General features: G+C 43.7%; 1 long non-coding RNA gene and 1 pseudogene across 9 annotated transcripts in view; one reads left to right on the top strand and one right to left on the bottom strand.

Annotated features, from left to right (window-relative positions):
- Positions 1 to 6,495, top strand: part of LOC123157549 (uncharacterized) — an 8,776-nt gene extending 2,281 nt beyond the window's left edge. The window contains exons 1-8 of one of the 9 annotated variants that reach the window (XR_006479063.1): positions 1 to 1,881; positions 1,981 to 2,094; positions 3,522 to 3,603; positions 3,720 to 3,964; positions 4,040 to 4,078; positions 4,163 to 4,252; positions 5,270 to 5,373; positions 6,020 to 6,495. The exon at positions 1 to 1,881 is cut by the window's left edge and continues 2,281 nt beyond it. This is a non-coding gene — a long non-coding RNA (uncharacterized lncRNA). Of the gene's footprint in view, positions 1,882 to 1,980; positions 3,965 to 4,039; positions 4,079 to 4,162; positions 4,253 to 5,269; positions 5,374 to 6,019 lie in introns of all 9 variants that reach the window. The other 8 variants (XR_006479067.1, XR_006479066.1, XR_006479062.1 and 5 more) reach the window with 8 other exon arrangements.
- A 27,498-nt stretch (positions 6,496 to 33,993) lies between these two features.
- On the bottom strand, positions 33,994 to 58,214 carry LOC123160268 (transcription initiation factor TFIID subunit 5-like; annotated as a pseudogene).
- Positions 58,215 to 71,828: the final 13,614 nt, after the last annotated feature.

Genomic DNA, 71,828 nt, shown 5'->3' on the forward strand with positions numbered 1-71,828 from the left:
CCTGATCCCATTTTTTCTGTAGTAGTCAGTGTTAGATTCCATCGCAATGTTTTGAAACATTTAATTTCACACAAGTCATCCCTTTCGTCTGTTGACTATTTTGTTTCTTCCAAAAAGCTTCCTCTTTTGATTTCTGACAAAGATGTCTTAGCAAAACGATAGCCAGTTGTTTCGGTGTTGGACAAAGATGTGTGTTTATGCATGGTTTTGATTCGATTGCTTGCACATATCAAAGACTTTCTAGCATCATTATCCAAAGGCATTTTGAGCTCAGTGTTTGTGCCAAGTCAAATATGCTCATCTCCTCGCCTTGTCATTTCCAGCAGTGCTACCTTGGAGATCATGCAAGGATCATGAACATGCTTAATTTTTCATTTTGACGTTGTCGGTTCGTTCGTTCTTTGCCCCATGCTTGACAAATATGAAGGATTTATAGTTTTGCTAGTGCTAATAGATTTTAGTTGTTTTTCAGGTCATGTCATGGTAGTAGTTTAGTAGTACATAGATCAAATATATAGAGAGAGCTAGTATCTTATAATGCTTAGACAAACTATATTCATTCTCTCAATTGTTAAGTTGAAAATACATGAAGATATGTGTTATGACTGAACTATTGTGTGGATGGGCTGGTGTGGGATATATACTACATTGTCCTGCTCCTCTGTACTCTTGTTGTGGGCAGCTGCTGATCCTTTGTTTGTTTGATTTTTTTTTGTATGTTTGGAGTGATCATTGAGCAACTTGGCCAAGAACTCGCCCAACCTGAGGGTGGCCCACATCATAATCAAAGAAGATGGTGGTGGATGAGACCGGTGCTGCTTTTGTGATGAGCAAAACAAAAACTTGGTGGTCGCCGGCCGTGGCCTCCTGCGCGTGCGCAGCCGTAGTCTTGGCTAGTGGCCTCGGCTACAACTTGCAAAGGGAGCCCGTCCCTCTTCCTCCTCTGGTTCTCCCCCCTTGCTCTGAGCACATGGACATCGAGCCATGGCTATTTTACACCAGGTTTAATGTCCATGTCTGGTTATGGTTTGGACTGGTGGTACAGTCATGGCATAATGACTCCAGGTTATGCTTGGATGGATTTAATCTTTCTAAAATATGAGATTTTTTGTAAAGAGCTAGTCTTGTAGGGTTTCAATTGTCTAAAGATTGTGGTTTTTAGAAGATTGTTACCTTTCTGGTTTTATGGCTGATGTGGTCAGTAGAGATCCATGCGTGTTGTATTTCCTAGTGGTGATATGATGAACTATAGATTTGGAAGTTTGCTTTGTACAACTGCACTATAGAGTTGGATGTTTTTCGTGGTTGCGTGATGTCGATGATGATTACTGTGAAGCTTTCTCAATGTAATCACTAATGATTGCATAACCTACTGCTTTCCTTCTGAGGCATAATGTCCCTCTCAATTCTTCTCTCTTGAAATAGTGGTTTTGCGTGATCCCTTGTGACAGAAATTATTCAGACTTCAAGATGCAAAGGTAAAACAATTTTTGATGCTGCTGTTTAGGTTAGATAGTCACACTTTTATTTCTGTCAATTGCATGGCATGGTATCTAGACTAGGTGTCCTTGATGTTCTCAATATATTCATGCCTTTTTATACCTTGAATGATCCATCAGCATCCTGTAAAGACTAGTCTCATTGATGGTAATATTTATAAGTATACATGTTATCAGAACACACAAAATGAACCCTGTATTGCTTTGTTCATTTCAATTTCGTGTATTGTGCTATTGTTTTACTCCGAGTTGGCCTGATCCGGTTTTTTCCACAAATGCAGGTGCCATTGTTGTTGATTCCATTGTTCATGGCCATCTGAAAAGCTAAGGAACTGTTCAAACCTTGAAATAAACTTGAACACCCTGCAGTTGTGTAATTGAGGTCCGATATGCCTCTCATCCTGCCAATTCCGATTCTCCCCATCCATCTACCTAGCCTCAAAGAGTTAGATTGATTTCTGTTTTGTTCGTTTCGAAGCAGGAGCCCCATGACATCAACAAGAATGACGACGATGATGCGGAGGAGGAGGACCTCAACTACACACCACACAAAGTCCCTATTGTTTGTCGGCAATGGCTTCCTTGCCTGCAGCAGGTAGCATTCGGTTACTGCTGCAAATGCCAACGGAAGAAAATATACATATGAAATGCTACACTTGCACTCAGGAGTGTGAGAAATTTTGCCCAATTTCATTGCCATGTTCATCATGTCATTTACCCACAAATTATCAGTTATTTTATGCTATATGAAGTTGTTCCTCTCTTGATTTTTCATGGTAGACGGAATTGTATGATTTCGGATAGTACTTTATCAAATTCAAACCATACAACATCACCCACGTCCCTCTATGCAGTGCAGTTTGCAACTGAACCCATCTCTAGTACTGGATCTCCAGTACTAGCTTCTTTCATGTGCCCTTGAGTATCCAGCTCAACTGATTCAAGTTCTTGGACAATTAATTAAGCACTATAACAAATTAATGAATGCCCTCCTTGTTCTTCTAGCTAGTATACATTACTACTGGATGGTGATCAATTTTAGCCAGCCATTCTTCCATGCCCCCTCTCTCCACCCACTCACTTGATAATCTCCCTGCACCATCAATCCATCTCCTTTAGCAACTAGCTGTTGCAAATGGCACCAGATTTAATTCTGAATGTATGCTTAGTTATTCAGCATGCTTGAAGTCCCATCATTTTGTGTCTGGTCAGTTATTTTCGTAGCTCATAATATGCTCAACTTCTCAGGAAAGTAATTGACGTTTTAGCGTTATGGTCACCGAGTTTCCTCTTGTTCAGTAGGCGAAAGGGAGGTTATATTGAAACGCTATACTGGTGCCCTTGTTGAAATCGAGTGCCCATGTTGTGTGATATACAATGTTGCTGTGTTGTGTCTCTTGTGTGGCCGAGTTTAATATTATGTTTGTATTTCTGTTTGCGGTTGTGTGCTAGAGTCTAATTAGTTATGTGAATAGTTAACTTTAAGATGTTGATGTGTCATAGAAAAGATGATTTCTTGTGTTGTGTACTTTCGGAAATTAACGCAATGCTAAATGTATGTAGGCTTAAGAAATTGATCAAGGTAAGCCATTATATCTCTTTGCTTGTTTTTTAAATTGTCACTATGTCGGATAATTATTTGATTGTGAAGTAATAGTTCCTTGCTTTTGTCTAGTATTAAGAAACAGTTTGTTGAAACAACCATTAGTCTCTCCTAGCTACAGAAACTGCCTATATGCATTTGCTTAGGCTTGGAGCCTAACTCATGTCTCGGGCATGAACTCTCCCTGCATAATTATTTCTTATCCTGCCTATCAGTCGCTGCAAGGTTTTTTGGTATATGTGTGTATAACTGATGCAAAGCTATCCAATCAGATCTTGGTCTTGTGTGTAAAACAATCAATCCTTCTGTTGTGTGTAATCAATGTGAAGCAATGAAATAAACTTGCTACATGTTGCTTACGAGGCACCATGTAGTTTGTTTGTTTGATTTGATTTGTTTGTTTGTTTGATTTGGAGCAGACCTGGACCCCATGCCCAAGCTCACGAGGTCACCGTTGAGTCCGACCTCCACCTCGATCATGACGACGACGACCCGCACAAGGTCGATCCCTACTTTACCACAAATATGTTCTTTCTTTTGTGAAGTAACAGTTCCTTGCTTTGTGTAATGTTAAGAAACTGTTTGTTGAGACAACAATTATTCTCTCCCGGCTACAGGAACTGTTTATATGCATTTGCTTAGGCTTGGAGCATAACTCATAAATCAGTTACCTGTTTTGCGTATCCTATGAATTTGAGCCTTATCTGTTTGCTATTTCTCCATCTCAAATCTCCATCAGTAAGCTAAAAAAAGACTAGCTAGCTAATCCTCTGTAATTAGCTTGCTTCCCCCATCTCACGCTGAAACCCTAGCTCTTCCCTTGGTGACGGAGAGGCTCACATCATGGATCCTCTCCTCGAAGGTACAAATTTCTCCTACCATTCTCTTATTTTTCTGTTTTCTTCATATACCCATCTGATTCATGCTTTTTTTGTAGACATCAACGGCCAAGGAAGGAGAAGCTGCTGCATAGGTGGTGAGCTGCTGCAGTTCTACCCCTCTGCTACCTTTCTCTACTATCTCTTCTCTGACCCTGACTCGTCTCTTCTCTTCTCTGTAGCCATCCTGTAGCCATGGACGGCACTCATAGCATGTGCGAAGTCTGCTCCTTCCCCGCATGGCTAGTTAGCACTTCTCCCGCCCATGGAAGGTCCACTCCTCACTTTACTCTCCTTGTTTGGTTTGGTTTCTTTCTTTCTTTTTTTGCTCTTTCTGCTTCAAGCATGCTAGAGCACATTCCAATATGTGTCTATGTGGCTCACAAGTTTGGAATATCTAATCTAATAAGGGATTGCAAAGCTACCTTGTGACGTGCAAATTAATTTTCCTGCATCCATAAATCGTAAATTCACTGTTGTTTGCTTGCTTCCCCTGAATGAATTTGTTAATCAAACTAGATGCCTGGTGCAACTCATGTGCCATGTGTCATACGCTCCAAATCAGATGGCTGCTACATGGAGATATATATTTTTCTTCTGCTGCTGCGCCATGTATTATAGATTCCTCCTCTAGCTAGCGTTGGCTATGTCCGGAAGGTGTATTGCTGCTGGTAGCCAGACCACTGTAGTGAGTTACTTAGTTGATGCAGATGCAATAATGCTTTCTTGTCCTGCCTACAAACCGCTGCAAGGTTATTGGTATGTGTGTATAACTGATGCAAGCTATCAAATCAGATATTGATGTTGTGTGTAAAACAATAAAATCTTTTTGCTGTATGTAATAAATGTAAAGCAATCGAATAAACTTGCTATATGTTGCTTAGCTTATTTACGGGAACATTTTTCTTAGGAACAAGAAACCTTGACTGTTGGAATTCAAAAAAAAAAGATCATGCGGCCTATATCGATCCCAAGTCTAAGGACTAAATAAGTGTAGACGTGAGGGGGAGTGTTGATTTGCTTAATTTGTTACTTGTCAATGCTTAAGTGTGTGTGTGTGTGTGTGTTACTAATAGTCTGAAATTCGACAAGTGAAGGAATAGGAGCACATGTGATAGATGTGTCTATTGTGATCTATGTTGTTAATTACCTCACCTAGATCATTTGCTTTTTTCATGGAATGATAATTGCTTCAAGTTATTTTCAAATACTATACAGCAACTCACTAGTTACCTATAACCAACCATTTTTACTCCGCTAGACTTATTTGTTTGTTTGATTTGGAGCAGCAGCAGGCACCCTCCGCCGATGACCTGGACCCCATGCCCAAGCTGACGAGGAGGACATCGTCGAGTCTGACGTCCACCTCGACCATGATGACGCCCCGCACAAGGTTGATCCCTACTTCACCACAAATATGTTCTTTCTTTTGTTGTGGTTCAAAATTCTCCTCCCAAGAACATTAGCTATAGGAATAATTAACTTTTAAGATGTCACTGTTGTGTCATAGAAAAGATGATTAATATTTACTGTAGTGTCCAGACTAGGAATACGTGTGTTGTGCCTTGTGCGCTTTCGGAAAGTAATGCAATGCTAAATGTATGTATGCAAGCTTAGGAAACTGAGCAAGGGAAAAGAGTGAGTGTTAACCATTATTATATCTCCTTGCTGGTTTTGTAAACTATAACTGTGTTGGATCATCATTGGATTGTGAAGTAACAACGGTTCCTTGGTTTGTGTTATGATGCTAAGTAACTTTTTGTTTGTTGAAACGACCATCAGTTATACAAAAACTTTTTGTATGCATCATTTGTTTAGCCTTGGAGCATAAGTCATGTATGTGGTATAAACTATAAGAAATAATGTCGTTAGTAGCCAGTTAACTGTTTGCATTTCCTGTAGATTAGAGCAAGCTAGTTGTTTGCTATTTTTCATGCTTACAAGCACCACTTCTCTTACATGCATTGTTGTTGAAATGAGATTATTCAAAACTGAAGGTTATCGTGCCTCTCAAATTTTTACATTTGTTCTATTTACAGTTCAACTACTTGGTCGGTTGCCACTACTCTCTGCCTGATGACCGGTTATGGGCGATCGGCAGAACAAGTGAGTTGACACTAGGTTACTTCCCTGTAAAAAACGATCCCGCCGGAGGGCGGAGGCTGTCCTGGAAGGAGGCCACACATGAGTTATGAGGACCATATGCCTAGGTGGAAGCAGTCTTGAGAACCTTGGCCAAAACAAGGAAGTTTGAGAAGGCTAGTGGTATGAGGAACAACCATGGCTTCAAGGTTTAACTCATGTATGTGTACCATCCATGATATGCACTTACATCCGGATCTCTGTTGGTCTATGCTTGTAGTTCCGACTTGAGCGGTATGCCGTTTCCCATCACACACATGGAGCGGTCTTGTTCTTTTTGTTATATGTTGTGTATGCTCGCCTCATTCCTGAAATTCCAACTACATATATGTGGTCTGTGTACCATCCATGATATGCACTTACATCCGGATCTCATGCTGATCTTGTGTTTGTTTCCAATGATGCCCTCCTACTCTTGGGAGACCCTTTGTCGCCTACATTGATCGTGGTTGTTGTTTATCATATTAAGAAAATTGGTTTGTCATGTGCCCTCAAAACAACTTGATGATATGTATGCATCTTTTTATGTCCAAACAGACTTTCCATCAGAGAGACATCTTTTTATGTCCGAACTGACTCGACGGTCCTTTTGGATTGCCAAAGGAGATGAATGATTGGGAAAGAGGGAGCATGCCACATGCTGAGAGTTGATACATAGCACGTGTGGTCGGCGGTTGTCAAGCCGATCTTCCAGCAGTCCCACACTAGACTTTGTACTGATGAAGTGGGCAGTCCAATCCAGGAGTACATATTAGGTCTGCAAGTTACAAGGCTTGTAATACTTGCAACATGTGTTTGGTGATGATGAGACATGAGAGCTCCAACCAGGCTAGCTAGTGTGGTTTAGTTTGTCTAGCTACCCAATCCCAGTGTTGACGTGGCTGTGAAAAATACATAGAAATCAATCAAAGTGAGATATATGATGATTACAATAATAAAATGCTATCACTAACTGAGTAATATCTTGATCTCCCTCGCAAAACAAAACAAAAAATGTTCACTAGTCTTGCACAAGAAAAGTAAATCTGTTCTTTTGCCTAGTGAAATGTTGACAAAGAATTGCCATGCATTGAAGAATCTAGTCAGACTTGTCAATCTTATACCATATATATTTGGAATCCAGCCACATGTGCCAGTCTCATCACAAAACCTGCTAGCTTTTAAGTAGCTGCCACGATCAAAGAAGATGAATCCAGCCAGCCAGCCAGCCTGAGGATACATATCCGTCATCTCTCAGAACTGATAAAACATCTCACGGAACTGATAAAACAGAGAAATTTTAACTCGGTACAACATAGGCCATTAATTGTAAACGCCGTATCTCTCAGAACTTACTTGGGACTTGGAAAGTTTGCTCAAAAACAAAGGAATTTTAACTCTGGTACAACATAGGCCATTGTAAACGTTGTATCTCACGGAACTGACTTGGGACTTGAAACTTTAACTCGGTACAACATAGGGCAATGTAAAAGCCGTGTGAAACCTGTATCACTTGATAATTCCCTTTCTCGGGAACTTAGCATCATCATCATGTCATTAAATGCCCTAGGGATACCCACCGGCCACCGAGCAAGGGCCTAAGTTGCGCCACATCACTGATCCGTAGCACCACGACCTCCTTCTCGTTCTCTTCGTCATGGCTTCTAAGAGCATCATTATCTCTATATATGTCGGCAATGGTCGTCCATCCGCGTGCGGGGTGCGCGTGCGACTTAGGACTTGGGAGAGGGAGAGGGAAGGAGATGTGCATGCTGCTCATCGACGAGGGGGGAAGATGTACGACAACCACGACGGCAGCCGTTGGTGGAGGGCTCGAGGGGCGGGCGAAGGAAGGACGCCGTGCGTAGGCGGGGATGGATCGAGAAGAAGGAAGGCGTGAGGTGTGCACGCCACGAGCGAGGTGAGTTGGAAGGAGAGGAGGAATCGAGTCATATCTCGCCGCATGGGGAGGCCGTTCAGGGGCTCAAGAACACTTGTGCAGCCTCCGTCACATCCACACGCTTGGGCCGCATCTCCAGTGCAGCGGAGACCTTGACTCGTCTCCCGGCACTTGCGTCGCTGTTTGAGCTGGGCAAGACGGTCTCCAGCCCCCGCCACGGCGAGTGTCGACATTGAGTCCTTCCGTCGCTCTCAAATTCACTGTTTGAGATGGAAGTCTGAATAAGCATGTGTTGCAGATGTGATGCATATTTCAGCATATAGGATATAGAATGATGAACCAGCTCCATAGAACAGCAGCAACAGTACTTCTGGCAACACAAGCGTGCTGGGTACCAGTGATCGCCGTGTGCCCATCAAGTAGGTCTGTCACCTGCAAAGGGTAAGGCATAATGCAGTTTCAGCACAGCAAGTTCCATCCAACTAAGAATCTACATCAGCATCGATCAGTTCTACACAGCAAGGCACAAGCCGAAGTAGATGATTGCTCAGCACTAGTACTAGTAGTAACCAGGAGGAGAGATGAGATTCTTGATACGCACCTCTGCAAGCTTGCTCGGCCGGAGCCTGGAGCAGCGCACGGCACGACGGCCTTCTCTGCTTTGGTTTTCGGAAGGTGTGGTGGTGGTGTGTGATCGAGTTGGATGTTGAGCTCTAGATCAAGCCTCAGGGGATTATTTCAGCTTCGACAAACCTCCAGTGCAGCGGAGACCTTGACACGCCCCTGCCCCCGCCGTCCACGGCAAGTGAGTGTCAGACATTGAGTCCGTCGCTCTCACATTCATCTGATGGAACTCTGAATAAGCATGTGTTGCAGATGTGATGCATCTCTTTCAGCATTAAGGATACAGAATGATGAATCAAAGCATCCCCGATGTACAAGGAAAACAATTTGCAACTAAGACACGCCTAGGCCTTGTTAAGTTAATCCCCTCCCAATGGGATTGGAGAGAATTTAGGGGACTTTCTGTCAATCCTGTTTAATCCCAACCAAACCGAAGAACACTTCTATCAAAATCCTCTTCTGTCAGTCTCCTCCGGGTCGACCTTGAATCTCGGGCCGCCATGCCATCGATCAGGAGTAGCTTCTTGAGATGGCCCTGAAGAAACAACAAAGTTGACAATATGAAAGAAGTAATGGAACCACGTACGATACCGGCCGGCCGGAGAAGAATAAATTAGGTCACACCCAGCTCTGGCGCGGCAGTGGTCCGTTCCAAATCTGTAGCTACTGCACGCCTTTTTTCTGTCGTTTTCTTTACGGTTTTGGGCTGTTTTGCAATGGTTTTGTTCAGCATTTCTCCAGTTCTCTTCGGGTTTTCCTCTTTCCTTTTTATGTTTCTTCGTCTTTTTATGCTTCGGTGTTCTTTGTTTCTTTCTCTGGTTTTCTCTTTCTACGCATTGCGCATTCTTTTATACATCAGAAATATTTTTTGTATGCATTAAACATTTTTTTGAAAATGTATGCTTTGACATCTAATTAGGGTATCTAATATACTTTTTATAGAATCTAAGCATTTTTAAATACATAATCAACATTTTTTCAAATACAAACAATATGTGATAAAGATTTGTCAAATACAGATTGAAAACTTTTTTGAATGACACCAAACATTTTTTAAACAATGTGCAAATTTTTTATATTGTATAAATATTTTACGAAAATTGCAAAATCATATTTTTGGACTGTGCAAAAAAATTATGTAACTTACATTTTGCAGGATAGTATGAAACATTTTTTTGAATTGCAAGAAGATTTTTTTAACACTGTATAATATTTTATGAAAATGTTTCATACATTTTTTTAATCTGTGAGTAGTTTTTAAAATGTCCGGTATTTTTATTTTGAATGATGCAAGACAAGAAATATATTGTAAAAAATTGTTAAACATGTATTTAGAAAATGTTAAACATGTATAAAAAAAGACATGCCATGTACCTTTTAGGTTGATTCCGTTTTGGGCCACTTTGGGCTGCCCATGACGAATTACGCAGACACCCCGGAAGGCTTTAGGTGCAAGACAAGAAGACGAAGCAGTGGAGGACTCGACCGCTACGTATGTAGCCAACTAGGTTTTGCAACCCTAGGACCACTGGTATTTTATATAAACGGTAGGTTGTGCTCGTAGATAAACAAGATACAATCTCTTGGTACTTTTACCTATATTTTGCGCGCGCACACACACCCCAACGGAATATACACAAGAAGGAATCTCGGTAAAACCTTCCCCCTATTACCATCGTGCCAAGTTGCCTAGCTAGGATACTCTAACAAGGGATCTGCCGGAATTAGCTCGGACAATTATTGCCCATGCAGATCCTACTAGGTGAATGTCACAGCTCGATGGGAATCTGGACTGGCACTCATATCGGTTCCGGCAAGGTATTCTTGTTGCGGCAGATGTTCGTTTTCGGCGTTACCAACTTCCTTGCAGACTCTAATGGCTACCTCGTCCAAGTCGAGACTTTCGCTCTAAGTCAGATCATCAGATTCAACAATCTGGAGTACTCCACGGACCCCAACGGAGAGTTGAAACTCTAGGGTCTCGCGTTGAGCCCCTTTTTTGGGATCAATGTTTGACAAAAAAAAAATGAAATGTCCATGAAAAAATTATGTAAAATCAAAACTACCATGATGATCGTTCTGGTAAAGTTCCAACCCTTTTACCAAAAAGAATAAACAGTTACGTGCAAAATACAACTTCAGCACCTTTTTTGGTCAAAATTTGCTGAAAAATGGAAGTGTCAAGAAAGCATTGAAACTTGACCCATTTTCACAGCAGAGTTGTAAACTTAGACAGTTTCAAAATTCAGGGTCACATTTGTTACAGTTTAGGGTTGAAATGTGGACTTCCCACTAGAAAAAATATTAAAATTCACAATACCAAATGAATTCTTTTAAAATATACATTTTGACTTAAAACAAGACTCATGTGGGCTATATTCTGCAACAGGGGAGTATATAGTTCTAAGCTCTAAAGTATTTTGAATTTATTTTTGAAACAACATATATGATACCAAGCCTATTAAAATTTATTTTTGAATTTATTTTTGAAACAACAATATATAGATGATTGTTAAAAACCCACAACTAGTAATCAGGAAGAGAGATGAGATATTACACACCTCTGCTAGCTCGGCAGGACACCATTCTCTTCCTTGGTTTTCACTGGGTGGTAGACTGGTGGAGTCTGAGTTTGATGGTCGGCTATAGTCCAGTCCCATGGGGTTTAAGAGCAATCACCGCTTTCTTAATTGTAGTTGTGTGTGTCCCTCTGGTCAAAATTTATTATATGATTATATCGAGTAAATAGCATAAAACTACTACTTTACAGGCTAGGGTTCTAAAAAACTACTTGTTTTTTATTTTTCTCAGATAACTACCAAGTGGGTGGTCGGCTGTTTCAAAAATCCCAAAATCTTCGTTATTAAAAAATTAAACAGGTTTATGACACAGGTCGGGTCCGCACCTAAACGATCCGCCTATTTGACCGTTTGTTTGACCGTTAACTGACATGTGGGTCCCACATGTCAGTGTCTGCAAACTTTTTAAAAACGCAATCAGGTCCCTGTAAACTTTTGAAAAAAGCAATCGGGTCCCTCCCGTAGCCGTGCGCCAGCAGCCGTAGTGAGGGTTGCCGGCCAGCAGCCATGGCGCCGCTGTGGAGCTCCCTTCCGTCACGGGCAGCGCGTGGTGCTCCCTTCCGTCGCCACCAGCAGCCATGGCGCCGCCGTGGAGCTCCCTTCCGCACGGGTGCCAGGGGGCAGGACCGCTCACCGGCGATGGCCGTTGCGGCTGGGCTCAGAAGGCGGGCTTGCGGGCATGGAAAGTGTAGGCCAGGAAGCTCATGAGGCAGGAGCTCGAGCTCGAGATTGAGCCTAGTCATGGCGGCCGACCTCGGGAGCTCGGACCCGAGCGTTGACCACAACTACGGAGGGGATTCGAGCTGGGAAAGGATGGCGCGTGGCTGGATCACCAGAGCAACCCCACGAGCGCGTCTCTCCCCTGCCCGGCATCAGCGCCGCCACCGACGCCATGGACGCGGAGCACGGTGGCCTCGCAGGCAGCTCGTGCAGGAGCACTCCGACCTTGCTTCTGCCTCCCGACGCGGACGGTGAGGAGAAGAGGTTCCAGGGAGAGGGGGCAGTAGTGGAGGCAGAGGAGCGGCCGTCCGACGCCGACGAGGTGCAAGGAGGGGCGACCGGCACTGGTGGAAGGAGCGGCGGCCGGCACTCCATCGATCTCCTGGGGAAGAAGAGAGGCAGGAGGAGTGAAGAGAATGAGGAAGAGAGCTGACATGTGGACCCCATATGTCAGTTAACGGTCAAACAGATGGTCAAACAATCAGTTTTCTTACGTGCGGGTCCCAATTTTCATTATCAGGATAAATTGTAAAGCACTAGACGTTTTGGATTTTTTGAAATAGCCAACCACCCACTTGGTAGTTATCTGAGAAAAATTAAAAACCGGTAGTTTTTTGAAAGCCTGTAAAGTAGTAGTTTTATGCTATTTACTCGATTATATCCTTATGATAGGAACCCTCTGAACACGAGAGTTTAAGTGCTTCATCTGAGTCGTTGAAGCCTGGATTGGATGATACAAGACATGTGCCATCAATGTAGATCTCTAGTTGTGCCCTTGCTTGCACTTCATGTATTGGTCCATGTATGTTTTCCTGCTGCCGTCCATGACGAGTGTCGACATGGAGTCCATCGCTCTCAAATTTAACTGATGGAAGTCAGAAGAAGTTATACATCTTATTCACCAAGCGCATTAAGATGTTGCAGATGTGATACGTCTTAATAGATAGGATACAAAATGATGAATCGAAAGACCCAAGGGACAAGAAAATCAATTTGGAACTAAGTCACACCTAGGCCTTCTTGAGTTAATCCCCTCCCAAGGGGATTGGAGCGGATTTAGGGGATTTTTTTTACTTGCAGTTGATTAAATCCCCATCAATCCTCTCCCATCCCTACCAGTCTGAACGGGACGGGGCTTGCCTGCGGCTGCATGGTGCGACCATCCGTGCGACGCAGCCATCGCACGGCTATGCGTGCACCCCCTCCTACTCCAGATTTTCTCATCCAAAAAGAAAAACAAATACAGACCATAATACCGATTCCCTTCCATAATACTCTCGTCATTAAAACTACGGAAACACTAATGCCCACACGTGTGGGCGTTCCCCAACTCGCCCACACGCGTCGATCGTCATCCGGTGCCTTTTGCACGAATCTTGACATGAAAAAGTGGATTTGGTGTGCCACGTAGGACGGGGCTGGTGTGTGGGCGTTGGAGAGTTTTTCCACACGCTCGCGTCATGCTGTTTGCCAACTGCGCTATGTGGGTGAACTAGTTTTTGCCCACACAGCCAGCCACATACTTCATGCGCGTGTGGGCGAACTGTTTTTCGCCCACACAACACTCCTACATTGTGGATGGCAACTACAGTTAGGCAAACGTGGCAACTAGGTAAACACACATGGCAACTGTGATTTTTTGCTAGATGGCAACTGCAGTTGCGCGTACGTGGCAACCAGATAAACAAACATGGCAACTGTGATCAACGTTTTGGCTACCGAATCCCATGAAAATTCCGAGGGTGGGCGAGAAACGCGGATACCGCGGTTACCGTAAAATTCCGAGCAAAAACCGCTTGAATTTTTTAAACGTAATTTGAATTCAAAATTTTCTGAGCTAGGAATATATTAATGCTGAGCTCAAGTATTACACAAACAAGCTTTTGGTGTAATGGCATGTTCTCGTTTGTCTTTCCTCCTCGTACATGAGGTGCTGGGTTCTTTGTAATTTTTAATTTAAGAATTGGTTAAACAAAAAAGAAAAGCACTAAACCTTCGGTCTACGCGGGCAACGGACAACCATATTTGCCACCAGACCACACCTAGTTCCATATTTTAGAAGAGTTTTCGTCCTACTTAACTATATTGTAGCCGTTCAAATTCAAAAATTTCGAAATAATTCGATTTTTTTTGCTCGGTACACAGCTTTCCTGTGGGGTAGCGAGAAACGCGGATACCGGGCGGTATCTGAATTTTCCACCCGGTACCCAAAACCATGACTGTGATTAACAATATATGACAACTATGGTTGGACCACACGTGACAAATAGGTAAACACACATGACAACTACTGTTTGACCATATGTGACAAGTAGTTAATCACACACGGCAACTACGGTTTGATTACACGCGACAACTACCATAAATTAGACATAGCAACTATAGTTAACCAAAACAGATAGAGTTGCCATGTTTTTATAACTACACTTGCCATCCCGCATAACTACATCTGCCAACCGGGATGGCAACTAAATCGTCATCCCGCGGTGTACTTAAGGTAGCTGCGCTAGGACGTGTGGGCATTTTTGCTTCGTGCCACACGCGCGGGTGAAGATGAGTAGTACTTGTTGGCGTGTGGCACGAAGTAGCCGCGCCCACACGTGTGGGCAATTCTAATGTCCGCCCACACACAGCTCGTGTGGGCTGCCTCCTGCTCACACCACACATGCTGTGTGGGCACATGTCAAATATACCACACGTGTGGCAGTTATGGGCGTCCTAAAACTGAACACAGAACAAAAAGAAATAATCACAATCACCCGCGAAACAGATGCACATAATACACAAAAGCGCGCCAAAATGCAAAATATGCTCATAGCAGGCGGCCGGTCGAGTTGACCTACAGTCTTAACACACACAACAATCCTGGGCGAAGCACAGGGGTTCTTCTTTTCTTCTCTTGAATTGTGCAGCAAAGGAATCCGCGCCTCTGATGGCTTCTCCGAGGAGTGGTACGGCGAACCAGGAGGGTGCCGATCAATCTGACGCATCAAAAGTAATAAATCTCACTCAGTTCTTCAAGGTCAAATTCTCTAATTTCTTTGTTTTGAACCATTGCAGGAACACATCCCTCAATGCAAACAAATATGATTGTCAAACAGATTGACTTACCATGCAACCTTGTGGAACTTGTACAACAAACCGTGGCCAGAATCTGCAGATCCAAACAGCGACGAAAAATTAGTTTATTCTGCATTTAGAAAAACAAAGCAGTACCATGCACAGTACCCCTAATTCACATTTAATTGAATGTGCGGACATTCTTGTAGCATCTCTGATTTCAGTTCCTGGAAAGCATCCACTACAGTTTTTATATTCAGTGCATATACTTCCTGGGAAGTACTCTGGAAATACTTGTCATTGAAATGGATGTATCTAGATGTATTCTAGTTCTAGATACATCCATTTTGATGACAAGTAATTCCGAACGGAGGGAGTATTAACTAAATTGAATCTTAATTGATATATGATCTGCAGGAAACCACAGTAGATCACACCGATGAAAGGGTACCAAAGCTTGGCATGCAATTTTTATCTGAAGAGGAAGCCTATTTATTTTATAACAACTATGCTAAAGCTATCGGTTTTAGCATCAGAAGAAGCAGTGGTCATAAAGTACCAAACTCTTGTACACTGCAGCAATGGACATTTACATGCTCTCGTCAAGGTATGGGTTACTTTTAATTTGTTTTGATTGTAATCACTACTTTATGCTCTAAGACAATTATACTACAACTTATAGGCCATCGCCGGGAAGATAAAAGAGAGGAGACATTCAGTTACAGTAGGCCTGAAACACGATGTGGATGTGATGCCCATATGAAGATTAGCCTTAGAAATGGAGTTTATTATGTGTATGAATTCGAGGGGGCACATAATCACAATCTTGCTCATGGAATCATGGCCCAATACCTGAGATCCCAGAGAAAAGTGACAGAAGCACAAATAGCAAATGCAGAGATCGCAAAGTCAGTAGGTATTTCAAATAAAGCAACAATCGATTTGATGGCCAAAGAAGCATGTGGAAGTGAAAACCTTGGCTTTATACCTCAAGATATGAAAAACCGTTTGTACTCAAAGAGAATAATAAAAGCGAAGGTAGGTGACACCGGGGGAGTATTAGAATACATGGAGAAAAATGTCTCGGAAGATGTCAACTTTTTCTATTCAATTCAAGTGGATGAGGATGAATTGATAACTAATATTATTTGGGCTGACTCCAAAATGGTTTCAGACTATGCGCTATTCGGCGATGTTATATGCTTTGACACCACATACAGGAAACTAGATGATGGATGTCCATTTGGTTTCATTGTTGAGGTGAATAATCATCAGAAAATTGTTTTCTTTGGTGCTGCACTTCTCTATGATGAAACCGCTGCAAGTTTTGCTTGGCTTTTCAGAACTTTCCTAAAAGTTATGTCAGGAAAACATCCACGTACAGTTCTCACCGATGAAGATGCGGCAATGGCAAAGGCAATTCGTGAAGTCTTCCCTCACTCTCACCATAAACTTTGCGTGTGGCATATGAATCAAAATGCTTGCAAGACCTCGCCGGAGTTGTTGACGAATATAAGAAGTTCAATGCTGATTTTCAGCACTGTATATATGATATAGAAGAGGAGGATGAATTTGTAGGTGCATGGGATAAAATGATTGACAAGTATGGACTACGTGACAATCAATGGCTGCAAAGGCTATTTGAGAAAAAGGAACAGTGGGCACTAGTGTATGGTAAAAATACATTCGCTGCCCACATGAGCACTACCCAAAGAAGTGAAAGCATGAACAATGAACTAAAGAGATACATTAGTATTAAATATGACATGCTTACTTTCTTTGAGCATTTTGAACAGCTAGTTTTGGATAAAAGATGTGAAGAGGTGAAGTATGACTTTAAAGCAACACAGACTACTCCCAAGTTGAAGGCCGAATCTAGCTATATGTTAACACAAGCTGCAGCTACATATACTCCAGCAATATTCAAGATGGTTCAAGATCAAGTGCTTCGGAGTCTGAACTATGACACATTGCTTTGTGATGAAAGTGACACCGAGATGAAGATTTTTGTAGTAAAATTTCATGGCACACAATGTGAACATGTTGTTAGATTCACACCCAAAGAAGAAAAGGTTAACTGCAGCTGCAAAAAGTTTGAGTTTGCTGGAATCCTTTGCTCTCATTGCCTAAAGGTACTTGATATCAATAATATCAAGCATATTCCAGGAGAATATATCTTAAAACGGTGGACAATTGATGCCAAAGTTCTAGATATAACAAGCAAATACAACCCGCATGAGAACCTAACAGCAAGAATGTCTAATCGCTATAAGGAACTGTGTAGAATGTTTGTGAAAATAGCTGCTCGTGCAGCTGAGTCAGAAGAATCATACAATAAGGATGTTAAGTGTGCAGAGCAATTAGCACAAGATGTGAAAAAATGGTTGATGATTAGAGTTGATCCAGATTTGGTTAGCGTTGATCCAGATTTAGATAACTCATGTACTAAAGAAGGTACAAACTATACTAACAATAATTGCCTAGACTATTGTAAAACAAAGTCTGATATTTATCATTATAGTGGCAGGTGTGAATATCCCATCTAGTAGGATTTCAAAACATGGTGAGGGGCTTGCAAAACCAAAAGGTAGGAAGGTCAAGGAGAAGACTGTCAAAGGATCAAAAAGACCCGTTGGCGGATTTGAGAAAGCAACTTCAAAAAAGAAAAAGAACACAGATGATAGTGTACAACAAAAGACTCATGGCCCGTCAATGGTATCATACTTCATCTCATTGTGGCTTATAAAACATTCAATTGTACTGACATTTCTCTATCAAATTTTACAGGGCCCTTTGGAGAAATAGACTTCGAAAAAGAAAAAGAACAAAAATGATATTGTACAACTACAGCCTCATGGCCCCTCAACGGTATAACATTATCACTTGTTTCTTTTAAAATCTTCAACTGTAATGACCTTTCTCTATCAATTTCAACAGGGTCCTTTAGAATTTTTCGGGAACCAAATGGGTGCATATCAATTACCCTACAACACTATCGTAACTGCTTCAATGCAACCATCAGTTGGTAACATCCCGATGCCACCACAGAGCCAACAACTGTTGACGGGATTCCAACCATACAACACAACAGTGGTAGAAGCAATCCACACTTTCAAAGTTACGTTTTTTTTCCAAACTTCGTTGAAACTGAACTTTGCTACTTTGTGCATAGTGTCATCCCACAAACCACATGTACGCCTATTTACAGCAGCAGAACTCTACTCTGAATCCCTCCCTGCACAAGACCATTCGGGAAAATCAAAGCTTCTTTCTTCAACCAAAGTCAACATCTATCCTAAATGGTACAATGCAGCCATCAATTGGTAAAACCATGTCAATGCCACCACAAAGACAAGAACAACAAAATACTCTACTGGTATAACATTCCACCCTTTCTACTTTTCCAATTTTGTAAACTTCATTGAAACTGAACTTTGCTACTTTGTGCACAGGATTATCGGACAAACCACACGTACACCTATCTACAACAGCAAAACTTGGCTCCGAATCCCTCTTTGACAGAGAATATTGAAGCCTCTAACTATAGTTCGATGACAGGACAAAATCAAGGCTTACTTCTTGAACCGAAGGCTACATCTATTATAAATGCTACAACACAACCATCAGTTGGTCACACCACCCTGATGCCACAGACCCAAGACCCACACAATACTCAAGTGGTATAACATTCCATACTTTCAAGTTTTCCAATTTCTGAACTTCAATGAAACTGAAATTGCTAATTTTCTGCCCAGGGTCATGAGATAAATCACATGTATTTACAGCAGCAACACTTGGCGCAGGATCCCTCAGTGCAAAGGATCATTGGAACCTCTACCTCTAGTATGATGACAGGACAAAATCAAGCTTCCCTCAATCAACCAAAGCCAGCATGATCTATTTTGTTGTCGCGTGTTTTATCTCATGTGTCTTTTGACCTCCAAGTTGCAAATAATTTTTATTAGAACTTATACGTACCATCAACTCAATGCTACTACATCTTCCCAATCAAATATACTAGTTCACAGATATATTTTTAATGCAATGGTACTAATTCATAGAATTAGCTATGAAGAATTTTCCACAAGCATCGTGCTCATATGAGCCTCTAAGCTATCCTTCTCTCAGTTTAAGTTACGATGACAGGGATCCCAATGATCCATTTTAATTCTGCGAAATATATGTACACAGAACCATCTATCTGAATGTCATGCTAAGAGGCATAGAGCGAACAGAGAACAGATTGACAATCGGTCTGAATTTAGCATGCAAAGAATCTTAATTTAACTGAATGAAAGCAGAGTAATGGAATTGCTATTAGCTTTCCTTCTCTGAATTTAACACGCATCAGATGGGAATGCCACAAGAAGAAGTGGAAATTACCTATGTTCAGCGGAGGTAATGTTGTATGTATGAGCTGCAATCCCTTTCTTCTTCCTCTCTGAGTACCAAATAGATGGCGCTCATGCTGCTGTCCTCGACTTCCTTCTTCTCGCCTCTTGACCCCTACTCCACAAGCCCGAGGACCAGCCTGCCAAGGACACGCCGCCCTCTTGCGTGGCCGTCCCACATGCTACCGCTAGGATCCGCGACTCATATTAGCGAGGACGGCGCCGTGGAGGATCCCATTCCGACCGAGCTGCTGCACGACCAGTCCCAGCAGGCGCACCAGTGCGGAGGCCAGCCGAGACGGAGATGCTGGTCTAGGAGGCGCACGAGGCCGGCGGCCAGCCTAGCTGGGAGGGAGGTCTAGCAGGCGCAGGAGGTCGGGGGCCAGCCTAGCCGGGAGGGAGGTCTAGCAGGCGCACGCGGGCGGCAGCCATCCGAGCAGGGATGGGGTGAGATGCGCGACTGCGCTCGCCCCGAGTGGAAGCTGCACGACAGCGCAACGAGATCCGCTCGGCGTCGGTGGGCACCGAGCCTGGAGGCTGGAGGAGCAGGAGCAGCAGAGGGACATGGAAAGCTTCGGCGTGAGCTTGAGTTCAGACCAAGGAAGAAGAGGAATGTGGATAGGAGTGTATCGATACAGATGCAATCGGTATTATGATCTGTATTTGTTTTTCTTTTTGGATGAGAAAATCTGAAGTGCACTGGTGGAAAAAGGGCCTTTGGTCGCGGTTCGCAACTGCCATTAGTCGCGGTTGCGCAACCGCGACCGAACGGGCGCGACTAAAGGCCCCACCCTTTAGTCGGGGTTGCTTAAGAACCGCGACTAAAGGCCCGTCCACGTGGGCGCCAGGTGGCCGTCGGGGCGGAGGACCTTTAGTCGCGGTTCTTCTGGCCAACCGCGACTAAAGGCCGCCGCAGGTTTAGGGTTTTAGCCCCCCCCCTTAAACCTGTTTTCTGTTTAATATGTATTGTTTTATTTCTTTTGTGCTTTATTTTAATTTTGAAGGAGTTTCACATATTCTACGGTACTACATACATGCATGCATATGAATGTACAATTTCAAACAAATTTGAAATTAGAACCAAAAAGAATTCAAGAGGAATATACAATATATATTCAATATCATCGGATGACCATATACAATTTTGAACAAGTTTCCATACATAATTTAATGCATATAAAGTTCTACGTCCTCGTAATGGTGTTCTCCTTTAGGATGGAGGACTTCCCTCCTGAACCATCCAGCTAGTTCCTCTTGAAGTGGTCGGAAGCGAGCTTCTGGACTAAGCATCATCCGGAGGTTATTCCTCTGAGCATTGGTATCACTCGGAACCCGCTCAGAGGTGTATCTCCGGATCATCTCACAGACATAGTATGCACATAGATTGGTCCCCGCTGGCTGAATATCCTCACCATTCTTAGCCTTTGCCCTTTTGAATTCTAGCTCTTTTTTGAATTCACCGACCTTTGTATCTACGAACCGTCTCCAAACCCTACGAGGCAAAGAAAATTAAATGAACAAGAGAGTTATTAGTTACTTGATATTAGGAAATGAACGAAATAGGCCGATCGATATAGAGCGCAAATGAATGAAAATAATTACTTCTGCAGCATTCTTCTCATGTCGACCCAAAGCTTTGGATCCTTATTCAGAGAGTCGTGGACGAGACATTCTGAGGTGTCAACTTTCATTACTAGCAGAATCCAGTGGAACCCGCGGACACGATACATGCACAGTACGTCATGCATAACTCATCGATTAGCCGGCCACATACCATGCATGGAGTAAACAAAAGAGAATGTGCTCAAGACAGAAACACTCACCCAAAATGGTAAGGAAATAGAATATCACTTTTGAGTTCCTGCTTTGTAAGAAACTGCCACAGGTCTGCCTCCATGTCGGCGGGGTGATGCTCCAACACATATCCATTAACGATGTGTGGGTCAATGAACCCAATATTATGGATGTTCCTTACTCTGCATTCCTTAATCTTCATTCTGCATGTATAATAGCGGACACAACAATATAGTTAGGACATATATATAGTGCAGGCAATATGAACGAGATGGGGTAGAAATAAATCACTTACAAAACGTAGCAACTGATGATGGATTTGTCGAGCTCGCGCAGATTGAAAAGCTGGAACAATTCACTCAGATGAATTTGTACATAGTAATGTTTGAAGTGATGCTCATATCTAACTTCCGCATAAATATATTATTTGGCGTTTTTATTTTTTATGTAACCCTTGTACCATTTCAGCAGACCTTTCATTTGTGGAGGTAGATCCTGTTCCTGCGCAGGCTCGACGAGAGGCCCATTCTTCACATATGTAATTACTACCTCCTTCACTGGCGCCTCATCAAGGCCTAACAGTTCACGAAGAGTAATACCTAAGTTGGCCGCTTGTTCTATGGCACTCGTTACAGTCAATCCATGTGCTGCCGCAGCTGCTATGATATCGGGGTCATCCGGACCGGCGGCTTTCACTATAAGCGGGGCAATCGATTGTTTACTTTGTTCCCCGAGCTGGGCAACTCGTTTCCCGCTTTTTTTACTTTCTAATTCCGTTTTTTCGGCCTCCTCCAAGGCTTTGTTCTCCTGGTTCTCCGCCCGCTCTTTCTTCTCCTTCAACATGAGTGCCTGCCTACGAAGTTCACGTGCATAGTCGTCAGGCAGATTCTTCGCGGCTTGGGACGGTGTGCTCAAAAATGACTTAGCCCACTTCTTTTGCTCATCAGAAAATACTGGCTTGGGCTCGGGCTCTCTTTTCTTCTTGCAGTCCGCCTTCCATTTCTCATGATCAGCAGCCGCGGCCGCGGCAGTTTCCTCGGCACTACGTTCCCAAGGCCTTGTGGGGAGAGGCTTCAATGATGGCTCCGGTACCTTTGTGGTCTTAGGTACATAAGGGTCCGGGTTAATAATCCAGGACTGCTTCTGCTTCTTTGCCGGAGGTGGATTGGGGGGCGGCGTCTGATCACCCGCCGGACGAGGACTGGGGGGCGGCGTCTGGTCACCCGCCGGACGTTGTGGACTGGGGGGCGTCGGCTGACGTGACGGAGGTGTAGGTGAACCGCCACCACCGTAGGGGGGTGGACTTGTTGTCCTTGGCGCCTCGCCTGGAAACTTGATAAACTTCTTTTGCCATAGAATGAAATGGCGCTTGACATCTCCAAGTCTTTTCTCCCCTTCAGGTGTAGCAATGTCAATCTCCAGGTCCTCAAACCCTTGGACTATGTCCTCCACCGTGACACGAGTATAGCCATCTTGAATGGGGGTGTTGTGGTGGAGTGCTCCAGGTAAACATGGTAAAGCACTGCCGATGGCTACCTTCACGGACATGTTCCCGATAGGATAATACAGATGGCATTCTTTCATCTCCTTTATATCGTACACGGGGTAGTGAGGAGGCTCCGGTGCAGTAATTTCGACCACCAGAGTCTCCGGTGCAGTAATTTCGACCACCAGAGGCTCAGGTGCAGTAATTTCGATCGTTGGTGCATCTGCACCAGCCGGTGGGGCCTCCGTGGAAGCCACACTGCTTCTCCGCTGCTGGCTTCTGAGATCCGCTGGATGATCTTCATGCTGCGCCCGAGCTGCATCTCGTTCGGCTACTAGTACACTCACGGTTTTCTTCATCACATCCATTTCCGATGCCAACCGCGCCACAACATCTGCTTCTCGATCCATCTTTCTCTTCCGGCTTCTGTAACCGTACGGGTCATCGTTCTGGGGGAACCCTATTTTCCACGGAATGTGCCCCATGCCTCGTACACGTCCTCCGTGTTCAGGATTCCCGAGGGCTTTTGTCAGCGCGTCGTTCTCTCTGTTGAACTTGATCTTCCCCTCTTGAGCATCCCTCATTGCGTCAATAAGGGCTTGGGTGGGTTTAATTATTTTGCCCCGGTAAACACACTCCCCTGTCTCCGGGTTCAGCGTTCCCCCATGCCCGTACCACCAGCTTTTGGCCCTTGGGTCCCATCCCTCCGTACCTGGACGGATTCCTCGCGCCCTCAGCTCGTTCTCCATCTTCTCCCACCTAGGCTCCCAAAGGCGATACCCTCCTGGCCCCATAATATGATTGTACTCCTTCTTAGCCGCATTTTCCTTATTTTTTTTGATATTTGAATGAACTGCTCCGATTTCTTTTGCTTCACAAATTCTAGCCAATCATGTTTCAGTTTCTCATATTGTCCTTTGAAATCCGGAGTCTTGTTCTGCTTGACAAAGTCATGGGCTAGATTTTGCTTGAATTTCCGGAATGCGTCGGCCATCTTATGAAGAGCGAACTGTTTGACTAGCCTCCTCCTCTCCTTGTTTTCCTCAATCTTGTTACCCTCCTCATCGAATTTGTTGTATTCCAGAGGTAGAACGAAATGTTCCATAAGCTTCTTGAAGCAATCTTTTTTTGTTCTCTTATCGACAAAAGTGAAACCATCAATTCGTGCCTTCTTTGGCTCATTCCACTCCTGGACGGTGATCGAGACGTTGTCTCTAACAATGGCTCCGCATTGGCTGACAAACTTGGTGGCGTTCTTGCGGGGCTCCAGCGGCCTGCCGGTTGCACTGTCGACAACCTCGATGGTGCATGTTTCTCCTTGTTTCATCGTCTTGGTTGCGCCACGCTTTGACGACGTACTCGATTGTTTCGACGATCCGGCCGAGGGCTAAAATAAGAAAGAGTCGCGCGCGTTAGTACACACATATTTATTCAAATCAGTTAGTTTGTATCACCAGAGGCTCAATGTATATATATACCTCGGCGCCGGAGGTGGTTGCTACTTCCATTTGAAGATCGTCGTTTATCGACGTTTGTTCGGCATCATCTTGCTGACGGCGCCCTTCATCTTCATCATCAAGGTTCAGATAAGAAGAGATATCATCTTCTTCTTCTCCGGTCGGCACATATAGAATATCGCCGTTTATGATGCCGAACATATGTGCTTCACCGTCCGGATCATAGTTGTCCATAATCGGGTCAGCTCTATCGTCCGCCATTATGTCAGTCCTGAAAACATGTAGTAAAAACAAATTAATTAAGTGAAGAAGGGGGGCGGTGGCGGTGGCGGTGGCGAAAGGGCGGTGGCGAAAGGAGGGGGCGAGGAAGGGGTGGGAGAGGGTGTCGCGGTAGAGCGCGAGACGGGGCGGCAGACGACGGCGTCACGGAGAGGGGAGGCGAGGACAACACATTTATAACCCTCGCCGTCCCCTCTCGATCCCTAAAAAAACACCGCGCGCATCGCCGCCCCCCTCGCCGCCCCTCTCCGTATAAACAAATTGTCCGAACAGAGCTTGGAGTAGAGTGGCTAGGGTTTGGCCAGGGATGCGGATGGAGACGAACATATGTGGGGTCGGGATGGCCCATGTGCAGGGCGGGGGGTTTGTTTTTCTTCTGTTTTTTTCTTATGTTTTTCTTCTGTTTGTTTTTTTCTTCTGTTTTTCCTTTTTTCTTCTGTTTTTTTCTTCTGTTTTTTTCTTCCTTTTTCCTTCTTTCTTCTTCTTCCTTTTTCCTTTTAAAATCAGAAAAATAAAACTAATTCATTTTAAAATCTTAAAAATACAATTATATATCAAAAAAATCAGAAAAATAAAACTAATTCATTTTAAAACCCCTTGAAGGTTTGACAAAAGGTTTGATACATCATTCAGTTCATCGACCAAATACAAAGTTTGGTACAATAAATTATTACACATCAATTCTTCCCTTGTGTCCCTGCTTGCTTACGATTGTGCCGTATCCATGGAGCATCCTCATCATTTAACTTAATGCTTGGGTCAATGTTCACTTTGAAGGGCGGAATTTCACCAAACATATTATAATCTTCTGACATGTCTGTCTTGTCCTCCACTCCCACGATGTTTCTTTTCCCTGAAAGAACAATGTGGCGCTTTGGATCATCGCATGATGTACTGATCGTTTTCTTATCTTTCCGTTTCCTCGGTTTGCTACTCATGTCCTTCAAATAAAAAACCTGAGCGACATCTTTGGCAAGGACGAATGGTTTGTCAAGGTAACCAAGATTGTTGAAATCCACCATTGTCATTCCGTATTGCTCGTCCACCTTTACCCCACCTCCTATTAGCTTGAACCATTTGCACCGGAACAAAGGGACCTTAAAGGAGGGTCCATAGTCAAGTTCCCATATCTCCTCTATGTAACCATAATATGTGACCTTTTGCCCATTCTCGGTTGCTGCATCAAAGCGGACACCACTGTTTTGGTTGGTGCTCTTTTTATCTTGGACGATCGTGTAAAATGTATTCCCATTTATCTCGTACCCTTGGAAAGTCGTTATAGTCGAAGATGGTGTCTTGGCCAACATGTACAGCTGATCTACAACATCATTGTCATTCATTAAATGTTTTCTCAACCAACTGCCGAAAGTCTCCATGTGGGCCTTCCTAATCCAGGATTCAGGCTTCCCCGGGTTGTCCGAGCGTAAAATATTCTTGTGTTTCTCAAAGTACGGAGCCACCAAGCTAGAATTGGTCAGTACAGTGTGGTGTGCTTCAGTCAGAGAATGGCCGTCCATACATGTCGTTGATTTCCTTCCGATCGTGCCTTTTCCACTTAGTCTCCCCTCGTGCCGCGATCGAGGAAGACCAATCGGCTTAAGGTCAGGAACAAAGTCAACACAAAACTCAATTACCTCCTCATTTCCATAGCCCTTGGCGATGCTTCCTTCTGGCCTAGCACGGTTACGAACATATTTCTTTAATACTCCCATGAACCTCTCGAAGGGGAACATATTGTGTAGAAATACAGGACCGAGAATGAAAATCTCTTCGACTAGGTGAACCAAGAGGTGCGTCATAATATTGAAGAAGGATGGCGGGAACACCAACTCGAAACTGACAAGACATTGGATCACATCGTTCTGTAACCGTGGTAGATCTTCTGGATTGATTACCTTCTGAGAGATTGCATTGAGGAATGCACATAGCTTCACAATGGCTACTCAAACATTTTCCGACAGGAGCCCCCTCAAAGCAATCGGAAGCAATTGCGTCATAATCACGTGGCAGTCGTGAGACTTCAGGTTTTGGAACTTTTTCTCCGCCATGTTTATTATTCCCTTTATATTAGACGAGAATCCAGACGGGACCTTCATACTGCTCAGGCATTCAAAAAAGATGACCTTCTCTTCTTTGGTCAGAGCGTAGCTGGCACGACCTTGAAACCATTCCGGATGCCGGTCATCAGGGTCTTTCAAACGTTGCTGGTCCTGCCGTGCTTCCTTTGTATCATTTGTCTTCCCATACACGCCCAAGAAGCTTAGGAGGTTCATGCAAATATTCTTCGTAACGTGCATCACGTCGATTGCAGAGCGGACTTCTAGGACTTTCCAATATTCTAGCTCCCAGAATATAGATTTCTTCTTCCACATGGCTGCGTGCCCGTCAGCTCCCTTCGGAACTGATTGTCCGCCAGGACCCTTTCCAAAGATGACTTTCAAATCCTTGACCATATCAAATACCTCAGCACCAGTGCGTTCCGCAGGCTTCGGCCGGTGATCTGCCTTGCCGTTGTAATGCTTGCCTTTCTTTCTTACTGGATGAATTTTCGGAAGAAATCGACGATGCCCAAGGTACACGTTCTTCTTACAATTTGGCAAATGTACACTTTCAGTCTCATGTAAGCAGTGCGTGCATGCATTGTATCCCTTATTTGACAGCCCCGAAAGGTTACTAAGAGCAGGCCAATCGTCGATGGTTACGAAAAGCAACGCTCGTAGGTTAAATTCCTCTTTTTTGTGCTCATCCCACACACGGACACCAGGTCTGCCCCACAGCTGTAAAAGTTCATCAACTAATGGCCTTAGGTACACATCGATGTCGTTGCCGGGTTGCTTCGGACCTTGGATGAGCACTGGCATCATAATGAACTTCCGCTTCATGCACAACCAAGGAGGAAGGTTGTAGATGCATAGAGTCACGGGCCAGGTGCTATGGCTGGAGCTCTGCTCGCCAAAAGGATTCATGCCATCTGTACTTAGACCAAATCTTATGTTCCTTGCGTCAGCTGCAAAATCTTTGAACTCTCTGTCGATCTTTCTCCATTGCGTTCCATCTGCGGTGTGTCTCAACTCCCCGTCCGACTTACGGTCCTCTTTGTGCCATCGCAACAACTTGGCATGCTCTTTGTTCCTGAACAGACGTTTCAACCGTGGTATTATAGGAGCATACCACATCACCTTGGCGGGAACCCTCTTCCTGGGTTTCCCGCCCTCAACATCGTCACCAGGGTCATCGCCTCTGATCTTATAACGCAATGCAGTGCATACCGGGCATTCATTCAAATTCTCGTATTCCCCGCGGTAGAGGATGCAGTCGTTGATGCATGCATGTATCTTCAGAACCTCTAAACCTAGAGGGCAGACAACCTTCTTTGCTTCGTACGTACTGGCGGGCAACTCGTTATTCTTTGGAAACATATTCTTCAACATTTTCAGCAAGTTTTCAAATGCCGAGTCAGCTACACCTGCCTGTGCCTTCCATTTCAGCAAATCCAGTGTGCAGCCCAGCTTTTTCAGACCATCATCGCATCCAGGGTACAACGACTTTCTGTGATCCTCTAACATGCGATCCAAATTCTCCCTCTCCTTTTCAGTTTCGCAGCGTCTCCGTGCATTAGCAATGGTCCGACCAAGATCATCAACGGTCTCATCACGTGCCTCTTCTTCACCTTCACCTTCACCTTCCCCTTCACCTTCCCCTTCACCTGCCCCTTCACCTTCCCCTTCACCTTCAGCATCTCCATGAAAGTATCACCGAAATGAGCAAGATAGCTTTCATCGATGAAATCATCCCCTTCTTCTTCTTCTTCCATTATAACCCCTCTTTCTCCATGCTTGGTCCAACAATTATAGCTTGGCATGAAACCGTGCCGAAGCAGGTGCAGGTGAACTTCTCTTGAGGAAGAGTAACCCTTCTGATTCTTACAGTCAACACATGGACAGATAACAAAACCCTTCTGCTTGTTCGCATTAGCCACTACGAGGAAATCTTTCAAACCCGTAGTGAACTCGCGGGAGAGTCGGTTACCGTACATCCATTGCCGATTCATCTGCATTATTATAATATAAAATATATAATTAATCATCATGCATTTGTTAAAGTAACTAGCTATAAACAATAGAAATTAAACAATGAACAACACACATGCATGCATATTTTATCAATGACACACATGCATGAAAGGTTCAAGTTGCTAACCGCGATCGAGGAGGAACCTCAAGTGTGGCTCCAACACTTCATATCATGTTTGTTTCACGCTGTTGGGCATTTCATCAAACACCTTGTGTGCATAAGAGGAACCAAAAGCAAACCTACACTCCCTTGTGAAGAGAAGTGGCACCAAATGGCTAAGTGAGTGCGCTGAACTGGTATATATAGGGGAGGAGCTTTAGTCGCGGTTGGCCAGGACAACCGCGACTAAAGGCCTGTGGGCACCTTTAGTCGCGGTTGGCCTGGCCAACCGCGGCTAAAGCCCCTCACGTGCACCAGCTGGCCACCGAGCGCCCTGGCCCAAGCCTTTGGTCGCGGTTCGTCTGCCGAACCGCGACTAAAGACTTCATTAGTCGCGGTTCCTACAGTTTCGCGACTAATTTTGCTGGACGGAAGCCTCTTTTTCTACTAGTGGTGGGAGGGGGTGCAGTCACAGCCGTGCGAAGGCTGCATCGCACGGATGGTCGCACCAAGCGGCCGCAGGCAATCCCCGTCCGTCTGAACGGGCACTCACTTTGTTTGAAAGAAAATTAGTCGCGTACGAGAAGAGCTTCTTGATTCACTGTGTTTTCTTGTGTCACGGCTCAAAAAATTAAAATACAGGAGGTGTCGCTACGCCAGGACACATTATGAACATGACAACAACCTAGAAGTTATAGGCCGGGAGCAACTCCACAGCGGGCCAACACCAAGACCTTATTTGACTGCCCCTAAGATTATCCTCCGCAGGACTTCTCTGTCTTGCTGTTGGATTTTTTTTTCCGGGTTCACCAATGGATTGTTGGAATTTCACGCAGGATCGATCACATCAAATCACGATGAACACACACACACAAAATTTTTTTGTCAAAGACACGTGTCGTGCCTTTCTTTTCTCTCTTTTATCTTCTCTTCTTTTGCCCACCTCGGTATTACAAAACCCTAACATTCACGGTATTACAAAACCCTCACGCAGGTCGTGTATATATATACACGATCCGGCTAGACTTGACCGACCCTGCTATGGACTCATACTAGACTCGGACACGAGTACTTCCTAAATTAATCACCCGCCGACCTTGATTGCTAGGCAAACCTAAGCCGGACACATATAGCCAACTCCAATGCTACTACAACACGTAGAGCTAGCTCAAACAATATCAAACACCACGTAGACTCCTGCTATTACTAATCAAGATTACTCTAACATGGATGAGACTTTGCCCCGTTGTTAGCACCATGAACTTATCATTTATTCCCTTCGAGGCTCAGGGCCACCAATCATCTCCCTCAATACAACCATTTCCGGGAGCAGCCACGTTGTTTTTTCCCCCAAACAGAAACCTTTTATTCAATTCCTCTAGGTGACAGAAATACAAATGAGGTGTGTGCGTCCACAAACCCTACATACATGGGGATGGATCCGCTGAAAATATAGGAAACCGCTAAGGAAAACAAGCAACCACGCCCGCTGACAGAAAGTGTGACACAGCCATGCAAGAACGGGAAGGTGCAGAGCTCTCGTCGGGTCGTTGCACTCGCACAGCAAACTGCATCCCTGGCTCATTCGGCCACCATGAATAAGTCATTAGCAGTGTCGTTCTGCTACCAACTATCAAAATGATTGGAAAGATCAAGCTTCCATAACTTTGGCAGATTCCCGACGGAATATGGTATTGGTCCAACGAAGTTGTTTCCTCCAAGATCTAAAACTGTAAGGTTCTTTAGGGCCCCAATGCTCGGTGGCACTGTCCCAGACAAGTTGTTTGCACCCAAAACTAGCCATTGAAGCGCGACAGATAGATTACCAATATCATATGGTAATGTGCCCCTTAGCTTATTTGTACTTAGGTCCAGTATTATAAGCTTGGATAGATTAAACAATGTTGCTGGAACTCTACCTGATAGCCTATTCTGACCGAGAAACACCGCAAGGTCCTTTGTCATGTCCGGCAATTTCCCAAGCTCTTCGGGAATGCTTCCTTTGAGTTGATTGTGGGTAAGTCGTAGCTCTTCTAAGTAAGTGTTGTTGCCGAAGGTTGGTGGAATGTTTCCTGTGAGGCTATTATTGGAAAGGTCAATTCCCATTAGATTGTAGAGGGAACCTATATTTCCAGGAATCGAACCCACTAGCATGTTAGAAGAGAGGTCTAGTCCAAGGAGTTTGGAACAATTTGTAAGTGCATTCGGAATGTTCCCCTGCAACAAGTTGTTCTGTAGGTAAAGGATCTCTAATCTTATAAGACAATTGAGAGGGGGCAACTGGCCAGAGAAGAGATTGTTGGATAGTGTAAGTTCCTGAAGGAAGGTTAGATTTCCTAGAGAGGGTGTGATTTGGCCTGTCAAGCTCATGTTCGCAAGGTTTACTACTGTAACACGCTCTGGGTGCATTGTGCTGCACTTGATGCCCGACCACATACAGTAGTGGATGTTCTCATTCCAAGAGCGCAAGGCTCCTCTTGGGTCCGCTCTGATGGCCCCTTTGAAATCAAGCAGTCAACGGTGGTCTGTGGTGTTACCATGAACTGTTGAGCAATTAATGTCACTTGCTCCATAAAACAACCCTAAGAGCACCGGTAGAACAAGCATGGCGAGACCCATGAGGTTTATGTTTCCTGCAAAAGGCCAGACATGCATTTTCAACATAAGCTCCAAAAGATTACAAACCTACATTAGTGCATACTACGTCACTTTTACTCAGTAACTTCCAATGCAGATAGATCATTTTTTCACCAATGGGGTTGCAAGGGTAAAAATGGAAAGTGATCATAAATTAGCATTTTATTTTTGTAAACATGTTTGTATTATATGCTCACCAAAGAAGATAAGCACACTAAGGGGTGTTCGGTTGGGCTTAACTTTGGCTTTTGCACTTGGCTTAAAAGCCCGGGAAAACACCTATTTATGGACTTTCGGATTATACAATCATAGGTATATTTTTTTTGCTTAATACCATCGTAGGTGTCCTTTTTGCCTATAAGCCAAAATGCAAAAGCCAAAGTTAAACGTAGCCAAATACCCACTAACTCATAGTACTTCGTTGCAAAGTGCAAGTCCAAACATGGGTACATAACTACATATGAACCTAATATTTAAAACTTCATGAAAAAAAAGCATAGCTCTATTTTTGAAAATGTGTGAAGAAAAAACTAAAAGGCAGTACATACGGTAACAAGCCTAACCAGAAGACACAAACCAAAAGAGATTACTTTTTTGCGGATTTGCTAAGCATATGTTGTCTAGCCACGTCATCACCAGCAGAAGATATGAAGACGATTGACGGCTGCAAGGGTGCTTGCCAGCACAGCAGAAGTGTGGGGCTTAGGGGGGTGACCGGAATGGCGGCGGTAGGCAGGTATGCATGGGCTAGAGAGCAGGTACACACGAAGGAATAACATGACTTATCCATAAATACTTTCTCAGGCAACTGACTGATGAGTGCTCCCTCTTTTCTAGGATAACAAGTCAAAAATTGATGATTATTTGAGAAAAACTACTAGTAAAATAAGGACGAAAGACCAAGTCTAAGCACCAATTTCAGGCTTTTGGTTATCAGAAGCACTTCATATAAGACGTGTTGTGGTGCCATAGTGGTACGATGGCTAATCCAACGGCCAGTTACAGCTTAGCCTTGCGCATGAACGGTGCGATGTGGGATATCGTATGAATATTGGATGGGAAGTGTCCTACGCGTACGTGGCAATGTTGTTTGGGTTTTGCACATGATGGTATAAGCCAAAAGCATATAAAATAGGTGAATTCTTTTTTGGCTTACAAGCCAAAATGCAAAAGCTGAAGTTAAGCCCAACCAAATACCCCCTAACTCGTAGTACTTCGAAGCAAAGTGCTAGTCTGAGCATGGTACATAACTACATACGAAACTAATACTTTATACTTCACAAAAAAAAGATTATACCTCTATTTTTTTAAAATATGTGAAAAAACAGCAAAACAATATATAAGGTAACAAGCCTAACAAGAAGACTCAACCCAAAAGAGATATTTTTTGCGGATTTGCTAAGAATCGGTTGCTTAGCCGCATCGTTGCCGGTGCCATGCGGAGCATAGGAAGAGGGTTGACTGGTGCTCGCAGGCGCATGAGAAGGGTGGGGCTTAGAGGGATGGTCGGAACTGTTGTGACACGACAGGAGAGGCGGCTCGGAGAGGATAGCGTGGCGCACAGCGGCGGAAGCCGGTAGGCAGTCAAGCAAGGGCTAGAGAGCGGATCGACTGGGAGGGGAAAAAGATGAATAGTACTAGGCTGTGAAAAACGACTGATACATGGAAACTTGGCAACTAGGTGCTTCCTTTTATCGAGGATACATCCCAAGAAAAGATGGTTACTCGATACAACTATTAGTGTATCAGGACGAGAGAACAACTCACAAAATAAATAAATAAAAATCAGGATGAGAGATGGTAGTTGCGAACCTTTGATGGAGCGCACGGTAGGACGACAGACCTCTTCTAGCTTGGGCTTCCCCTGGTGGTGGTGCGTGAGTAAGGTGAAAATTGGATGCTCAGCTAGGTAGCTAGTTCAGGCCGGCGAGGGGTTTAAGAACACTTGCGCAGCGCCCCTCACATTCACACGCTCGGGTCGCATCAGCCACCGTCACTGCATTATTTCAGATTTGACATCCAACGCAGTGCAAGTCAAATTTTATTTCATCTCCCCACCTACCTGCGTCGCTGTTTCAGCTGGACAGAATATATTGCGGCGCAGCCAGGCAGAGAGAGACCTTCTGTGCGGCATGTCGACAAAATGCAGGGTGCACAACGGTTGGGTATTCGACATCACGAAGAAATCAACATTTACTTATGATAGGAACGTCCTGGTCCAGATGTCTGACAGATACTAGTAGAATACAAAATGGCACAAGCTTGGACCAATGAGGGCAGGCACAATTAATTCAACATCAGCAACAGCTAATATGTAGGACAGACAGGTCGTGCTTTTTTCTATCGCAAGTCGCATAACTATATCAAATGGCAGCTCCTTCAGACCCCACACCAAGATATTGTGAAAACAACCCTCAAGTGGATCCTAGAAGCTCTTGGACCATTGACTTCTTGCATCAACCAAGTGTTCATGTTTCCTATTTGTGACTACTACCTTTTACACAATTTAAAATTAGCTAATGTTACAACAGCAATACACACGTTTCAATGAGTCGCAATGCATCGTTTGATGCAGAGGCCGGGGAGTCCCCCCTTTTCGAAAAAAAAATGAGTCGCAATGCTCATAGGCTACAGTTTAACAACCCTACCTAGTCGATCATAGAGTTGACTGAGATTAGTAAGGACAATGTAATAAGCTCCGCAACAAGAGTCAGCCAATTAAACATCTACTTTGCTACTTACAGTCAAAACTAAGGGGTGTATTCTAGAGAGCATACGGCAAGCTCAGGAGCCTATAGCGAGAGAGCGCCAGATACAAACAAAAGATTCCTCCGAGAAAACTGCAATTGAAAAAAAAGCAGTTAGTTGGTTTTCACTGCACTTGGTAACTACCATATGTTAACTGATGAGAACGGTGGATGGAAGGAGAACGGGTTTCTCACCCGCAAGTTATAAACAGGAGTCGATTTTGTTGGGAGAGCTTTCAGCAGCCTCAGTCGGTTCGTAGAACCAGCCTTGCTGTTTCACAAAAAGAAAGGATATTTGAAAACTAGAGTAAGGCAGACCAAAGGGACACGGCGATTCGGTGCCCGAGCCCAGGTGCTCCCTAAATTGGTGGCGTCCTTTCGTGGCTCGGGATTTGTAAAAATCGCTCTGACATAACTGACGCGATTTAAGTGGAAAAAGGGTTTTTTTTTTTGAGAAACTCTCGCCAGTCTTTTTATTCAAGCAAAAAGTTCATGGGTACAATGTTCAGGTCATGAGGCATGCCTAACCAGACATGTCGACCTACTGAAAGACCGCTAGCAAACTTGGCGAGATCATGGGCCTCAAAATTAAAATTCCTACGTTCAAAAACAAAATTACAAGAAAGAAAGAGGCTCTTCCGAGCTGTTATTTCATGCAGGATCGCTGCATGTGGCCCTCTGCTTCCTCTGTTGATATCCTGCACCACAGCTTGATTGTCATTTGCAATGTGCACCCGCTGGATGTTCAAGTCTTCTGCCAAAGCCATAGCCTCCCGGCATGCAAACGCTTCAAGTATTGTGGGGTCAGAGATGCCTCGAAAAATGACAGCCGAAGAACCCAGGTATTCTCCAGTGTGGTCGCGACATATTGCAGCGCCCACCCCCTTGCTTCCATCGCTCGAAATACCCCCGTCAGCATTTATCTTCGCTATTCCCTCTTCCGAAGGAAGCCAGCGTTGCACACTTGGTGGAAAAAGGGTGGACAGGGATATACGGTAGCGAACTGTGTTGCGTACGCGGGCCCAGGTCGTACGGGCGGAACGCCCGACGTGCAAGCACCTGCTGGGCCGTCGACCAGAACGTCGGCTCCGTAACTGAGCCGCCTATCGTGCATAGGTGTGCCTCTCCTTCCTCTAGCTCACCCCAAACCATCCTTCCCCAATCTCGAATACTGTAGTAGGTCCTGCGGCGGCGCTCGTTTGCACCGGTGGAATTTGGAATTGAAGATGCTGGGCTTGAGTTCCTGCTTGATGCTGTCGATAGGTTTGTTCATCTTGTATGTCTGGAAATCTTGTAGTTCCCGGGGTTTGTTCTGTCCGCCGGCAGACCTGGAGAAGTAATCTGACGCCGGTTCTGGCCGTCGCCCATTGCCATCAGCTTTCAGGTTCCCACAGCGGGAGGAGTTTTGCTGGGTCTGGGTGCGGCCAGCAGATCGGCTGCGCTGGTCCAGAGAGGACGCGGGTGGGGGTTCGCCGGCGACCAGATGCATCTTCGACTCTGACCCGGTTGGCACAATCAACCGACAGGGTCAACCCGGAGGCCCCTGGTTGGACAAAAAGGTCTGTACCCAAAATCTTCCCTCCCTTGAATTGTATTTATTCCAAGTGGCTGTACATTCGTACACGGAACAATGTTTTGAACCACATAGTTGTATTCTGAAAAATTGTAGGAAACAGCACTGCATCAACATGTTAACAGGACCACTGTCTCCATTACTAGCTAAATACTCAGTTTACCTGACTGGCCGACAAAAAATGCATTAGTAGTCATCTTTTCAGGCGAAACTAGTGAACTGAATATGTACGTTTGGAAAATTCAGGTTACGCCTCTGCAATGCATCACCGGACCGGACACCATGTCCTTCTAGGATGATTGCACTGGAGCAATGGATTCGAAAGTACGCAGAGGAACCTACAAAAAGCGAAATACGGCCCTCACTCGGACTGCAAACATGGGAAAAATTATGCATTGAAAAACTGAAGCTTAATTAGGAATGAACTAGAACTGATAAGTGTGTTCAATGGCTGACCAGAACAGATCTATGGAGGTGGCAATCAGCAAAGTTTATCCGGACAGTGTGCACCGGTGGTGCAAAATGGCAAGTGCTGAAGAAGGTAAAGGAGAGCTTGGTCCCCTGTACACGAAGAAGCGAGTTCCAAGCTGAATTCTGTAAGGTGGTAAACCACATGTTAAATGAAGATGAGTTCGAGACGGCATGGGGTATGCTGCTTGGTAAGTACTCCCTCCATCCGGAAATACTTGTCCGACGACAAGTATTTCCGGACGGAGGGAGTACAACTTGAGGAAGCACCGATACATGACCCAGATCTACGAAATAAGCAGAAAATGGGCAAAAGCATACTTCAAGGATTTTTTTTTTTGCGCCAAGATGACAAGCAAACAATGCAGCAAGAGGGTGAACCGCATGTTGAATAAGTACATGCCTCCTGCTAGCCCAATGCACGCCTTTGTGAGGCAGTACATGAGGTTGCAGTTTGACCGTGAGCGTGAGGAAAGCTACGAGGATAAGAGGACGATGATCTTAAGTCCAATACGTTTCTTTGCCTAGTTTTAGTGCCAACCACCATGATCACCTACCCGACGCACCGCCACGTCTTGTTACTCTTGTATTTCTCTGGTTTGCATCTTTTAAAAATGAGTTCTGTTTTGACAGGGTGGAGTTGTTAGGAGAACGAATTTGGCAATTGAGCGACACGCAAGCAAGATTTATACGAGGGCTGTGTTTAGGAGTTCAGTCACCTGCTAACTAAAAGCACGGCATAAAATGTCGCGGCGGTGGAGAAGATGATGAAGTATGTCACAGTGCACAACAAAGAGGCGAAGAGGGGGAAAATGGAACAGAGTTGTGTACGAGGTAACAGTAAACGAGGACCAGTTGGGAGTTTAAGTGCGTGTGTGGACAATTTGAGCACACCAGAATGTTATGATGCCACGTCTTGAGGTTAACTTCCATTGACGATATCATTTCGTGCCTGAAACTTCTGTTTGGATAAGAAATTTGTGTGTTCAGCGAAGACTTGCATCTTGAGACGATATATTACTGATAACTGAACTGCCCCTGGTGCAGGTCATTGCTGTACTTCATTTGAAGGAGATTCTTTTGAAGCTTATTGTGAAGCTGTGGACCATGGACGCGAGAGACATTCTGCCCCAGCACCTGACTCAATACCAGAAGGACCACTCAGTTAACATGTTTTCATTTGCAAGCATTCAACACCATACATGAAAGCTATGGAAGTCGTCAGGATAGGAGATGCAAGTGCAGAATCATTCGAGCACATGTTTGCTGCTATATATGCTTTGCTATTGATGGCCACAAGCGAACAACCTGTCTTGAACAAGGGGATGCACCCAAGAAACCATGAAAGCCGGGGAAATGCAAGAGAACCATGGCATAGAATGTCACCGCCGGAACACCGGTATTGCTGAAAATTTTGTTGTGATTGGTAAGTTTGGATTATGTATTCTTGTTTGCCGAGGATTTTCTAGTGTGTTTCAGTGAGCATTGCTCCATGCTTGTTCCTCCATTTTTCTAGATGTTGGACACCCTGTATGAGTGAGTACAAGTATGTTATTGTTCCTCACCACAAATCCGTGGTTCACTGTTTCTGAAAAAACTGTTCCTTGTACTTAGGGGACCTGACATCTGCCCAAGTCGTGTTGTTGGCACGTCTTCTTTACTACTACTTGCGTGGTGGGGATATATAAATATTATAAGGCACTGGGTCGGGGAGGGAGTTAATGAGTCCGTGTGAGGAGACGGATCAGCTTGGCACAGGAAAAATGTTGAGCCGTGCGCAGAGAAGTTGTTCATCGTAATCAATGCACCTGGCTGGCCTTATACTATATTGATACATGTGTTATACGGACAAAAAATATAAGGAAGGGCACAGATCCACATGCTAGAGGACGGGTGTGATTTAGGGAGCATCTGAGCCCGAGCTCAGAAATGTTTCCGAGACCAAAGCAGCTTTTTACAAGGGAGCCAACCAACTTACGTGCCATCCATCTTCAGGGCCTTTGTGCTGGACGCGACATCCCAGAGTTTAACAGTGCAATCAGCCGATCCAGATGCAAGCAATGCTCCCTCGCAGCTATAAACAAAGGAAGAATTGTTTAACTAAGATGATTCTTTGGTATAGCAGATTACCACGCAATTAAGTAATTGTACTTCTCCAAAAACTAAAATCATATGTAGCTAGACAGAACAGCACAGGGTGACTCATCACTGAAAGAAAAAGATGTACATTTCGAAACAGAAGAACTATCAGTGATATTCAATATAATACGTTGCAGCTTACATCTACTGAAAACAGTGGATACATGGAAGACATTTTTTACAGAATTTTTTTAAACAATAGACCCATAAGATAATCTCCAGAGACTATAATTTCTTTGAAGTGCATAAGTAGATACAATATGTTTAAAATTTCTTTAAACATGGACCGTCAATGTATATTCAAGAAAAAATAACCACATACGAGCGTTCAAGTTCCATGGTGTGGTCATTTGAAGACAGAATCACGCAACCATCCATACTCTAAAAAAGGATGCCAAAATGATTAGTGAACCCATTGCTTATTTATAGGTAAATTTAACCCAGTGAACTGAAGCAGCTGCTCAGCAAACTGATTACAGGCAACAGAGAGGAAAGGCCAGTTTGTCAAGCTCTACCATAAACTAATACTCTTTATAGATATTTATTTGGTACAACAGCTATTGTTTGACGAGTCAATAGCTCCTGTACGACATCTTTGAGGTGCAATGAAAGGAGTGTGATCGTAGTTGAAAAAAATAGCTCTGGTGCTACGTTTCAGAAACCCAAATAGCCAAGGCCCACTCTGGCGATTAAACTGGTCGTCAACGAAAGTGAGGTTATGTTTAAGACATGTGGGTTCCACTTGGTAGTGCATCTAGTTACGGGTCCCACTTGGAAGTGCATCAGGTGAAACGTGTCCCCGTGCATGTCTGAACGTGTACCCCTGTATGAATCTCACCCCCCTCTTCATTCTCGGCGGTGAGCCGGCAATGTCAGTGGAGATTTTGTTCTCAGTGATAGCGTTTGTGGTGAGTGAATCCGGAACCCTATCCCGTTCCCCCCTCGTCCCCCTCTGTGTCTAGCTAGATCTCACCGCATCGCCTCTGTTTCCCTCTGTTTTTGGTGTTTTTGGACAATTTGATCCAGATTTGGATGGGTGGGAGGGGGGCTGACCACGATGGAGCCGCCAGAGACAACATCATCGACTAGGTAATCCCTTCATGTGCATCGCCGGTGCCTTCGCCGGTGGTCACGACCACCATGTGCCCCTTCTGCTTCAGCCGCTCCACCAGCACCTGCTTGTCGCCGGACCGCGACCTCACCATGACGCGGATCTTGTCAACCATCTCGAGCTGGCGCGCTGGCGGCATGCCCACGAACTCGGGGCCCTCGATGACGACTCCATCGGGGTCGTTGCTGGACATGATGCCGCACCCGTTGGCGGCCGCGCAGGCCGTCAGAATGTTGTCGACGGTGACCATCTTGACAGCCACGCCCGCCTTGGTGCATGCTTCAGCGGCGGCCTTGACCTCTGGCCGGCACGGGTCGTGCAAGCCGACCAAGCCTAGCAATGTGAAAGCACAAGTGCTTCCTAGGTGGTTTTGGTAATTAATGACAACATATCTCTTGTTGGACTAACACTTTTATCTAGTATGTTTCAAATAAGTTCAACAATGGAGTGGCATGGATTAAAGGATGTGGGAACTCCTTCAAGATGCTAAGGACAAAGGATTGGCTAAAGCTTCAAGCTCAAGACTCTTCATTTTACATTTTAGTGATCCAAGATCACATTGAGTTTATAGGAAAAGCCAATACTATCAAGAAGGGATGAGGTGTTGCTTGATGAGTTTCTTGCTCCATAGTGCTTAGTGATATGCTTCAAAACCCTCAACTACTTTCCCACTTCCATACATATGACCTAAACCTAAAGCCAAAATCGGTCACACCGATTCTTTCTATCCGGCGCCACCGAGTTCAAATGTCATAGCCACTGCCACAAACCCTAGGCAAATCGGTCTCACCAATAGGGATCTCGGTCTCACCAAGATGGGATTGTAATCTCTCTGTGTATGTCCATTATCAAAATCGGCCTCACCGAGTTTGTTTAATCGGTACTACCGAGATTACAATGCAAACTCTCTAGTTAACTTATTACCAAGATCGGTCTCACTGAGTTTGAGTAATCGGTCCCACCGAGTTTGCCTGACCAACTCTCTGGTTAGCAAATTACCAAAATCGGTCTCACCGAGTTTGTGTAATCGTTCTCATCGAGATTACATTATGCCCTAACCCTAATCATATCGGTCCTACCGAGTTGCATTTCGGTCCCACCAAAAATCCTAACGGTCACTAGGTTTACTAAATCGGTCTGACCGAGTTTGTTGATTTGGTCCCAGCGAGATTGGTAAATTGTGTGTAACGGTTAGATTTTGTGTGGAGGCTATATATACCCCTCCACCTCCTCTTCATTCGTGGAGAGAGCCATCAGAACAAACCTACACTTCGAACTTACCAGTTCTGAGAGAGAACCACCTACTCATGTGTTGAGGCCAAGATATTCCATTCCTACCATATGAATCTTGATCTCTAGCCTTTCCCAAGTTGCTTTCCACTCAAATCTTCTTTCCACCAGATCCAAATCCTATGAGAGAGAGTTGAGTGTTGGGGAGACTATCATTTGAAGCGCAAGAGCAAGGAGTTCATAATCAACGCACCATTTGTTACTTCTTGGAGAGTGGTGTCTTCTAGATTGGCCAGGTGTCACTTGGGAGCCTCCGACAAGATTGTGGAGTTAAACCAAGGAGTTTGTAAGGACAAGGAGATCGCCTACTTCGTGAAGATCTACCGCTAGTGAGGCAAGTCCTTCGTGGGCGACGGCCATGGTGGGATAGACAAGGTTGCTTCTTCGTGGACCCTTCTTGGGTGGAGCCCTCCGTGGACTCGTGCAACCGTTACCCTTCGTGGGTTGAAGTCTCCATCAACGTGGATGTACGATAGCACCACCTATCGGAACCACGCCAAAAACATCCGTGTCTCCAATTGTGTTTGAATCCTCCAAAACCCTTCCCTTTACATTCTTGCAAGTTACATGCTTTACTTTCCGTTGCTCATATACTCTTTGCATGCTTGCTTGCTATATGTTGTGAATGTTAAATTTGTGCCTAAACTCCACTTAAACTTAAGGAAGTTAAAAACTGCAACTTTGGTACTTAGTGTCTAATCACCCCCCCCTCTAGACACCTCTTCTCAAGGTCCCACACAATGCCAGACCCGCCTCGTCGTCGATCTCTGATGGCTCGGTGCAGTCGACCTGCTTGCAAGCGAAGGCGATGCACCAGAGGCCGCGGGCCCCCATGTCGTTGCTCACCTTCTCAAGCGTGTTCTGCTGCTCGACGCCGAGTTCACGCCCATCTCCCCTTGTGTCCATGTACATGGAGCACCCCGCGAGGACGACATCAGCGACGCCTTTCCAGTGCGCGAGCACCACGCCTTCATGTACATATTTTAAAATTAGCTAATGTTACAACAGCAATACACACGTTTCAATGACTCGCAATGCTCACAGGCTACAGTTTAACAACCCTACCTAGTCGATCATAGAGTTTGACTGAGATTAATAAGGACAATGTAATAAGCTCCACAACAAGAGTCAGCCAATTAAACATCTACTTTGCTACTTACAGTCAAAACTAAGGGGTGTATTCTAGAGAGCATACGGCAAGCTTTGGAGCCTATAGCGAGAGAGCGCCAGATACAAACAAAAGATTCCTTCGAGAAAACTGCAATTGGAAAAAAAAAGCAGTTAGTTGGTTTTCACTGCACTTGGTAACTACCATATGTTAACTGATGAGAACGGTGGATGGAAGGAGAGGGTGGCGGCGGCCACTGCTGGAGAGGGCGCACCCTCCTCTTCGACGGGAGGTGGCGTTGGCTCTGCGGGGTGCCGTCCTTGGCTGCGCCGGGCGGCGAGGCGGCAACGAGCATGGTTCCGATCTGAAGGTGGTGGCCTCACTGGTGCTTTGTCCTCCACGTCCGGCCGGGACTTGGGTGCCATTTGGGTCTCCTGCTCTGCTAGTCAGAGGGGTGGTGGGTGCAGGCTCTGGTTCGGGGGAAACCCTTGACCAGCGAGGCCGGTCACGTTGTTGGCGACGCCCATGGCGCCATTCTCCTTCTTGTGGGCAACATCGAGACCTACACCTGGCCCTCCGCCTCTTGGTCCCGGGTGAAAGCCTAAAATCTTCGGATTGGGCGGTGGCGTCGCTTTCTTCTTAAAGGCGCCGCCTTGGGAGCTCTTCGTGGTCAGCGGCTCGGTGTGGTGGTGGTTTGCCGGTCTTCAGTACTGTCCATGCTCGACAGTTGCGGTGTGTGTTTGGGTCTTGGACGGAGATGGTGGCGATGTATGGGTGTCCTTTAGAGGTGGGGTCGCCACGGCTGTTGTCCTATCCTCGGCAGCTGGTTGGCCTGCCCATGCGTGCTCAGGGGTGAGCTGCTCTGCCTGCCGACGGGACGGCATCCTTCGATCCAGGACGAGAGGGCAGGGGTGCCCTCTTCGGAGGCAGTGACGGGACAACAAGTTTAGCCTTGGGAGGGACAGAGTGTGGCTTTCCTCCGGCTGTGAATTGCTCCCTTGTCGCAGACGTTGATGACTTGATCTGAAGCCGGCGTGGGCTTCGATGTCCTACTGGTCCTTCGGAGCTCGTTAGCTGTTCTGTAGAGTTGTGTATCCTGTCGTTTTATTATCCATTTCTTGTTGTATGGCCGGTTGTAATCTGTTATTTGCCTTATATATAAATTATATATAAAGCGGGACGAAAGCCTTTTTCGTTAAGGAGAATGGGTTTCTCACCCGCAAGTTATAAACAGGAGTCAATTTTGTAGGGAGAGCTTTCAGCAGCCTTCAGTCGGTTCGTAGAACCAGCCTTGCTGTTTCACAAAAATAAACGATATTTAACAACTAGAGAACGGCAAACCAAAGCAGCCTTTTACAAGGAAGCCAACCAACTTACGTGTCATCCATCTTCAGGGCCTTTGTGCTGGACGCGACATCCCAAAGTTTAACAGTGCAATCAGCCGATCCAGATGCAAGCAATGCTCCCTCACAGCTATAAAACAGAGGAATAATTGTTGAACTAAGATAATTCTTTGGTATAGCATATTTGCATGAAATCATGCTTCTCCAAAAACTAAAAAAACATACTCCCTCCATTGCAAAAACATTTTATATTGTGGACGGAGGGAGTAGTAGCTACACAGAACAACACAGCATGACTAGTCACTGGAAGAGAAAAAATGTACACTCCAAAACAGAAGAACTATCAGCGATACTCAATCTAATCCGTTGATGGAAGACATTTTTTTACAAAATTTATACTGAAAACAGTGGTTAAAACATGAAAAAAATTACAGGATTTTTTAAACAATAGATCCAGAAGTAAATCTACTGTGATCAACCAACAACTGCATTGCGACCAAGTACATAAGCTGGACCATCGATGTATGTTCAAGAAAAAACAACCACACACAGGGGCGGACCCAGATTGAAGATTACCCGGTGTCCACATAGAAGAACACATCAAAAAATCAATGACCTACACATTAAATCAATGGATTATCTTAAGCAAGTGTAGATTGGACCCGGTGCCAGTGACACCGGGTAGTTGTACGTAGCTACGCCCCTGACCACACACAGGCATTCAAGTTCCATGGTGTGGTCATTTGAAGACAGAATCATGCAATATTCCAGTTAAATACTCTAAAAAGGTGGCCAAAATGGTTAGTAAACCCATTGCTCATGTATAGATAAATCTAACCCAGTGTGAACTGAAGCCGCTGCTCAGCAAACTGATTAAAGGCAGCAGACAGGAAAGGCCAGTTTCTCAAGCCCTGCCATAAACTAATACTCCCTCCCTAAAGAAATATAAGACCGTTTAGATCACTACTCTAGTAATCTAAAATGCTCTTATATTTCTTTACAGAGGGAGTACTCTTTACACATATTTGGTATATCAGCTACTGTTTGACACATGGGATACTAAGCAAGCAAAACAATATATAATGATGAGTACCTGAAAGCAAGTGACCACACACAAGAGTTGTGTGTCCCGCTAGTGGTGAAACACAGCGACCAGTAGAGAGATCCCACATCATGATCGTCCCATCTTCGTCTCCGGAGGCCATGTATCGCCCATCAGGAGACATTGCCAGTGATAAGACCATACTCCTATGACCAATGAACATTCGTATACATTCACCAGTTTGAACATCCCATAGCCTTACAGTTTTGTCACTAGAGCCGGTGGCAATGTAGTTACAGTTTACATGCCACTGCACACACTGTCAGATAAGTAGTTTGCAGAAGAAAACACCAGTCAGAACATGCAGACATCAGTGCATGGCATTGAAAGCATTCCCATAGGCAGATTAAAAATTCTCAAATCAATACAAGTTCAGAGATAGAAGCACACTTACATCAACATCAGCAAGATGCCCAGCCATTATCCGCAAAGGTTGGATTTTATCCATTGACCAGATTCGAGCAGTCCTGTCATGCGAGGCACTGGAAAAATAATGGCCGACTGGACTAAACTGCCACAAAAACATAAAAATATGTCAGCAATACAAGTACACAACGCACAATGATGTCTATTCAGTACAACAGAATTAGAAAGCTATGCAACACAAATATATTTACAGATCATAAGCTGTTGAAAAAAACATCAAGCCCAACAGACCTATTCCAAATCCCATCATCAGAATGTTCAAAAACTGTGGTGCAGCCTACTCAATCTGCTTTCATGCCGGATAGGAACATTCTTGAAGGGGTGGTGGTTCTGCATGAAACGCTCCATGAAATTCACACGAAAAAACTGGATGGAGTGGTTTTTAAGGTGGACTTCGAGAAAGCGTACGATAAAGTCAAATGGCCCTTTTTCCAACAAGCCTTACGTATGAAGGTGTTTGACGAAGCTTGGAGGCGCCAAGTTGAATCCTTCACGCAAAAAGGGAGTGTTGGAATTAAAGTGAATGACGATATCGGGCATTATTTCCAGACACACAAGGGCCTGAGGCAAGGTGATCCAATGTCTCCTATCCTTTTCAACATCGTTGTTGATATGTTGGCAATCTTGATAGGAAGGGCAAAGGAGGCAGGACAAGTAGGTGGCTTGGTGCCTCATCTTGTCGATGGTGGTGTGTCCATTCTGCAGTACGCCGATGATACTATCATTTTTATGGAGCACGACTTGGTAAAAGCGAGAAATATGAAGCTGGTTTTGTGCCTTTTTGAGCAATTGTCCGGTTTGAAGATAAATTTCAATAAAAGTGAGTTGTTCTGTTTTGGTCGAGCCAAAGATGAACAAGATGCTTACAAGCAACTGTTTGGTTGCGATCTGGGGACTCTTCCGTTTACTTACCTTGGTATTCCCATTCACCATCGTAAGTTAACTAACAGCGATTGGAAGTGCATCGAAGATCGGTTTGAGAAGAAACTGAGCTGCTGGAAGGGCAAACTTATGTCGTATGGAGGCCGGTTGATACTTATTAATTCGGTGCTCACGAGTTTGCCTATGTTTCTCTTATCCTTTTTTGAGGTTCCAGTTGGAGTTAGGAAAAGGCTGGACTTCTATCGGTCTCGTTTCTTCTGGTAGAGCGATGAAACTAAGAGAAAGTACCGTCTAGCCAAATGGGATGTCATCTGCCGACCAAAAGACCAAGGGGGTCTTGGGGTTGAGAATCTTGAAGTTAAGAACAGATGCCTTCTAAGTAAGTGGCTATATAAGTTATCGGCCGAGACTGAGGAAACTTGGGCGCAGATTCTTCGTAACAAGTATCTGCACTCTAAAACATTGTCGCAGGTGACGGTTCGACCCACTGATTCGCCCTTCTGAAAGGGGTTAATGAGGGTCAAAGCTACTTTCTTTAACAGAACAAAGTTTGTTGTCGGTGATGGCAATAACACTCGTTTCTGGGAAGATACCTGGCTAGGTGATGCACCACTTGCACTCCGCACTCCAGTACCCGGCGCTTTATCGCATTGTGCAGCGACGTGATGCTCTGGTTGCAACGAGTCTGCAATCGGCTCCTCTTAACATCCGATTTAGGAGGGTGCTTGTGGGTGACCGGTGGGAGGATTGGATTCATCTGGTGAGTAGACTTATGGAGGTTCAGCTTACTCATCAGCCTGGTCAGTTGTGTTGGAAGCTTACTAAATTTGGTGAGTTCACAGTCAAGTCGATGTACATTGATGTTATCAACTCTAGTGTAATTTCTAGCTCCAAACACGTTTGGAAAGTTAAGGTTCCTCTGAAAATCAAAGTGTTTATGTGGTTTTTGCATAAACAAGTCATTTTAACGAAGGATAACTTGATTAAGCGCAACTGGACAGGATCTACTTGTTGGGGAACGTAGTAATTTCAAAAAATTTCCTACGCACACGCAAGATCATGGTGATGGCATAGCAATGAGGGTGACGATGATGGTGTTCTACCGGCGCAGGGCTTCGCCTAAACTCCGCGACGATATGACCGAGGTGGAATATGGTGGAGGGGGGCACCGCACATGGCTAAGGAACGATCCGTAGATCAACTTGTGTGTCATGGGGTGCCCCCCTGCCCCCGTATATAAAGGAGGGAGGGGGAGGTGCGGCCGGCCCCTTTGGGGTGCGCCTGGAGGAGTCCTACTCCCACCGGGAGTAGGACTCCCCCCTCTTGCCTTGGTGGAGAAGGAAAGGGGGGAGGGGAAAGAGGAAAGGGGGGCGCCGCCCCCCCCTTCCTTGTCCTATTCGGACTAGGGGGTAGGGGGCGCGCGGCCTGCCCTGGCCGGCCCTCCTCTTCTCCCTCATGGCCCACTAAGGCCCATTAACCCCCGGGAGGGTTCCGGTAACGCCCCGGTGTTCCGGTAAAATCCCGATTTCACCCGGAACCTTTCCGATGTCCAAACATAGGCTTCCAATATATCAATCTTTATGTCTCGACCATTTTGAGACTCCTCGTCATGTCCATGATCACATCCGGGACTCCGAACAAACTTCAGTACATCAAAACTTATAAACTCATAATAAAATTGTCATCGTAACGTTAAGCGTGCGGACCCTATGGGTTCGAGAACTATGTAGACATGACCTAGAACCATTCTCGGTCAATAACCAATAGCGGGACCTGGATGCCCATATTGGTTCCTTCATATTCTATGAAGATCTTTATCGGTCAAACCACATAACAATATACGTTGTTCCCTTTGTCATCGGTATGTTACTTGCCCGAGATTTGATCGTCTGTATCCAATACCTAGTTCAATCTCGTTACCGGCAAGTCTCTTTACTCGTTCCGTAATGCATCATCCCGTAACCAACTCATTTGGTCACATTTCTTGCAAGGCTTATAATGATGTGCATTACCGAGATGGCCCAGAGATACCTCTCCGACAATCGGAGTGACAAAACCTAATCTCGAAATACACCAACTCAACATGTACCTTCGGAGACACCTGTAGTACTCCTTTATAATCACCCAGTTACGTTGTGACGTTTGGTAGTACCCAAAGTGTTCCTCCGGTAAACGGGAGTTGCATATTTCTCATAGTTACAGGAACATGTATAAGTCATGAAGAAATCAATAGCAGTATACTAAACGATCAAGTGCTAGGCTAACAGAATGGGTCATGTCAATCACATCATTCTTCTAATGATGTGATCCCATTAATCAAATGACAACACATGTCTATGGTTAGGAAACATAACCATCTTTGATTAATGAGCTAGTCAAGTAGAGGCATACTAGTGACTATATGTTTGTCTATGTATTCACACATGTATCATGTTTCCGGTTAATACAATTCTAGCATGAATAATAAACATTTATCATGAAATAAGGAAATAAATAATAACTTTATTATTGCCTCTAGGGCATATTTCCTTCAGTCTCCCACTTGCACTAGAGTCAATAATCTAATTCACATCGCTATGTGATTTAGCACCAATATTCACATCTGCATGTGATTAATACCCATAGTTCACATCATCATGTGATCAACACCCAAAGGGTTTACTAGAGTCAATAATCTAGTTCACATCGCTATGTGATTAACACCCAAAAGAGTACTAAGGTATGATCATGTTTTGCTCGTGAGAGAAGCTTAGTCAACGGGTCTGTCATATTCAGAGCCGTATGTATTTCGCAAATATTCTATGTCCACAATGCTCTGCACGGAGCTACTCTAGCTAATTGCTCCCACTTTCAATATGTATCCAGATTGAGACTTAGAGTCATCTGGATTGGTGTAAAAGCTTGCATCGTTGTAACTTTAACGACGGGCTCTTTTATCACCTCCATAATCGAGAAACATCTCCTTAGTCCTCACTAAGGATATTCTTGACCCATGTCCAGTGATCTACTTATTAGATCAAAATTGTATTCCTTTGCCAAACACAGAGCAAGGTATACAATAGGTCTGGTTCACAGCATAGCATACTTTATAGAACCTATGACTGAGGCATAGGGAATGACTTTTCATTCTCTTTCTATTTTCTGCAATGGTCGGGTCTTGAGTCTTACTCAACTTCACACCTTGTAACACAGGCAAGAACTCCTTCTTTGATTGTTCTATTTTGAACTATTTCAAAAATTTATCAAGGTATGTACTCATTGAAAAATCTTATCAAGCGTCTTGATCTATCTATATAGATCTTGATGCTCAATGTGTAAGCAGCTTCACCGAGGTCTTGCTTTGAAAAACTCTTATTCAAGTATCCTTTCATGCTATACAGAATTTCCATATTATTTCCAATTAACAATATGTCATCCACATATAATATTAGAAATGCTACAGAGCTCCCACTCACTTTCTTGTAAATACAGGCTTCTTCAAAAGTCTATATAAAACCATATGCTTTGATCAACTCATCAAAGCATATATTCCAACTCCGAGATGCTTGCACCAGTCCATAGATGGATCGTTGGAGCTTGCACAATTTGTTAGCACCTTTAGGATTGACAAAACCTTCTGGTTGCATCATATACAACTCTTCTTTAAGAAAACCATTAAGGAATGCAGTTTTGTTTATCCATTTGCCAGATTTCATAAAATGCGGCAATTGCTAACATGATTCAGACAGACTTAAGCATAGATACGAGTGAAAAACTCTCATCGTAGTCAACACCTTGAACTTGTCGAAAACCTTTTGCGACAATTCTAGCTTTGTAGATAGTAACACTATCAGCGTCCGTCTTCCTCTTGAAGATCCATTTAATCTCAATGTCTCGCCGATCATTGGGCAAGTCAATCAAAGTCCATACTTTGTTTTCATACATGGATCTTATCTCAGATCTCATGGCCTCAAGCCATTTTGCGGAATCTGGGCTCACCATCGCTTCTTCATAGTTCGTAGGTTCGTCATGGTCTAGTAACATAACTTCCAGAACAGGATTACCGTACCACTCTGGTGCGGATCTTACTCTGTAAGACCTACGAGGTTCTGTAGTAACTTAATCTGAAGTTTCATGATCATCATCATTAACTTCCTCACTAATCAGTGTAGTAGTCACAGGAACAAATTTCTGTGATGAACTACTTTCAAATGAGGGAGCAGGTACAGTTACCTCATCAAGTTCTACTTTCCTCCCACTCACTTCTTTTGAGAGAAACTCCTTCTCTAGAAAGGATCCATTCTTAGCAGCGAATGTTTTGCCTTTGAATTTGTGATAGAATAAGTACCCAACAGTTTCCTTTGGGTATTCTATGAAGACGCACTTCTCCGATTTGGGTTCGAGCTTATCAGGTTGAAAACCTTTTTCATATAAGCATCGCAACTCCAAACTTTAAAAAACGACAGCTTAGGTTTACTTCTAAACCATAGTTTATACGATGTCATCTCAACGGATTTAGATGGTGCCCTTTTAACGTGAATGCAGCTGTCTCTAATGCATAACCCCAAAACGATAATAGTAAATCAGTAAGAGACATCATAGATCGCACCATATCCAATAAAGTGCGGTTACGACATTCGGACAGACCATAACATTGTGGTGTTCCAGGTGGCATGAGCTGTGAAACTATTCCACATTGTTTTAATTGAAGACCAAACTCGTAACTCAAATATTCGTCTCCGCGATCAGATCGCAGAAACTTTATTTTCTTATTATGATGATTTTTTTTACTTCACTCTAAAATTCTTTGAACCTTTCAACTATTTCAGACTTATGTTTCATCAAGTAGATATACCCATATCTGCTCAAATCATTTTGTGAAGGTCAGAAAATAACGATACTTACCACGAGCATCAACACTCATTGGATCGCATACATCGATATGTATTATTTCCAATAAGTCAGTAGCTTGTTCCATTGTTCTGGAGAACGGAATTTTAGTCATCTTGCCCAAAAGGCATGGTTCGCAAGCATCAAATGATTCATAACCAAGTGATTCCAAAAATCCATCTTTATGGAGTTTCTTCATGCGCTTTACACCGATATGACCCAAACGGCAGTGCCACAAATAAGTTGCACTATCATTATTAACTTCGCATCTTTTGGCATCAATATTATGAATATGTGTATCACTACGATCGAGATCCAACAAATTATTTTCATTGGGTGTATGACCATTGAAGGTTGTATTCATGTAAACAGAACAACAATTATTCTCTGACTTTAAATGAATAACCGTATTGCAATAAACATGATCAAATCATATTCATGCTCAACGCAAACGCTAAATAACATTTATTTAGGTTTAACACTAATCCCGAAAGTATAGGGAGTGTACGATGATGATCATATCAATCTTGGAACCACTTTCAACACACATCGTCACTTCGCCCTCAACTAGTTTCTGTTTATTCTGTAACTCCTGTTTCGAGTTACTAATCTTAGCAACCGAACAAGTATCAAATACTCAGGGGTTACTATAAACACTAGTAAGGTACACATCAATAACCTGTATATCAAATATACCCTTGTTCACTTTGCCATCCTTCTTATCCACCAAATATTCAGGGCATTTCCTGCTTCTAGTGACCATTTCCTTTGCAGTATAATCACTTAGTTTCAGGCTTTGGTCCAGCTTTGGGCTTCTTCCCGGGAGTGACAACTTGCTTGTCTTTCCACTTTAAGTTCCCTTTTCTTTCCCTTTGCCCTTTTCTTGAAACTAGTGGTCTTGTCAATCATCAACACTTGATGCTCTTTCTTGATTTCTACCTTCGTTGATTTCAACATCACGAAGAGCTCGGAATCGTTTTCGTCATCCCTTGCATACTATAGTTCATCACAAAGTTCTACTAACTTGGTGATGGTGACTAGAGAATTCTGCCAATCACTATCTTATCTGGAAGATTAACTCCCACTTGATTCAAGCGATTGAAGTACTTAGACAATCTGAGCACATACTCACCAGTTGAGCGATTCTCCTCCATCTTTTAGCAATATAACTTGTTGGAGACTTCATATCTCTCAACTCGGGTATTTGCTTGAAATATTAACTTCAATTCCTGGAACATCTCATATGGTCCATGATGTTCAAAACATCTTTGAAGTCCCGATTCTAAGCCATAAAGCATAGTGCACAAAACTATCAAGTAGTCATCATATTGAGCTAACCAAACATTCATAACATCTGCATCTGCTCCTGCAATAGGTCTGTCACCTAGCGGTGCATTAAGGACATAATTCTTCTGTGCAGCAATGAGGATAAACCTCAGATCACGGATCCAATCCGCATCATTGCTACTAACATATTTCAACACAATTTTCTCTAGGAACATATCAAAATAAACATATGAAAGCAACAACGCAAGCTATTGATCTACAACATAATTTGCAAAATACTACCAGGACTAAGTTCATGATAAATTTAAGTTCAATTAATCATATTACTTAAGAACTCCCACTTAGATAGACATCTCTCTTATCCTCTAAGTGATCACGTGAACCATATCAACTACACCATGTCCGATCATCACGTGAGATGGAGTAGTTTCAACGGTGAACATCATTATGTTGATCATATCTACTATATGATTCACGCTCGACCTTTCGGTCTCCGTGTTCCGAGGCCATATCTGTATATGATAGGCTCGTCAAGTTTAACCTGAGTATTCCGCGTGTGCAACTGTTTTCCACCCGTTGTATTTGAACGTAGAGCCTATCACACCCGATCATCACGTGGTGTCTCAGCACGAAGAACTTTCGCAACGGTGCATACTTAGGGAGAACACTTCTTGATTATTAAGTGAGAGATCGTCTTAAAATGCTACCGTCAATCAAAGCAAGATAAGATGCATAAAGGATAAACATCACATGCAATCAATATAAGTGATATGATATGGCCATCATCATCTTGTGCTTGTGATCTCCATCTTTGAAGCACCGTCGTGATCACCATCGTCACCGGCGCGACACCTTGATCTCCATCGCACCATCGTTGTCGTTACGCCATCTATTGCTTCTACGACTATCGCTACCGCTTAGTGATAAAGTAAAGCAATTACAGGGTGTTTGCATTTCATACAATAAAGCGACAACCATATGGCTCCTGCCAGTTGCCGATAACTTCAGTTACAAAACATGATCATCTCATACAATAAAATATAGCATCACGTCTTGACCATATCACATCACAACATGCCCTGCAGAAACAAGTTAGACGTCCTCTACTTTGTTGTTGCAATTTTTACGTGGCTGCTACGGGCTTAGCAAGAACCGTTCTTACCTACGCATCAAAACCACAACGATAGTTTGTCAAGTTGGTGCTGTTTTAACCTTCGCAAGGACCGGGCGTAGCCACACTCGGTTCAACTAAAGTGAGAGAGACAGACACCCGCCGGTCACCTTTAAGCAACGAGTGCTCGTAGCAGTGAAACCAGTCTCGCGTAAGCGTACGCGTAATGTCGGTCCGGGCCGCTTCATCTCACAATACCGCCGAACCAAAGTATGACATGCTGGTAAGCAGTATGACTTGTATCGCCCACAACTCACTTGTGTTCTACTCGTGCATATGACATCTACGCATAAAACCAGGCTCGGATGCCACTGTTGGGGAACGTAGTAATTTCAAAAAAATTCCTACGCACACGCAAGATCATGGTGATGGCATAGCAACGAGAGGGGAGAGTGTTGTCCACGTACCCTCGTAGACCGTAAGCGGAAGCCTTATGACAACGCGGTTGATGTAGTCGTACGTCTTCACGATCCGACCGATCCAAGTACCGAACGTACGGCACCTCCGAGTTCAGCACACGTTCAGCTCGATGACGATCCCCGGGCTTCGATCCAGCAAAGCTTCGGGGATGAGTTCTGTCAGCACGACGGCGTGGTGACGATGATGGTGTTCTACCGGCGCAGGGCTTCGCCTAAACTCCGCGACGATATGACCGAGGTGGAATATGGTGGAGGGGGGCACCGCACATGGCTAAGGAACGATCCGTAGATCAACTTGTGTGTCATGGGGTGCCCCCCTGCCCCCGTATATAAAGGAGGGAGGGGGAGGTGCGGCCGGCCCCTTTGGGGTGCGCCTGGAGGAGTCCTACTCCCACCGGGAGTAGGACTCCCCCCTCTTGCCTTGGTGGAGAAGGAAAGGGGGGAGGGGAAAGAGGAAAGGGGGGCGCCGCCCCCCCTTCCTGTCCTATTCGGACTAGGGGGGAGGGGGGCGCGGCCTGCCCTGGCCAGCCCTCCTCTTCTCCCTCATGGCCCACTAAGGCCCATTAACCCCCGGGAGGGTTCCGGTAACCCCCCGGTGTTCCGGTAAAATCCCGATTTCACCCGGAACCTTTCCGATGTCCAAACATAGGCTTCCAATATATCAATATTTATGTCTCGACCATTTCGAGACTCCTTGTCATGTCCGTGATCACATCCGGGACTCCGAACAAACTTCGGTACATCAAAACTTATAAACTCATAATAAAACTGTCATCGTAGCGTTAAGCGTGCGGACCCTACGGGTTCGAGAACTATGTAGACATGACCTAGAACCATTCTCGGTCAATAACCAATAGCGGGACCTGGATGTCCATATTGGTTCCTTCATATTCTACGAAGATCTTTATCGGTCAAACCGCATAACAATATACGTTGTTCCCTTTGTCATCGGTATGTTACTTGCCCGAGATTTGATCGTCGGTATCCAATACCTAGTTCAATCTCGTTACCGGCAAGTCTCTTTACTCGTTCCGTAATGCATCATCCCGTAACCAACTCATTTGGTCACATTGCTTGCAAGGCTTATAATGATGTGCATTACCGAGATGGCCCAGAGATACCTCTCCGACAATCGGAGTGACAAAAGCTAATCTCGAAATACACCAACTCAACATGTACCTTCAGAGACACCTGCAGTACTTCTTTATAATCACCCAGTTACGTTGTGACGTTTGGTAGTACCCAAAGTGTTCCTCCGGTAAACGAGAGTTGCATATTTCTCATAGTTACAGGAACATGTATAAGTCATGAAGAAATCAATAGCAGTATACTAAACAATCAAGTGCTAGGCTAACGGAATGGGTCATGTCAATCACATCATTCTTCTAATGATGTGATCCCATTAATCAAATGACAACACATGTCTATGGTTAGGAAACATAACCATCTTTGATTAATGAGCTAGTCAAGTAGAGGCATACTAGTGACTATATGTTTGTCTATGTATTCACACATGTATCATGTTTCCGGTTAATACAATTCTAGCATGAATAATAAACATTTATCATGAAATAAGGAAATAAATAATAACTTTATTATTGCCTTCAGGGCATATTTCCTTCACTACTAGGTGTAGTTTCTGTGATCAGGATGAAACCATTAAGCATCTTTTCTTTGAGTGCCCGATGGCAAGGGATTTATGGCGCTCGGTACAGATTGCCTTTAACATTACTCCTCCGAATTCGGTCAGGTCGTTGTTTGGAACGTGGCTGGATGGTATAGAGACCGAAACAACCAGACAAATTCGCGTAGGAGCATGTGCGTTGTTATGGGCAATTTGGAACTGCAGAAATGACTTGGCTTTTAACAGAACAACAACTATTCATTTTTTGTAGGTTCTATTCCGGGCTACTGCGTTAATCCGTACTTGGTCATTACTCACTCCGACGGAGGCCAGGGCGCGTTTGGCTATTGGATCTGTCCGGTGGGAGACGGTAGCGCGGGATATCTTCAACCGGTTTGGATTGCGGTCATGTAATAGGATAGGCGCCTAGTTTACCGATCTCTCTATATTTTGCCAGCCGGTTGTGGCTTTTGGGCCTTATTTTATTTTGCTTGCTCTGTGTGAGCCAGTTTCCTTTTGTTGCAGCACTGTATACGACATTGTTGAACTACTTATTTATTTATAAATGTGGCCGTATGCATCTTTTTGATGCAGAGGCCGGGGAATCCCCCTTTTCGAAAAAAAAGATGTGTTCAAAATGAAGAACGAACTAGGAATATTTATCACAAGTATTTGCAGTTTCGCACTCCTCACACCAAAAACAAGACTAAAACAATAGTAGGGCATGGACATTTTTTGTACCAATGAGGCCACTATTAGAACTCCAGAAGAGTTTTCTGCAAAAAAGAACTCCAGACGAGTTTATTAAAAACTACTGAAATGAGGCCACTATAATTACAACTTCGGAAGAGTTTATTAGAAACTACTGAAACCAGGCCACTATCAGAACTTCACAAGAGTTTATTAGAAACTACTGAAATCAGGCCACTATTAGAACTTCAGAAGAGTTTATGAAAAACTACTGTACTGATTGATTGTCGGGCATCGACATTGATTGTAACAACAGATCTAAGCATCATTCAAATAAAAACTACTGAAAAATAAACTAACTAATCAAATGTTTTGGCCTGAACTAGACAGTCAAGACACACCATGAAGAAAGAACTCAAATGTTGTTTTCACAACGACGACAGAGAAAGGATTTGTTCACATACTTGGACATCCCAAACTGGGTAATTGTGTCCTTTATAACAAACAAGATTGGCATTCAGCTTGGTACTCCACAGCCGAACTGTAACAAATATATAAAAAATAAACAAACTGTTAGTTTGATTAAATAAATTAACAAGGAAGTGAATGGTACGTACAAAATAAGCATAATGTAAGTGGTGCTTTACTTGTTGAATCTGAAGATGATGACAGGAGAAAATCTCCAAATGGACTAAAGGCAGAGGAATAAACTGGTCCAGAATGACCTTGGAATAATGTATAAGGTCTTTTTCCCTCAGATGTTGATGACAAGCGCTCGTCCTGTGAAAATCCATTCTCTCCTTGTGAACTAGCTGAGAGTCCAAATTTGCCCAATCAGCAAATACCATCAAGATAGAAATAATAAATGTTCTATGATTATTCTGACATTCTGGACAGGTTCCAGTCAAATGCTGCAACGCTGTTAAAATATTATAGCATGTCCGGCAAGTAGGCCGAGAAGACATTTTTTGCATTGTCCAAGACATGCATCAGTTCTGCAACACTACCTTAAACTTCTAGGTCATAACTTAAACTGAATGAAATAAACTAGAATCCTTAGAACAAAAGGCAAACATGACTGAAATCAGGTGCGCAGTTACAGAAGCATTTCACAATATCACAGTGGAACAAAAACATCAGCAATATGTAGTGTAGAACGACAAACATGTTTTGGCTGGTTGACCAATCTTTGCCATATCCCAAACCTAGTGAACAAGGAAGCTTTACCAGTTAATGTAGTGATCACATGAAAAACAAACTATCACCTAAAGGGATTAACCTTTACTGATGAGTCTGAGAACCCACCAACACCCAGTGATCCATCGTTTGAGATCGATGAGCAGTTTAATCTGCATTCCACAGGATAATGTTTTCAAACCAAAGTATGCACAGTTGCGCACTGAAACAGTTGATACTAAATTACAGCTAAGCTTACCCGTTATGTGTATTAAGGAATGTGTAGAAGCTAACAGATGGCAATGCCAAGTTATTCCATTGTGCACGGTTTCGCAGGTCCTGAAGAATTGATTGTTCAACTTCAACAGGCCTGAAACAAAGGAGTAATTTTTCAGGCTTGCAAACGCAAGGCTGACACTTGACAGATAAAAAAGTAGAGAAGTGAGTATGTTCTGCAAAAAGGAAAAAAGAACAATATTTGGTTCTCCTGAACCTTGTAAGATAACTTTTCCAAGGGACCCCCCATAAAACCACTCAGCCTTTATTTTAGGTTCCTAGTCAGGCTCAAGCGCATGACACACATGTCTAGAGTATGGACCCACATTCAGTTATAGGAATGGAATTTATTTTCAAAGGCTACAGTTGAGAAATTATTTAGAACTTTAGATAAGAGAATAATTTTTGACGTCACTGGAAGGGTTAGCTCCGGTTTCACACGAGGTGCCGCAGAAATCATGCTTGTTTCGGATTTGGTATTTTTCCCTGTCGCGCCTACAAGCTTATCCTTTTTGAGCTTTTTGTTAAGAGGACCACCCTGCTTTCCACCTTCTGAGGATTTTTTCTGTAGCAAAAAACAATAAGACATAATGAAAGATCAAATGTGAGTAACAAACAAGGGCATATGGTAGTGGAACCAAGCAATGAACAGCAGCATTCCTGTTCACAAGATAACAACAGAAAAAGAGAAGAACAAAAACATGCTGTTGCGTGCTGACAAAAAAGGAATGTCCAGGTTTCAGTGGCAGAGAACTACGAGAGAGTATCTTGCCTTGTTATTATCTTCTGCATCTGCATCCTTGCTTTCTGCTTCAGCTCTATCAGAATCTGAGAGTGCTTTCTCCATACGCTCCTCAACTGAATCTTCAAGCAACTGCATACCATAAATAGAAAACTGAAAAAATTGCTCTCATGGAAGAGGTTTATTTGGGAAGTGGCAAAAACAGTGCTACTTGAGGGGGTTTTTCCCTGTTTGATCAGCATTATTAACCGTTTTGATAGAATAGATAATAGGAAACAAACACATTGATCACTGATGTGCTAAGTAACATACCCCCCCAATGCAGTTCCTTCTGATTTATCTGTTTTGCCAAGTCCTTACTGGTTCCAACTAGAGCAACAACATCCGCATCATCAGAAATCAATGAAGTTTGCCCAGCGGATACTGCCAATATAGCACAGAGACAAGTGGTGGAAAAGATTTGAGATGTGAGGGTAAGTAAAATGGGTGATATAATCTCAACAGAGTGGGAACTGTGCCTTCAAAAATTATCCTTTCATTGATTATTCCAAGCATCACAAGAGCTTGTGTTTTCTGGAGATACTGGAGAAGTAATTCATATGAATACTGCAATGGAACACAAGGTAGAAACTTTACACATAGCAGTTGACTTTTTTTTTTTTGGAGAACATTGCAGCAAAGGAAAAATGTGAGATCATGATATAATATATCATGCAACAAGTTGCCAATTGAACTAAAAATCACCATTTGTAATGTGCATCGCCAGCACCATCTGAGAAAAACTGATCTACATGCGCTTTGTGTCCCATATTTGACACTAGCATTGAGTATATGTATTATACTATCATGATGATGTATTGTCTACTCTTATTAGCAACAAGTTGCCCATTATTCAGGAAGAAAAAGTAAGAACAGAACTAGATTGTGTTTGTTTCCCTTGGTCTTATCAACACTTACAAAATAAGCAAGGGAAAAACGTACGTGAGAATACATCATCTCAACTTCTAAAGCTATTGTCACAACAACGGATATGCATTCAGTGGAACGTTCTCAATTTTCATCAACATTGTTGCCGGTTGCCAAAATGGTGCCTGAAGGTTGCATGGAATTTGACAATGAAGATAAAGCATATGAATTCTATAACAGGTATGCTGGACACATGGGCTTTAGTGTTGGTAAGAGTTCATCGGACAAATCAGCTGACAACATCACAAGATCAAGAACTTTTGTATGCTCGAGGGAGGGTTTCCGTAAGGACAAGAAAGGAGCTAATGAAGTTAAAAGACCACGGCCAGAAACAAGAATAGGGTGCCCCGCACGGATGATTATTAGGATTACATGCTATAATAAATATCGCATTGCTGAATTTGTAGCAGACCATAACCATCAGCCAGCACCTCTCATCAACCATGCATTGCTTGGAGCGGCCGCCGGAAGGGACGGCGGGAGTAGGGATTCAGGGAGATTCGCGGCGGGAGCACCTGGAGAGCGAGACGTCGGAGAGGGAGGTGGTGGAGAGGCGGTTGCGCTCCTTCTGCAGCGCGAGCTCGGTGAGGCGGAAGCCCTTGCGGTGCAGGTACTGCTGCACCTTCCTCTCCATCTCCTCGTCCTCCATCGCTGGCTCGCTCGCTCGCCGGCCGGCTGCCGCGCCGGGGAGGGAGGGAGGGCGCCCTAGGGTTTAGGGGCGGGCCGGATCCGTGGGTACGGTGTGGGCGAGCGGGTCGGAGGCGAAGACGAAGGCGGAGGCGGAGGGGGATTAGAGGCCGGATGGGCTAGGCCCAGCAGGTTAGCAGGCTCGGCCTGGTTTGGATAGCCCGGTTAGGCCCGTGTCAACACGGGCCGAGAGAGTATAGGAGAACTCCTCGCTGGCGCCTTAGGGAGAGTGCTCCTCTACGGCGCCCTCAGCGCCCCTTACTTTTTTCTTCTTCTTTTTTTGAGGCAACCTCGCGAGACTTTTTATTAAACCGTCACACGGTTTGCATGGACAAAAGGAATCCCATCCGGCTGGCCTAACCAAACATGACGCCCAGCCGATAAAGAAAGTGTGTGTCTCACTAAGTTGCGAGCATCTACATTAGATCTCCTAGATTCATAGACTAAATTACATGAAGTAAAAGTTGTAGCTTGTTGCTTGATTTCTTGGATAATTGCACCATACGATGATCCGCTTCCCGAGTTAACTTCTTGCACAACTCCTTTGCAGTCAGATGCCCCCTGGTTTCGATTCAGATTCAAATCCATGCATAGAGCTAGCCCTTCTATAATTGCTAAAGCCTCCAAAGTAGCTGGGTCCCCTACTCTGAACAAGATAGCAGAAGCGCCCAAGAAGACACCTGAATGATCTCTGCATACTGCTCCAATAGCGCCGTACCGGCCTCCGCTCCCTACTGCTGCATCGACATTAAGTTTTGCATAATTTGCCGACGGTGCTATCCACCTCGCAGTCTGAGGTGTAGTAGAAACCCTTCCTGTAGGATCCCCGCCGATGGTGGGTTTTGCCGTCACTTCAATCTCCATGGCGCATGGTAGTTGGCCGGCCCAGCTATGCTCAAGTCCAGATTCTCGAAAAACAAACGGCAAGAAAAACAGGCAATAGGTGGGATTCGAACCCACATGGCATTATCGATACACTTTGCTATAGAACCATTGTACCACGACGACTTTGTTGTGTTCTGTTCGAAAACAACTCTATTTGACCCATGTTATAGTTGCAGTATAAATTATTTGGAAAAAAGAAGCAAAAATTGACAAAATTTTAAAAGGTTCATGGATTTTGAAAAAAAGAGTTCACAGATTTTAAACCAAAGTTCACGAAGTTGAAAAACGTTCACCAGATTTAAAAAAAAATCACGGATTTGAATAAAGTTCATTGATTTTGATATAAAGTTCATGGATTTAAAAAAGTTCATGAATTCAAAAAAGTTCACCGGATCCTGATGAAAAAATTTCACTTATTTTGAAAAATAGAAAAGAAAAAAGGAAAAGAGAAAAGAAAAGAAAAAAGGAGAAAGAAGAAAAGAAGAAAAAGAATGTCGGAAATCACGTCAGGTCGGTTGGCTAGGTGGCTACCGGTGCTAGCTCGGAACTGTGGGTCGCGGGATCGAATCACTCACTCCCACCTTTTTTAGGCAGCTTGAAAGCAGAAGAAAAGAGGGTAACTGGGTCGGCCCAACGCTGAGGGGTGGGTGTGCGCCCGTTTGCGCCGATGCCTGTAACCGGCGCAACGGGCGCCGAATAGGATTTGGCGCGAATATATGGCGACCTACGCGCTGCGGAAGAAGCGAGCACCAGCCCCTCCAGCTGCCCCTTCGCGCACTGCTGGCCCGACCCATGTGCGGGACGGGACGCCAGCTTGTTTTTTTTTCCTTTTTTCAGTAATTTGGGGTATCAAAAGGTTCTAAAATTTCAGAAAAGGTTGGTAATTTTAATAAAACAATAATGATTTCGAAACGTATACATGGTTAGAGAAAAATGATCAGGAATTCAAAAACTGTTCACGAATTTGTAAAAGATGTCCACAAACTCAAAAAATGTTCATGATTTTGAAAACAATCATGATTCAAAAAAATGTTCGCTAATTCAAAAAAGGTTTGTGAATTTGAAAAAAAAATCATGATTAAAAAAATGCTCGCTAATTTGAAAAAAACTGTTCGCTAATTCTAAAAATGTTCGTGAATTTGAACAAAATGTTCACGATTCAAAAAAGTTTGCTAGTTCGAAAAATATTCATGTTTCAAAAAAATATTCGCTAATTCAAAAAATGTTCGTCAATTTGAAAAACATATTCGCGATTCAAGAAAATATTCGCTAAATCCAAAAGCGTTCACAAATTTGAAAAGAAATGTTCACGATTCATAAAAATGTTCAATAATTTGAAAAAAAATGTTCATGATTCCAATATAAATTCACTAATTTGGAAAAAAAGTGCAATATTTTGAAATTTTAGTCTATAATTTAAAAATGTACATTATTTAGAAAAATGTTCATGAATTTAAAAACATGTTCATGACTTAAGAGAATGCTCAGAAATTTCTAAAAAATGTTCAAACATTTAAGAAAATGTTCACAATTTGGAAAATATGTTCATGAGTTATAAAAAGTGTTCATGGTTACAAAAAAAATATTCATGATTTTGGAGAATGTAAACAAATTAGTAAAAATAAAACCACGGTTTTGAAAAAATGTTCATCATTCCAAAAGAAAGTTAACGACTTAAAACATAGATCACAAATTAATAGATTTTCAGAAATTTAAAAAAAAGAATAAAAATGAAAAGATATAAGTATAGAAAAAACGGAAAGAAAACAGAAAAATAAAAAGGAAAACGAAAAAGAAAAAGAAAACGAAAAACCCGGTTCAGGGAAGGTTCTAGAACCTTCCCAAAACCGGTCGGGGGTGCAACCCCGAAATGGGTCGGCCCATGTTAACATCAGCGAGCGAGGGGGGTTGGGGGGTACGCGCTACGTCGCTCCCCGACGCGGTACGCGCCGTATAGGAACCCCGGGTGCCTTATGAGCCAGTAGAGGAAACCAGCGCGCACGCCTGGCTATGTGGGCCGGCCCAAGAACGTGCCGACAAGCTCGGGAACGATGCGCGCTTCCCCTTCTCGGTCATTTCGTTTGCTGAAGCAAAAAAAACTCGATCGTTTCGTGGTTAAATTTCAAGAAATAAATTCGGAATTTCATAAAATAGAATTTAAAAATAAAATGCTCACGGATTCTAAAAAGTTCACTTACTTTCGAAAAAAGCATCAAACTTTAGAAAAAGTTCACGAAGTTCAAAAAAGTTCATCAATTTTGGAAAAAAGTTCACAAAACTTTGTAAAAAGATCATCGAATTTGAAAACAGTTTATAATTTTGAATAAAGTTTAGCGGTTTTGGAAAAAAGTTCATCCACTTTCAAGAAAAAAGTTCACAAATTTGGATGTTTTATATGCATTAACCCAATGCCCGTTCCTGTTTTTTCCTTGTTATAGAGTTTCGCAGAAAAGGAATACCAAACGGAGTCCAAACGGAATAAAACTTCCGCGATGATTTTTCTTGGATCAGAAGACATTCAGGAGACTTGGAGTGCAAGTCAGAAGAGCCTCAAGGCGGCCACAAGGGTGGAGGGCGCGTTCCCGACCTTTTGGGCCCCACAAGAATCCCCTAACCTAGATTTTCCTCCTATATATACTCTCATACCCCAAAAACATACAGGAGAGCCATGAAACCACTTTTCCACCGCCGCAACCCTTCTGTACCCGTGAGATCCCATCTTGGGGTCTTTTCCGGCATCCTGCCAGAGGGGGGTTTGATCACGGAGGGCTTCTACATCAACACCATTGCCTCTCCGATGAAGTGTGAGCAGTTTACCTCAATGTTAGCAGTTTACCTCAATGTTCATCATCCTTCCAGAGGGGGGTTTGATCACGGGTCCATAGCTAGTAGCTAGATGGCTTATTCTCTCTCTTTGATTCTCAGTACAAAGTTCTCCTCAATGTTTTTGGAGATCCATTCGATGTAATACTCTTTTGCGGTGTGTTTGCCGAGATCCGATGAATTATGGATTTATGATCAGCTTATCTATGAATATTATTTGAATCTTTTCTGAATTCTTATATGCATGATTTGATATCTTTGCAAGTCTCTCCGAACTATCGATTTGGTTTGGCCAACTAGAATAGTTTTTCTTGTAACGGGAGAAGTGCTTAGCTTTGGGTTCAATCTTGCGGTGTCCTTTCCCAGTGATAGTAGGGGCAGCAAGGCACCACTACTAGGAAAAACCTTATACACAGAACTTTAGCAGTAGCGCGTGTTAAAAAAGCATGTTGGTGCTAACTAGCATAGAGCACTGATGTAAACAGCGCTATAGATACAGTTGTAGCAGTAGGGCGCCTGAAGATAAAGGCGCTACTACTAAAATTCCCACGGCTTAGCCAATAGGCTACATATAGTAGTAGCGATCTACGTAGAACCTAGCAGAGTGTTTACGCCGAAAGGCGCTACTGGTAAAGGAAATGAAATTAAATGGAAAGCAAATAGAAAAGTAAATGAAAATGAAAGAAATAGAAAAATGTGAAAGGAAAAAAAATAAAATGTAAAGAAAAATAAATGAAAAAGGGGAAAAAGAGAAAGGAATAACAGTAACGTGTATCAAGGAACGCGCTGTAGCTAGCTTAGCAGCATCGCACTTCCTGGAATGCGCTACTGCTACTTCTGACTTAACCGGGCGGTTCATTTTCCCCCACGGCCACTTCCTCCAAATCCAACTCCTCCGTTGTCACCGTCGCCATCGCCCTCGTCCGCCGCGCGCTCTCCCGTCGCCCTCCGCACACCCTCGACGCCGCCCCCGACCCCGGATTCGATGCCGCCCCCGACCCTGACCTCGACGCCGCCCTCGACCCCAACCTCGACGCCGCCCTCCACTGCGCGCCCGAGCCCTGACCCCGACCTCGACGCCGCCTGCCCCTCCCTCTCCGCAGGCACCAGAGGTGAGCATGCCTGCTCCTCCCCCTCCCCTACCTCTGCCTAGGGTTCTTCACATTTTAGTTGCATCAAATTAGTTAGGGTTTATCTATGGGTGGAAACGAATCGGATGCGGATGTTATCGGATGATGCGGATGTTATCGGATGATGCGGCTCGGATGTTTTCTTAGATGATGAATAAACACTATTGTAATGCATAATAAAGCGAGTAAAATTTGACCACTTATTTCACTTTTAAGTTGGATAATTGGAATATCCGCTACCACTTTCCACCCCTAGGTTAGTCAAATTAGATGGTAATTAGGGCAGTAGTTCCTATGTACTAATTAGTTAGTAAGAACTAGGTACTAATTAGGTACTAGTTTATTTTTATTTATAATAAGTTTATTTTTAGTAACAACTAGTTGAATTAATAGAACTAGTTGAACATGTCACATTTGTTGTTATTTTTTTAGTTAAAGCAATTATTCCCGCATCGACGTCGACGATGCCTATCACGAATCCTCATCGTTATCGACTTGGCGGAGGACACCTGCTTGACCAGATGGGCCATGTCCGGGACTGGGCTCCGCCGAGCTGGCACTGGGAGGTGCTACCTACCGGGGGGCGCAGCTTGGTGAGGAGTCAGCCCATCATTGACCCGAACCTTCTTTGGTGGCGGTCGCATGGGCCAGTGACGGTCCAGAGGCTCGAGGACCCCACAGAGATGGTACGTCATCGTATCAGTGAGGAGGACGCGCACGTCCGTTGCTACTTGTTTGCGTTGGAGCACAGGTTCTCCAATACCTGGCAGGTTCTCCAGGGATCTCACTGGAGCTATGATCCTGTGATGATTCCTTCTCTTTGGGTGTCCATCGCCCGCGCCGATACCCGCCGTGCGCTAGGGTTTTACTTGTATTAGTGATGTTATATGTATGATACTATTCGGGATGTATTAGTGATAATATTCGACGATGTACGGACGCATGAGATGATTTACTTTTGCTTATTGAATGCATGCTAATTTGAATAATTATTTATTTTATGATTTAGTTTTGCTTATTGAATGCTCATGTCAATATGAGTCCTATAAGATATTTTGAAATGTATATCTTGTGTTGCTCAAATAGGATATGTGCTTGCCCAAGTGTCCGGTCATGTTGCAGGTTACACCTCCGAGTGGCCTATGTTTTGCCGGAGTGTTAATTCATTTCCGTTACAGCAAATTTCAGGCGCTCGATATGTCCTATTTTAGCAAAGGTCATGCCAGATTTTTTCGTGAATTTTGGCATGAGTTGTGACAGAATATGTAGGAAATATCGAGTGCCCCGGATTTGTGTGTTGAGTATCTTGGTAGTTGCCTTTGATCGATTTTCAATTAATGTTTCAGCTATGAACATAGGAAATGTCTAACGACAAAAAGGATTTCGGTATTTGCAAATACTGCGAAGACGAGTGCGGCATGTGCGACAAAATCTTCCTAGATGATGATAGGCGCTTCAGCATCAAGTTGGACGAGAACTTCGAAGTGGATACAGTAAGTCACAATGACAAGTCTTTTTTCTCAATTAAGCATGACATCTGCTTTATTTGCTTCAACTTATAATTTAAATCTTTTACTATTCTACTAGTGTATCCCCTGCCATGCAAGAGTTTTTGTCTTGGATAAGATAGGTTTCAGTCATATGAAAACTACTATGGAGGTAAAGAGAGTTTACTTGAAGACCGAGCATGGTTATACTTTCCACGCAAAATTATACAACGCAGACACCTACACCTATTTTGAATGCAAAACTTGGCAAACACTATGCAAGGCTTATGCATTTGAGACTGATATTTTATCACCTTTGATATTCATCCAGAAGATGATATTGAAGGTAATAGAGACATCTGGGTCGATGTGCAGACGCCTCCAGTTATACCATTATGTGAGTTTCTCAACCATATTTATGTCTTCGATATTGTTTATTCAAAAATAGTTGACAACTAATTTCTATTAACAACTTATTTCCATTCAAGCAAACATGTCCGGTGCTTGGTAGACATGACCGTCCATTGTCCCGGGGCTGAACTAAACTGCGAGGAGATAGGGTCATTATGTTTCATGGCTTGAGGATCTTCATACTGTCAAGACAAATCATTTTCCTGGACTTACAAATCTTAGTACTCAAAACGTGCGACCAATAGTGTTCGTACTGAACTACGGTAACATCTATTTAGGAAATATGTTAAGATTTTTACTATTTGTCCTCAGTGCATCTTTTGCATACATTATTATTTAAGCTAAACTTCATTGCTAAGTATGTTACTATACGATGTTCTTCAACAGGGACTCCCGATGAATGTTGTGCCTCATTGGATCAAGACTAAAGGTCCCATAAGAATTGTTAGCTTACGGCCAAGATATCCTACAATGCACTTTAGTGCATTCAGGATTTCTAATAGCGAGGAATTCTTAACAGTGAAAGACTGGAGCAAAATTGTGAACGCAGAGAAGTACTAGGGGGCAACAATCAGAAGCGCAACCCATGATTAGGAGACATGTTCATGTGCATGCTCCAACTTGATGAAGCAAGAGTGCTACACATGTTTTATGTTATTTTACCTAAGAGAGAGCAGCAGGAGTGATTAGCTAACTAGAAATGAGTTATGATGATTAAATAGCTAGTGTTGATGGTAATGACTATGATGATTACTATTAGCTAGTGTTAGTGGTGATTAGATAGCTACCGCAGCTAGTGTTGGTGGTGATTAGCTAGCTAGAATGAGTTTGAAGATGATGATGTGTGCTACACTATGACTATGATGATTAAATATCTACTGTTGGTGGTAATGACTATGATGATGATTAAATAGCTTGTGTTGGCGGATTAGATTCAAGTGGAGGCAACATGTGATGCACATCGATAGTACTACTAGTCCAAACTAGATCAAGTTTGGATTAGTAGTATAATTTTGACATGCACCACATGTTGCCTCCACTTGAACCTAATCCACCTTCATTTGACACACTGTTATGCACATATTGATATAACAACCTCATAATTGGTATTGTACCAAATTTGTATAACGGCGTATACATATACTACCAATTTAAAAATGAGAAAATGAATACTAGTAGTGATGGAGAGTAAACACGCTACTACTAGCTATATTAGCAGTAGCGCGGGAGTGAACAAACGTTGCGGCTATATGTCTTAGCAGTAGCGCGTTCGACACGCGCTACTGCTAAGGAATAGTTGTAGCACCTTACTAGTAGCGCGGCATCCCGCACTACTAGTGGGTATTAAACCCGCGCTACTACTAGGATTTTCCCTAGTAGTGCACGTATTGTATTGTTGCCATCGAGAATAAAAAGATGGGGTTTTCATCATAATGCTTGAGTTGATTTCTCTACAGCATGTCATCTTGCTTAATGCGTTACTCTGTTTTTTATGAACTTAAATACTCTAGATGCATGCTGGATAGCGGTCGATGTGTGGAGTAATAGTAGTAGATGCAGAATCGTTTCGGTCTACTTGACACAGACATGATGCCTATATTCATGATCATTGCCTTAGGTATCATCATAACTTTGCACTTTTCTATCAATTGCTCGGTAGTAATTTGCTCACCCACCGTAATATTTTCTATCTCGAGAGAAGCCTCTAGTGAAACCTATGACCCCCGGGTCTATTTTCCATCATACAAGTATATGATCTACAATTCTAGTTTCCTATTTACTTTCTTTACAATTTTTTACTTTCCGTTCCATAAACCAAAAATACCAAAAATATTACTTTACCGTTTATCCATCTCTATCAGATCTCACTTTCCAATTCACTATGAAGGGATTCACAACCCCTTTGTCCAGTTGGTTGCAAGTTGGTGTTTGTTTGTGCAGGTATTCGGTGGCTTCTTGCGTTGTCTCCTACTAGATTGATACCTTGGTTCTCAAAACTGAGGGAAATACTTACGCTACTGTGCTGCATCACCCTTTCCTATTGAAGGGAAAAACTAAGGCAAGCTCAAGAGGTAGCAAAAACCACTTGTCATTTCCTTCCGCTCCTCGTTGGGTTCGACACTCTTACTTATCGAAAAGCTACAATTGATCCCCTATACTTGTAGTCATCAAGGGTATTTTCTGGCGCCGTTGCCGGGGAGTGTAGCACCTTAGGTAAGTGGAATTTGGTAAGGAAACATTTATATAGTGTGCTGAAATTTATTGTCACTTGTTATTATGGAAAACAATCCTTTGAGGGGTTTGTTCGGGGTATCTTCACCTCGACCGGAACTGCAATTAGCTACCCCTCAACCTACTGCACCTACTGAAAATATTGAATATAAATTTCTTCGGGGTATCACTACTGCAGGTTGCTGCTAACGCGACACTACAATTAGAGACCCTTCAACGAAACTATGTGCGATGCATTAATCGCAAATGGTGCTGTAAAAAAACGGTCAAAAAAGGTGCAAAACATTTGCGATGGAGGATGCATCAGAAATGGTTCAGATTATAGTTGCGTGTGCGATGCTGGGCATACGGTTCAGTTCAATTAACTGTTTGCGATGTGGCAATACAAAAGAAACGGGCAGCCAGATGAAGGCGTGTGCGATATACGGCTTACGATTCACTCGTATGAACTGTTTGTGATTAGGCAACACAAAAGAAACGGTCAGCCAGATCAAGGTGTGTGCGATATACGGCATGCGGTTCACTCGAATGAACTATTTGCGTTGAGACAAGAGAATAGAAAGGGTTCAATATATCAAGATGTGTGTGATACGTGGCAAACAGGTGTGTAATCAGAAATGTGTGCGAAGACCAATAATAACAAACACGGTTGTTGCTAATAAGACGTGTGTGTTGTGGCGATGGGATTGCATACACAACAACAACATTATAGACACACTTATAAGGACATGGTTGCATAACCAAATTAAACATCCACTTACATAGGTGGCTACTACAACCATGGCATTTGCACACACCAAAGTAAACTATTACGTGCATAATTACACAGGTGTCTACTACACACATGACATTTCCACACACCAATAAAGTAAACTATATATTACATGCATGATTAACTAGCATAAACAATCATCTGATCATCATCTACTTATTGTGACGCTTGCTCTGCTTGTTGCTCGATCTGGGCTCGTCGATTTGGGTAACGAGGCACTTCCTCATGTCAATGATCCACTTGTGTATCTCGTAGCATGTGTACACGCTCTTGGCTGCGAACCTGAGGTGAGGTTCATCTAGTTGCCGCATCCAGGCCCTGAGCCAAGATACGGGACTTGTTCTCTAGGCATCCTGCTTCATCTTTTCATAGTAGGGGTCGATGATGGCCGAGGCGAGTTCAACCAGGGAGTCCTTCTTCGTGCTGCCCCAGACCGTGTAGTGGTCATGGATTTCGACAAGGTTCTTGCAGGCCAAGCCCGTAACACCGAGCGCATTTACATTCTCTTTGGTTTCCACCGTGACGAACTTGTAGTCGGTGTTGTTGACAAACCTGTTGAAACGGTTGCAAGGCTCTGTGGCCATGCATAGTGGTAGATGAGGACATGATGGCACACGCACAACTGGGCAACGGCAACCTTCTGATCTATACCATGACGACCGGTGGTGTACCGGAGGTCGATGCCGACCACCTTATTCTTGTTTCGAGCAAGCAACTGCTCAACGCTGTTGATGTAGTCGTCCACCACTGCCGGGTCGATGGTGTACACCACCATGAGATCTGATGACCCACAAGTATAGGGGATCTATCGTAGTCCTTTCGATAAGTAAGAGTGTCAAACCCAACGAGGAGCAGAAGGAAATGATAAGCGGTTTTCAGCAAGGTATTCTCTGCAAGTACTAAAATAAGTGGTAACAGATAGTTTTGTGATAAGATAAATCGTAACGAGCAACAAGTAACAAAAGTAAATAAATTGTAGCAAGGTGGCCCAATGCTTTTTATAGCAAAGGACAAGCCTGGACAAACTCTTATAATAGGAAAAGCGCTCCTGAGGACACATGGGAATATCGTCAAGCTAGTTTTCATCACGCTCATATGATTCGTGTTCGGTACTTTGATAATTTGATATGTGGGTGGACCGGTGCTTGGGTGCTGTTCTTACTTGAACAAGCATCCCACTTATGATTAACCTCTATTGCAAGCATCCGCAACTACAACAAAAGTATTAAGGTAAACCTAACCATAGCATGAAACATATGGATCCAAATCAGCCCCTTACGAAGCAACGCATAAACTAGGGTTTAAGCTTCTGTCACTCTAGCAACCCATCATCTACTGATTACTTCCCAATGCCTTCCTCTAGGCCCAAATAATGGTGAAGTGTTATGTAGTCGACATTCACATAACACCGGTAGAGGCTAGACAACATACATCTCATCAAAATATCGAACGAATACCAAATTCACATGACTACTAATAGCAAGACTTCTCCCTTGTCCTCAGGAACAAACATAACTACTCACAAAGCATATTCATGTTCATAATCAGAGGGGTAATATTATGCATAAAGGATCTAAACATATGATCTTCCAACAAATAAACCAACTAGCATCAACTACAAGGAGTAATCAACACTACTAGCAACCTACTAGCACCAATCCCGGACTTGGAGACAAGAATTGGATACAAGAGATGAACTAGGGTTTGGAGATGAGATGGTGCTGGTGAAGATGTTGATGGAGATTGCCTTCTCCCGATGAGAGGATCATTGCTGATGACTGTCACGCCCAATATGCGATACTATCCTAAAGAGACTCGAAGGTCCCACCAAGGATAGAACCGCATATTGAAACGCTTTGCAAGGTGGATATCATTACATCAACATTACATAATAGATGGGGATACATACAAAAGGCATACAATGCCACACGAATACAACATCATCATACATAAGATCACCATTCGACTACGGATGAAACACAAACAGAAACTCAAACGACATCCACCCTGCTAGCCCAGGCTGCCGACCTGGAACCTATCCCCTGATCGAAGAAGAAGCAGAAGAAGAACTCCAAACAAGCAAGCATCGCTCTCGCGTTATGATCATCGCATAACCTGTACCTGCAACTGTTGTTGTAGTAATCTGTGAGCCACGAGGACTCAGCAATCCCATTACCATGGGTATCAAGACTAGCAAAGCTTAATGGAAAGGAAGGGGTAAAGTGGGGAGGTTGCAGCAGCGACTAAGCATGATATGGTGGCTAACATACGCAAATAAGAGTGAGAAGAGAGCAAGCAGAATGGTCATGAAGCTAGCAATGATCAAGAAGTGATCCTGAACTCCTACTTACGTCAAACATAACCCAAAACTGTGTTCACTTCCCGGACTCCGCCGAAAAGAGACCATCACGGCTACACACACGGTTGGTGCGTTTTAATTTGGATCTGGTGTCAAGTTATCTACAACCGGACATTAACAAATTCCCATCTGCCCATAACCGCGGGCACGGCTTTCGAAAGTTTAAACCCTGCAGAGGTGTCCCAACTTAGCCCATGATAAGCTCCCGCGATCAACGAAGGATATATCTTCTCCCAGGAAGACCCGATCAGACTCGGAATCCTGGTTTACAAGACATTTTGACAATGGTAAAACAAGACCAGCAAAGCCGCCCGTTGCGCTGACAATCCTGATAGGAGCTGCACATATCTCGTTCTCAGGGCAACACCGGATGAGACAGGCTACGAGTAAAACCAGACTTCAGTTTTCCAGAGGTGGCCCCATAGGCGGCTC

The sequence above is a fragment of the Triticum aestivum genome, chromosome 7B (assembly GCF_018294505.1).
Source record: "Triticum aestivum cultivar Chinese Spring chromosome 7B, IWGSC CS RefSeq v2.1, whole genome shotgun sequence".
Taxonomy (NCBI): domain Eukaryota; kingdom Viridiplantae; phylum Streptophyta; class Magnoliopsida; order Poales; family Poaceae; genus Triticum; species Triticum aestivum.